Source organism: Arachis ipaensis, chromosome B9, assembly GCF_059453495.1.
Source record: "Arachis ipaensis isolate K30076 ecotype BB chromosome B9, ASM5945349v1, whole genome shotgun sequence".
NCBI lineage: Eukaryota > Viridiplantae > Streptophyta > Magnoliopsida > Fabales > Fabaceae > Arachis > Arachis ipaensis.
This window is the reverse complement of record NC_142444.1, coordinates 66110590-66182678: the sequence shown is the minus strand read 5'-3', so window position 1 is coordinate 66182678 and position 72089 is coordinate 66110590. Positions and strand designations below refer to the sequence as shown.

At 39.0% G+C, this 72089-nt stretch overlaps 1 protein-coding gene and 1 non-coding gene across 2 annotated transcripts; both read right to left on the bottom strand.

The window, feature by feature from the left end:
- Window positions 1-6407: 6407 nt before the first annotated feature.
- Window positions 6408-6515, bottom strand: LOC148544919 (small nucleolar RNA R71). The gene has a single exon (XR_015900903.1). It is a non-coding gene; the product is annotated as a small nucleolar RNA R71 (small nucleolar RNA).
- A 37853-nt stretch (window positions 6516-44368) lies between these two features.
- On the bottom strand, window positions 44369-45274 carry LOC107615607 (uncharacterized). Its single transcript, XM_016317658.1, has one exon. It carries the CDS (start codon window positions 45272-45274, stop codon window positions 44369-44371), a length of 906 nt encoding a protein of 301 aa, XP_016173144.1.
- Window positions 45275-72089: the final 26815 nt, after the last annotated feature.

Below are 72089 nucleotides of genomic sequence, written 5' to 3'. Positions count from 1 at the left end.
AGACAATTCCAACCAAGGATGAAGAGACAATCCCATCCAAGGATGGAGAGACAATTCCAACCAAGGATGGAGGGACAACTACAACCAAAGAGGTAGAGACAATGGTGGAAATCAAAAGTGGAACAACAACTATCAACAAAACCGGTATCAATAAAACCCTCCATGCCAATAGCAGAACCAAGGCCAAAGTTACTGGACACCTCACTAAAGGCAAGCTCAAGCACCTCAACACAACCAACCACAAGCCCCTCAAATTACCTACTCTTCTTCTTCCTCCAACCAAGATGAAACACTCCGTTCTATCCTTTAAGGACAAAAAGAGCTTTAAAATTCACTTACCTCTAGCCTCACCGGTCTTACCCCCACTCTTCAAGCCCTTATAACCCGTATGGAACCACCTTCTACCTCCAACAATCAACCTTCAAGCTTTGGTGCACTTCCCTCTCAAACTTTACCCAACTCCAAAGGTGGAATTAATGCCATCACTTTGAGGTCCGGCACTACATTTCAAGAGAGGAGTCCCGAGGAGCCAAGCTCAAGAGAAGACATGCAAGTTGAAGACAATGTTGAGGTAGAAGATGTTGAAGAAAAGGATGAGGTACAGGATGCGGTTGAAGAAGAAGTCACTCAACTAAGGAATGGAGTATGTAAGGAATATGATGTTGTGAGAGAAGCCATTCCCATTCCTTTTCCACACCTTGCTATGAAGACTAAGAAGCAAGTGGAGCTAGATCCCAAGATGGTGGAGATCTTCAAAAAGGTTGAGGTAAATATTCCCCTTTTTTATGCTATTCGCTAGGTTCCTAAGTACGCTAAGTTTCTAAAAGATTTGTGCATGAATAAAGATAAGATACATGATTTAGAAACTATTCCTTTAGGTAGCTCTATTTCTGCTTTAATGGGTGCTATACCGGAGAAATGTGGTGATCCCGGTCCTTGTATGGTGACTTGTACTATAGGGGGTATGCAATTTGTTGACTGCATGTGTGATTTAGGTGCATGTGTTAGTATTATGCCATTATCTGTATATGATGATTTGAGGCTCCCACCCTTAAAAAAGTCGGTAGCATGTTTTATTTTGGTAGATAAAAGCATAATTTCAGTGGTTGGCATTGCGGAAGACATCCTGGTGATCATTAAGGTGTTGACGTTCCCTATTGACTTCTATATTTTAGAGATGCCCCCTAATGACTCAGGAAGACCTTCGTCCATCTTGCTTGGAAGGCCATTTTCGAAGACTTCGTGGTTTAAATTGGATGCCTTCTCGGGTACATATTCATTTGAGATAGATGGAAGATCAGTGAGCTTCAACCTAGATAAAGCTATGAAGCACCCACCGGAAGACCACTCCATCTTCCAGTGTGACATTATTGATGAGACTATGGTTGAAGTTCACCAAGAGGCAGTAGAAGAGAAGAACATGGAGCAAGGTGTAAGTGTGGGGAAACCATATGAGCATACTGAAGACACCTTGATACCTCCAATGGCTCCGGATGATCAAGTGCCAAGCCAGAAGCTGAAAATGGAGTTGAAGCCCTTTCCACCTCACCTGAAGTATGCTTATCTTGAGGACAATCAATAGCTCCCTGTGATTATTACAAAGGAACTCACTTCCCAACAAGAGGAGCGTTTGCTTAGTGTGCTTAGAAGACACAAGAAAGCTATTGGGTGGAGTTTGGCGGACATAGTAGGTATAAGCACCCAAGTCTCCGAGCACCGCATATTTCTAGAGGAGGGAGCAAGGCCTATCCATCAACCTCAAAGGCGGTTGAACCCCACCAATCTCAGATAGTGAATGGGTTAGCCCAGTACAGGTGGCTCCGAAGAAGTCTGGGTCACAACAGTGAAGAATTTGCATGGGGAACTCATGGCTACAAGAGTGCAGAATTCCTGGAGGGTGTGCATAGACTATAGGCATCTGAACCAGGCCACTCGCAAGGATCACTACCCGCTACCTTTCATCGATCAAATGCTTGATCGCCTGTTAGGTAAATCACACTACTGTTTTCTAGATGGTTGCACTGGTTATTTTCAAATTCATATTGCTCCATAAGATCAAGAGAAAACAACTTTTACATACCCCATTGGAACGTATGCAAATAAGAGAATGCCTTTTGGCTTATGTAATGCACCCGCTATGTTTCAAAGATGCATGATGAGTATCTTCACAGATCTTCTTGAGCATTGTATGGAAGTTTTTATGGATGACTTTAGTGTCTATGGTGATTCCTTTGACCTTTGTTTGGATAGTCTAGCTAGAGTATTAGAAAGATGTACTAGTTCAAATCTTATGCTTAATTTTGAAAAATGTCATTTTATGGTAAAACAAGGTATTGTTCTAGGACATGTTGTTTCTAATACTGGTATATCTATTGATCCAGCAAAGATAGATGTTTTTACTGGTATACTGATGAGCGGATAATTTATACGCTTTTTGGCATTGTTTTTAGTATGTTTTTAGTAGAATCTGGTTACTTTTAGGGATGTTTTCATTATTTTTTATGTTAAATTCACATTTCTGGACTTTACTATGAGTTTGTATGTTTTTCTGTGATTTCAGCTATTTTCTGGCTGAAATTAAGGGTCTTGAGCAAAAATCAGATTCAGAGGTTGAAGAAGGACTGCTGATGTTGTTGGATTCTAACCTCCCTGCACTCAAAGTGGATTTTCTGGAGCTACAGAACTCAAAATGGCGCGCTTCCAATTGCGTTGGAAAGTAAACATCCAGGGCTTTCCAGCAATATATAATAGTCCATACTTTGGCCGAGTTTAGATGACGTAAAAGGGCGTTGAACGCCAGTTCTACGCTGCTGTCTGGAGTTAAACGCCAGAAACACGTCACAAGCCAGAGTTGAACGCCAGAAATACGTTACAAACTGGCGTTCAACTCCAAGATTGACCTCTACACGTGTAACATTCAAGCTCAGCCCAAGCACACACCAAGTGGGCCCCGGAAGAGGATTTATGCATCAATTACTTACTTCGGTAAACCCTAGTAACTAGTTTAGTATAAATAGGACTTTTTACTATTGTATTAGACATCTTTGATCAGTTTTATGCTATCTTAGACTTTCATGGGGGCTGACCATTCGGCCATGCCTGGACCATTTTCACTTATGTATTTTCATACGGTAGAGTTTCTGCACTCCATAGATTAAGGTGTGGAGCTCTGTTGTTCCTCAGAGATTAATGCAAAGTACTACTATTTTTCTATTCAATTCAACTTATTCCGCTTCTAAGATATTCATTCACACTTCAACCTGAATGTGATGAACGTGACAATCATCATCATTCCCTATGAACGCGTGCCTGACAACCACTTCCGTTCTACCTTAGATTGAATGAGTATCTCTTGGATCTCTTAATCAGAATCTTCGTGGTATAAGCTAGATTGATGGCGGCATTCATGAGAATCCGGAAAGTCTAAACCTTGTCTATAGTATTCCGAATAGGATTCTGGGATTGAATGACTGTGACGAACTTCAAACTCGCGAGTGCTGGGCATAGTGACAGACACAAAAGGAGGGTAAATCCTATTCCAGTATGATCGAGAACCTCAGATGATTAACCGTGCTGTGACAGAGCATTTGGACCATTTTCACAAGAGGATGGGATGCAGCCATTGACAAGGGTGATGCCTCCAGACGATTAGCCATGCAGTGACAGCGCATCGGACCATGGAAAGGAGTAGGACTGATTGGATGAAGACAGTAGGAAAGCAGGAGCTCAGAGGAACGAAAGCATCTCTATACACTTATCTGAAATTCTCACCAATGATATACATAAGTGTTTCTATCCTTATTTTCTATCTATTTATTATTTATGTTCGAAAACTCCATAACTATTTTATATCCACCTGACTGATATTTACAAGGTGACTATAGCTTGCTTCATACCAACAATCTCCGTGGGATCGACCCTTACTCACGTAAGGTTTATTACTTGGACGACCCAGTGCACTTGCTGGTTAGTTGTATCGAAGTTGTGAATGAAAAACGATTTATTAAGATATGCGTACAGAGTTTTTGGCGCCGTTGCCTGAGATCACAATTTCGTGCACCAAGTTTTTGGTGCCGTTTCCGGGGATTGTTCGAGTTTGAACAACTGACGGTTCATCTTGTTGCTCAGATTAGGTAATTTTCTTTTTTGTTTTATTTTCAAAAATTTTTCAAAAACCTTTCAAAAATTTCTCATCTTTTTTCAAAAAAAAAAAATCTTTTCAAAAATATATTTTTCTTCAGAATTTTTAAGAATGAATTCTAGAGTTTCATGAAGCATGTTGAAGCCTGGCTGGCTGTAAAGCCATGTCTAATTCTTTTGGATAGGGGCTTCCAACCATCAGCATAGAGGCAAGTTAATTGGAATGTCAGCCGTGGCATGTCTGAGTTACATACTAAAGCTTGGCTGGCTATTAAGCCATGCCTAACCCTCGGATTGGAGCTTTAGACTAAGAATACAAGATTCCTGGAATTCATATTAAAAAATTTTGAAATCCTTATTTTCTTTTTCCTATATGTTTTTTCGAAAAAAATATACAAAAATCCAAAAAAAATAAAAAAAATCATAAAAATAAAAAATATTTCATGTTTCTTGTTTGAGTCTTGAGTCAAGTTGAAAGTTTGGTGTCAATTGCATATTCATCTTGCATTTTTCGAAAAATTCATGCATTCATAGTGTTCTTCATGATCTTCAAGTTGTTCTTGGTAAGTCTTCTTGTTTGATCTTGATGTTTTCATGTTTTGTGTCTTTTCTTGTTTTTCATATGCATTCTTGCATTCATAGTGTCTATACATGAAAAATTTTTAAGTTTGGTGTCTTGCATATTTTCTTTGCATTAAAAATTTTTCAAAAATAAGTTCTTGATGTTCATCTTGACATTCAAAGTGTTCTTGGTGTTCATCTTGACATTCATAGCATTCTTGCATGCATTCATTGTTTTGATCCAAAATTTTCATGCATTGAGTCTTTTTCATGTTTTTCCCTCTCATCATTAAAAATTCAAAAATAAAAAAAAATATCTTTCCCTTTTTCACTCATAAATTTTGAAAATTTGAGTTGACTTTTTCAAAACTTTTTAAAATCTAGTTGTTTTTATGAGTCAAATCAAATTTTCAATTTAAAAAATCTTATCTTTTTCAAAAATCAAATATTTTTCATTTTTCTTATCTTTATCTCCTAATTTTCGAAAATAACATCATCAATTAATGTTTTGATTCAAAAATTTCAAGTTTGTTACTTGCTTGTTAAGAAAGATTCAAACTTTGAGTTCTAGAATCATATCTTGTGATTTCTTGTGAATCAAGTCATTAATTGTGATTTTAAAAATCAAATCTTTTTCAAAACTAATTTCAATCATATCTTTTCAAAAATATCTCCTTATCTTATCTTTTTCAAAATTTGATTTTAAAATATCCTTTCTAACTTCTTATCGTCTTATCTTTTCAAAATTGATTTTCAAATTTGTTTCAACTAACTAACTTTTTGTTTGTTTCTTATCTTTTTCAAAACTACCTAACTAACTCCCTCTCTCTCTAATTTTCGAAAATATCTTCCCTCTTTTTCAAAATTTCTTTTTAATTAACTAATTATTTTAATTTTTTATTTTAATTCTCGAAAATTACTAACCTTTTTCAAAAACTATTTTCGAAAATCACTAACTCTTTTTCAAAAATTATTTTCGAAAATTCTCTCTCTCTCTTATCTCCTTCTATTTATTTATTCATCTACTAACACTTCATCTCACCCAAATTCGAACCCCCTCTTCCATCTGTGTTCAAATTTTTTCTTCTTCTTCTCTTCTACTCACATAGGGACCTCTATACTGTGGTAAAAAGGACCCCTATTATTATTATTTTTCTGTCCCTCTTTTTCATATGAGCAGGAGCAAGGACAAGAACATTCTTGTTGAAGCAGATCCAGAACCTGAAAGGACTCTGAAGAGGAAACTAAGAGAAGCTAAATTACAACAATCCAGCAAGCACCTTTCAGAAATTTTTGAACAAGAAGAGGAGATGGCAGCCGAAAATAATAATAATGCAAGGAGGATGCTTGGTGACTTTACTGCACCTAATTTCAATTTACATGGAAGAAGCATCTCCATTCCTGCCATTGGAGCAAACAATTTTGAGCTTAAACCTCAATTAGTTTCTCTGATGCAGCAGAACTGCAAGTTTCATGGACTTCCATCTGAAGATCCTTTTCAGTTCTTAACTGAATTCTTGCAGATATGTGATACTGTTAAGACTAATGGAGTAGATCCTGAAGTCTACAAGCTCATGCTTTTCCCTTTTGCTGTAAGAGACAGAGCTAGAGTATGGTTGGACTCTCAACCCAAAGATAGCCTGAACTCTTGGGATAAGCTGGTCAAGGCTTTCTTAGCCAAGTTCTTTCCTCCTCAAAAGCTGAGTAAGCTTAGAGTGGATGTTCAAACCTTCAGACAGAAAGAAGGTGAATCCCTCTATGAAGCTAGGGAGAGATACAAAGAACTAACCAAAAAGTGTCCTTCTGACATGCTTTCAGAATGGACCATCCTGGATATATTCTATGATGGTCTATCTGAATTGGCTAAAATGTCATTAGATACTTCTGCAGGTGGATCCATTCACCTAAAGAAAATGCCTGCAGAAGCTCAAGAACTCATTGACATGGTTGCTAATAACGAGTTCATGTACACTTCTGAGAGAAATCCTGTGAGTAATGGGACGCCTATAAAGAAGGGAGTTCTTGAAATTGATACTTTGAATGCCATATTGGCTCAGAATAAAATATTGACTCAGCAAGTCAATATGATTTCTCAGAGTCTGAATGGAATGCAAGCTGCATCCAACAGTACTCAAAAGGCATCTTCTGAAGAAGAAGCTTATGATCCTGAAAACCCTGCAATAGCAGAGGTGAATTACATGGGTGAACCTTATGGAAACACCTATAACCCCTCATGGAGAAATCACCCAAATCTCTCATGGAAGGATCAACAAAAGCCTCAACAAGGCTTTAATAATGGTGGAAGAAATAGGTTTAACAATAGTAAACCTTCTCCATCATCCACTCAGCAACAGATAGAGAACTCTGAACAAAATACCTCTAATTTAGCAAACTTAGTCTCTGATCTATCTAAGGCCACTGTAAGTTTCATGAATGAAACAAGGTCCTCCATTAGAAATTTGGAGGCACAAGTGGGCCAGCTGAGTAAAAGGATAACTGAAATCCCTCGTAGTACTCTCCCAAGCAATACAGAAGAAAATCCAAAAGGAGAGTGCAAGGCCATTGACATAGTCAACACGGCCGAACCTGGAGAGGAAGGGGAGGACGTAAATCCCAGTGAGGAAGACCTCCTAGGACGTCTAGTGATCAATAAGGAGTTTCCCTTTGAGGAACCAAAGGAATCTGAGACTCATCTAGAGACCATAGAGATTCCATTGAACCTCCTTATGCCCTTCATGAGCTCTGACGAGTATTCATCTTCTGAAGAGAATGAGGATGTTACTGAAGAGCAAGTTACCTAGTACCTTGGTGCAATCATGAAGCTGAATGCCAAATTATTTGGTATTGAGACTTGGGAAGATGAACCTCCGTTGTTCACCAATGAACTAAGTGATCTGGATCAACTGACATTGCCTCAGAAGAAACAGGATCCTGGAAAGTTCGTAATACCTTGTACCATAGGCAACATGATCTTTGAAAAGGCTCTGTGTGACCTTGGTTCAGGGATAAACCTCATGCCCCTCTCTGTAATAGAGAAACTGGGAATCTTTGGGGTGCAAGCTACTAAAATCTCATTAGAGATGGCAGACAATTCAAGAAAACAGGCTTATGGACAAGTAGAGGACGTGTTAGTAAAGGTTGAAGGCCTTTACATCCCTGCTGATTTCATAATCCTTGGTACTGGGAAGGATGAGGATGAATCCATCATCCTTGGAAGACCTTTCCTAGCCACAACAAGAGTTGTGATTGATGTTGACAGAGGTGAATTAGTCCTTCAATTGAATGAGGACTCCCTTGTGTTTACAACTTAAGGTTACCCTTCTGTAAACATGGAAAAGAGGCACAATAAGCTTCTCTCAAAACAGAGTTAACCAGAGCCCCCACAGTCAAACTCTAAGTTTGGTGTTGAACTCCCATATCCAAACTCTAAGTTTGGTGTTGGGAAGTCTCAACAATGCTCTGAACATCTGTGAGGCTCCATGAGAGCCCACTGTCAAGCTATTGACATTAAAGAAGCGCTTGTTGGGAGGCAACCCAATTTTTATTTATCTAATTTTATTTTTCTTGTTCTTTCATGTTTTATTAGGTTCATGATCATGTGGAGTCACAAAATAAATATAAAAATTAAAAACGGAATCAAAAATAGCAGAAGAAAAATCACACCCTGAAGGAAGACCTTACTGGCGTTTAAACGCCAGTAAGAAGCATCTGGCTGGCATTCAACGCCAGAACAGAGCATGGTTTTGGCGCTGAACGCCCAAAATGGGCAGTATCTGGGCATTTGAACGCCAGAATTGCACCCTGGAGAAGAGCTGGCGCTGAACGCCCAAAACAAGCATGGTTCTGGCGTTCAACGCCAGAAATGGGCAACAAATGGGCGTTCAATGCCCAGAACAAGCACCAATCTAGCGCTGAACGCCCAGAGTTGTGTGCAAGGGCATTTTGCATGCCTAATTTGGTGCAAGGTTGTAAATCCTTGAACACCTCAGGATCTGTGGACCCCACAGGATCACCTCAGGATCTGTGGACCCCACAGGATCCCCACCTACCTCCACTCACTTCTTCTCACCCCTCTTTCACATAATCCCATAAACACTCTTCCCCAAAACTCTTCACCAATCACCTCAATCTCTCTTCCCTATCACCACTTCACCACTCACATCTATCCACTCTTCCCCATAAACCTACCTCATAAACCCCACCTGCCTTCAAAATTCAAAATCAATTTTCCACCCAAAACCACCCTATATGGCCGAAATTACCCCCATCCCTTCCCTATATATAGCCCTCCATTCTTCCTCATTTTCACACAACACAACCCTCTCTTCTTCTTCATCTATTCTTTCTTCTCTTGCTCGAAGGTGAGCAAAATTCTAAGTTTGGTGTGGTAAAAGCATAAGCTTTTTGTTTTTCCATTACCATTGATGGCACCCAAGACCGGAGAATCCTCTAGAAAAGGGAAAGGGAAGACAAAAGCTTCCACCTCCGAGTCATGGGAGATGGAAAGATTCATCTCCAAAGCTCATCAAGACCACTTCTATGATGTTGTGGTTAAGAAGAAGGTGATCCCCGAGGTCCCTTTCAAGCTCAAGAAGAATGAGTATCCGGAGATCCAACATGAAATCCAAAGAAGAGGTTGGGAAGTTCTAACAAACCCCATCCAACAAGTCGGCATCCTAATGGTTCAAGAGTTCTATGCCAATGCATGGATCACTAGGAACCATGATCAAAGTAAGAACCTAAAACCAAAGAATTATATTACAATGGTTCGGGAGAAATACTTAGATTTTAGTCCGGAAAATGTGAGGTTGGCGTTTAACTTGCCTATGATGCAAGGAGATGCACGCCCCTACACTAGAAGGGTCAACTTTAATCAAAGGTTGGACCAAGTCCTCATGGACATATGTGTGGAAGGAGCTCAATGGAAGATTGACTCCAAAGGCAAGCAGGTTCAATTAAGAAGACTGGACCTCAAGCCTGTGGCTAGAGGATGGTTGGAGTTCATCCAACGCTCCATCATCCCCACTAGCAACCGATCTGAAGTTACTGTGGATCGGGCCATCATGATTCATAGCATCATGATTGGAGAGGAAGTAGAAGTTCATGAAGTCATCTCCCTTGAATTCTACAAAATAGCCAAAAAGCCCTCTCCTGGGGCAAGGCTAGCTTTTCCTCATCTTATTTGCCATCTATGTTACTCATCTGGAGCTTTCATAGAAGGATACATTCCCATTAAGGAAGAGAAGCCCATCACTAAGAAAAGGATGGAGCAAGCAAGAGAGCCCATTCATGGATCTCAAGAAATGCATGAAGCTCATCACCATGAGATCCCGGAGATGCCTCAAATGCATTTTCCTCCACAAAACTATTAGGAGCAAATCAACACCTTCCTAGGAGAATTAAGTTCCAACATGGGAAAATTAAGGGTGGAACATCAAGAGCACTCCATCATCCTTCATGAAATAAGAGAAGATCAAAAAGCAATGAGGGAGGAGCAACAAAGACAAGGAAGAGACATAGAAGAGCTCAAGGACATCATTGGTTCCTCAAGAAGGAAACGCCATCATCACTAAGGTGGACTCATTCCTTGTTCTTACATTCTCTGTTTTTCGTTTTCTCTATGTTAAGTGCTTATCCATGTTTGTGTCTTCATTACATGATCATTAGTATTTAGTAACTTTGTCTTAAAGTTATGAATGTCCTATGAATCCATCACCTCTCTTAAATGAAAACTGTTTTAATTCAAAAGAACAAGAAGTACATGAGTTTCGAATTTATCCTTGAACTTAGTTTAATTATATTGATGTGGTGACAATGCTTTTTGTTTTCTGAATGAATGCTTGAACAATGCATATGTCTTTTGAAGTTGTTGTTTAAGAATGTTAAATATGTTGGCTCTTAAAGAATGATGATAAGGAGACATGTTATTTGATAATCTGAAAAATCATAAAAATGATTCTTGAAGCAAGAAAAAGCAGCAAAGAACAAAGCTTGCAGAAAAAAAAAAAGAAAAAAAATAGGCGAAAAAAAATAAATAAAAAGAAAAAGCAAGCAGAAAAAGCCAAAAGCTCTTAAAACCAAGAGGCAAGAGCAAAAAGCCAATAACCCTTAAAACCAAAAGGCAAGGGTAAATAAAAAGGATCCCAAGGCTTTGAGCATCAGTGGATAGGAGGACCTAAAAGAATAAAATCCTGGCCTAAGCGGCTAAACCAAGCTGTCCCTAACCATGTGCTTGTGGCGTGAAGGTGTCAAGTGAAAACTTGAGACTGAGCGGTTAAAGTCAAGGTCCAAAGCAAAAGAAGAGTGTGCTTAAGAACCCTGGACACCTCTAATTGGGGACTTTAGCAAAGCTGAGTCACAATCTGAAAAGGTTCACCCAATTATGTGTCTGTGGCATTTATGTATCCGGTGGTAATACTGGAAAACAAAGTGCTTAGGGCCACGGTCAAGACTCATAAAATAGTTGTGTTCAAGAATCATCATACTGAACTAGGAGAATCAATAACACTATCTGAACTCTGAGTTCCTATAGATGCCAATCATTCTGAACTTCAATGGATAAAGTGAGATGCCAAAACTATTCAAGAGGCAAAAAGCTACAAATCCTGCTCATCTGATTGGAGCTATGTTTCATTGATAGTTTGGAATTTATAGTATATTCTCTTCCTTTTATCCTATTTGATTTTCAGTTGCTTGGGGACAAGCAACAATTTAAGTTTAGTGTTGTGATGAGCGGATAATTTTTACTGTTTTTGGCATTGTTTTTAGTATGTTTTTAGTAGAATCTGGTTACTTTTAGGGATGTTTTCATTAGTTTTTATGTTAAATTCACATTTATGGACTTTACTATGAGTTTTTGTGTTTTTCTATGATTTCAGGTATTTTCTGGCTGAAATTGAGGGACTTGAGCAAAAATCAGATTCAGAGGTTGAAGAAGGACTGTTGATGCTGTTGGATTCTGACCTCCCTGCACTCAAAGTGGATTTTCTGGAGCTACAGAACTCAAACTGGCGCGCTTTCAATTGCGTTGGAAAGTCGACATCCAGGGCTTTCCAGCAATATATAATAGTTCATACTTTGGCCGAGTTTAGATGACGTAAAAGGGCGTTGAACGCCAGTTCTACGCTGCTGTCTGGAGTTAAACGCCAGAAACACGTCACAAGCCAGAGTTGAACGCCAGAAATACGTTACAAACTGGCGTTCAACTCCAAGATTGACCTCTACACGTGTAACATTCAAGCTCAGCCCAAGCACACACCAAGTGGGCCTCGGAAGTGGATTTATGCATCATTTACTTACTTCTGTAAACCCTAGTAACTAGTTTAGTTTAAATAGGACTTTTTACTATTGTATTAGACATCTTTGATCAGTTTTATGCTATCTTAGACTTTCATGGGGGCTGGCCATTCGGCCATGCCTGGACCATTATCACTTATGTATTTTCATACGGTAGAGTTTCTGCACTCCATAGATTAAGGTGTGGAGCTCTGCTGTTCCTCAAAGATTAATGCAAAGTACTACTGTTTTTCTATTCAATTCAACTTATTCCGCTTCTAAGATATTCATTCGCACTTCAACCTGAATGTGATGAACGTGATAATCATCATCATTCCCTATGAACGCGTGCCTGACAACCACTTCCGTTCTACCTTAGATTGAATGAGTATCTCTTGGATCTCTTAATCAGAATCTTCGTGGTATAAGCTAGATTGATGGCGGCATTCATGAGAATCCGGAAAGTCTAAACTTTGTCTGTGGTATTCCGAGTAGGATTCTGGGATTGAATGACTGTGACGAACTTCAAACTCGCGAGTGCTGGGCATAGTGACAGACGCAAAAGGAGGGTGAATCCTATTCCAGTATGATCGAGAATGGGACCATTTTCACAAGAGGATGGGATGCAGCCATTGACAAGGGTGATGCCTCCAGACGATTAGCCATGCAGTGACAGCGCATCGGACCATTTTCCAGAAAGGATAAAAAGTAGCCATAGACAACGGTGATGTCCTTACATAAAGCCAGCCATGGAAAGGAGTAGGACTGATTGGATGAAGACAGCAGGAAAGCAGGAGCTCAGAGGAACGAAAGCATCTCTATACACTTATCTGAAATTCTCACCAATGATATACATAAGTGTTTCTATCCTTATTTTCTATCTATTTATTATTTATGTTCGAAAACTCCATAACTATTTTATATCCGCCTGACTGAGATTTACAAGGTGACCATAGCTTGCTTCATACCAACAATCTCCGTGGGATCGACCCTTACTCACGTAAGGTTTATTACTTGGACGACCCAGTGCACTTGCTGGTTAGTTGTATTGAAGTTGTGAATGAAAAACGATTTATTAAGACGTGCGTATAGAGTTTTTGGCGCCGTTGCCTGAGATCACAATTTTTTGCACCATATACCTTACCCCTCCTCTGTGAGGTGGTGCACGAAATTATGATTACACTTTTCACAACTCCGCACAACTAACCAACAAGTGCACTGGGTTGTCCAAGTAATACCTTACGTGGGTAAGGGTCGATCCCACGGAGATTGTCGGCTTGAAGCAAGCTATGGTTATCTTGCAATTCTTAGTCAGGAGATTTAAATGATATAATTGATTTTGTTTATGAAAATTAAATCGCATGAATTGAATGTTACTTGTGATTCAGTAATGAGGAACAGGTTGAGGTTTTGGAGATGCTCTGTCGTCTGAATCTCTTCTTTCTTACTGTCTTATTCTCCAAACACACATGGCTTCCTTCAATGGCAAGCTGTATGATCCTCTCGGATGAAAAATACCAGGTACGATGTCTACACGGCTAATCAACTGTCGGATTTCTCGTCTCGGATGAAAAATACCAGGTACAGCTACCGCACGGCTAATCATCTGTCCGTTCTCACTAGCGTCGGAATAGGATCTCTCTATCCTTTTGAACACTGTCACTGCACCCAACATTCGTGAGTTTGAAGCTCGTCACAGTCATCCCTTCCCAGATCCTACTCGAAATACCACAAACAAGGTTTAGACTTTTTGGATCCCAGAAATGTTGCCAATTGGTTCTAGCCTATACCACGAAGGTTCTAATCTCACGGACTCGGTCTGTGGATCAAAGACCCAAGAGATACGCACTCAAGCTGTCGCCCAATGACTACGTTGAGCTCAAATAGAACGGGAGTGGTTGTCAGGCACGCGTTCATAGAATTGAGAATAATGATGAGTGTCACGGATCGTCATATTCTCTATATTGAAGTACAAGTGAGTATCTTAGAATAGAATCAAGCATGATTGAATAGAAAATAGTAGTAATTGTATTAATCCATTGAAACACAGCAGAGCTCCTCACCCCCACCTATGGAGTTTAGAGACTCATGCCGTAAAAGATACAATATGAAATGTAAAATGTCATGAGTTCCAAAATGAATCTCTAAAAGTAGTTTTTATACTAAACTAGTAACTTAGGTTTACAGAAAATGAGTAACTAAGCGCAGATAGTGTAGAAATCCACTTCCGGGGCCCACTTGGTGTGTGCTTAGGCTGAGCATTGAAGCTTTCATGTGCATAGGCTATTCTTGGAGTTAAACGCCAGCTTGGGTGCCAGTTTGGGCGTTTAACTCTAGTTTTGGTGCCAGTTCTGGCGTTTTACTCCAGAAAAGGGTCTCTGGCTGGCGTTTAATGCCAGTTTGGGCCATCAAATATCGGACAAAGTGTAGACTATTATATATTTCTGGAAATCCCAAGATGTCTAATTTCCAACGCAATTGAGAGCGCACCAATTGGGCTTCTGTAGCTCCAGAAAATCCACTTCGAGTGTAGGAGGGTCAGAATCCAACAGCATTTGCAGTCCTTTCTCAGCCTCTGAATCAGATTTTTGCTCAGGTCCCTCAATTTCAGCCAGAAAATACCTGAAATTACAGAAAAATACACAAACTCATAGTAAAGTCCAAAAATGTGATTTTTGAATAAAAACTAATAAAAATATAATAAAAAGTAACTAAAACATACTAAAAACTACCTAAAAACAATGCCGAAAATGGTATAAATTATCCGCTCATCACAACACCAAACTTAAATTGTTGCTTGTCCCCAAGCAACTAAAGACAAAATAGGATAAAAAGAAGAGAATATACAATAAATTTCAAAAATATCAATGAAGATTAGTTTAAATTAGATGAGCGGGACTAGTAGCTTTTTGCTTCTGAACAGTTTTGGCATCTCACTTTATCCTTTGAAGTTCAGAAATTCAGATAGTGTTATGAGTCTTGGCTATGACCCTAAGCATTTTGTTTTCAGCTACTTTATGAGTCTTGGCTGTGACCCTAAGCATTTTGTTTTCTAGTATTACCACTAGATACATAAATGCCACAGACACATAACTGGGTGAACCTTTTCAGATTGTGACTCAGCTTTGCTAGAGTCCCCAGTTAGAGGTGCCTAGAGCTCTTAAACACACTCTTTTTGCTTTGGACCATGACTTTAATCGCTCAGTCTCAAGCTTTTCACTTGACACCTTCATGCCACAAGCACATGGTCAGGGACAGCTTGGTTTAGCCGCTTAGGCTAGGATTTTATTCCTTTGGGCCCTCCTATCCATTAATGCTCAAAGCTTTGGATCCTTTTTACCCTTGCCTTTTAGTTTAAAGGGTTATTGGCTTTTTCTGCTTGCTTTTTCTTTTTCTTTCTTTTACTTTATATTTTTTTCGCCATTTTTTTCACAAGCTTTGTGTTTTTCACTGCTTTTTCTTGCTTCAAGAATCAATTTTATGATTTTTCAGATTATCAATAACATTTCTCTTTTTTCATTGTTCTTTCAGGAGCCAACAATTTTAACATTCATAAACTTCACTATAAAAAATATGCACTGTTCAAGCATTCATTCAGAAAACAAAAAGTATTGCCACCACATCAGAATAATTAAACTATTTTCAAGATAGAATTCGAAATTCATGTACTTCTTTTTCTTTTTCAGAAAATATTTTTCATTTAAGAAAGGTGAAAGATTCATGGAACATTCATAGCTTTAAGACATAGACACTAAACACTAATGATCATGTAATGAAGACACAAACATAGTCAAAACATAAAGCATAAAAACAAAAAACAGAAAAATAAGAACAAGGAAATTAAAGAACGGGTCCACCTTAGTGATGGCGACTAGTTCTTCCTCTTGAAGATCCTATGGAGTGCTTGAGCTCCTCTATATCTCTCCCTTGCCTTTGTTGAGGTCCATGAGTGGGCTCTCTTGTTTGCTCCATCCTCTTTCTAGTGATGGCCTTTTGAGATGAATCTCTCCATCTCTCATGACTTGGAGTTGGAAGCAACTGCCTTCCCTTTCCTCTTCCTAGAGGTTTCTCTGGCCTTAGGTGTCATTAATGGTTATAAAAAACAAAAAGCAAAGCTTTTTCCACACCAAACTTAAAAGGTTTGCTCGTCCTCGAGTAAAATAAGATAGAAAGGAGTAGAAGAAGAATGATGAAATTAATTTTGAAAACTTATTACTGTATGCAAGAAAAATTAAAAGGAGATGAAAAGAATTTGAAAAGATACGTAAGTTTTGAAAACGTTTTGGAAGGAATTGAAAAGAATTGAAAAAGAAGTAAAAAGAATTGGAAAGATTATTAATTTTTTTTGGGAATAGAAATTGAAAGATGAACGTTTAAAATATGTTTGATGCAAACAATTATGAATTTAAAACATGAAAAATTGAAAAAAATCGAATTGGAAACAAAATTACCTCCCTTATGTCATCTTGGCGTTAAACGCCTAGAATGCTATCCATTCTGGCATTTAACGCCCAGCCAGATACCCTGGCTGGCGTTAAACGCCAGGATTCCTTCTTTACTGGGTGTTTTTCTGAACGCCCATAATGCTGTCATTTCTAGCATTAAACGCCCAGAATGCTGCCCATTCTGGCGTTTAACGCCCAGAATGCTGCCCATTCTGGCGTTTAACGCCCAGAATGATACCTTTCTGGCGTTAAATGCCCAGAATGGTAGCCATTCTGGCGTTTAACGCCCAAAACGCCCCTTTACTAGCGTTTTGATGCTAGTGAGCTCTTTTTCTCTGTGATTCTTCTGCTTTATGTTCTAAACTTTCATTTTCCCGACTTATTCACTGAAATGTATTAACTAACATGAATAACAAAATTAAATAGACTCATATAATTGTTATAAACATCTAATTTTTTATAATGGCTGGGTTGCCTCCCAGCAAGCGCTTCTTTACTGTCTTTAGCTGGACTTTTACTGAGCTTTTAATTTAGTCTCAGTTTTGAGCACTCTTGCTCAACATTGCCTTCAAGATAATGTTTGACTCTCTGTCCATTAACAATGAACTTTTTGTCAGAGTCAATATCCTGAAGCTCTACATATCTATATGGTGACACACTTGTAATCACATAAGGTCCCTTCCACCGGAATTTCAATTTCCCAAGGAACAATCTGAGCCTAGAGTTAAACAGCAGAACCTTCTATACTGTCTCAAAGACTCTAGATGACAATTTTCTGTCATGCCACCCTTTTGCTTTTTCCTTGTAGATTTTAGCATTTTCAAAAGCATTGAGTCTGAATTCCTCCAACTCATTCAACTGGAGTAATATTTTCTCTCGAGCTACCTTAGCATCAAGATTTAGGAATCTGGTTGCCTAGTAGGCTTTGTGTTCCAGTTCCACTGGCAGATGACAGGTTTTTCCATACATAAGCTGGTATAGAGAGGTCCCTATAGGAGTCTTGAATACGGTTCTGTATGCCCACAAAGCATCATCCAGACTTCTTGCCCAATCCCTTCTACAGGTACTTACGGTCCGTTCCAGGATTTGTTTTAGTTTTCTATTTGAGACTTCAGCCTGTCCATTTGTCTGTGGATGATATGGAGTTGCCACTTTGTGGTTAATTCCATATCGGATTAGAGCAGAGTCAAGCTGTTTATTGTAGAAATGAGTGCCTCCATCACTGATCAGTACCCTAGGGACATCGAACCTGCTGAAGATATGCTTCTGGAGGAACTTCATTACTGTCTTAGTATCATTAGTGGGTGTTGCAATTGCTTCTACCCATTTAGATACATAGTCTACTGCCACCAGAATATAAGTGTTTGAGTATGATGGTAGGAAAGGCCCCATGAAGTCAATATCCCATACATCAAATAACTCAATCTCTAAGATCCCTTTCTGAGGCATGGCATAACCGTGAGGCAGATTACCAGCTCTCTGGTAACTGTCACAGTTACGTACAAACTCTCGGGAGTCTCTATAGAGAGTAGGCCAGTAAAAGCCACATTGGAGAACTTTTGTGGCTGTTCTCTCACCTCCAAAATATCCTCCATATTTTGATCCATGGCGTTGCCGTAGGATCTTCTGTGCCTCTTCTCTAGGCACACATCTACGGGTTACTCCGTCTGCATACCTCTTAAAGGGATATGGTTCACCCCACAAGTAGTACTTTGCATCAGAAACCAATTTTTTTGTTTGCTGCTTACTGTACTCTTTGGGAATGAATCTTACAGCTTTATAGTTTGCAATGTCTGCAAACCACGGTACTTCTTGAATGGCAAATATTTTCTCATCCGAAAAGGTTTCAGAGATCTCAATAGGAGGGAGGGACGCTCCTGCTACTGGTTCTATCCGGGACAAGTGATCAGCTACTTGGTTCTCTGTCCCTTTTCTGTCTTTTATTTCTATATCAAACTCTTGCAGAAGCAACACCCATCTTATGAGTCTGGGTTTTGAATCCTGCTTTGTGAGGAGATATTTTAGAGAAGCATGGTCAGTGTACACAATCACTTTTGATCCTACTAAATAAGATATGAACTTGTCAATGGCATAAACCACTGCAAGCAACTCTTTTTCTGTGGTTGTGTAATTCCTCTACGCGTCATTTAAAACACGGCTAGCATAATAAATGACATGTAGAAGCTTGTCATGCCTCTGTTCCAATACTGCACCAATGGCATGGTCACTGGCATCACACATTAGTTCAAATGGTAATGTCCAGTCTGGTGTAGAAATGATTGGTACTGTGACCAGCTTAGCTTTCAGAGTCTCAAACGCCTGTAGACACTCTGTGTCAAAGACAAATGGTGTGTCAGCAGCTAGCAGATTGCTCAGAGGTTTTCCAATTTTTGAAAAATCCTTTATAAACCTCCTATAGAATCCTACATGCCCCAGAAAGCTTCTGATTGCCTTAACATTGGCAGGTGGTGGTAATTTTTCAATTACCTCCACCTTAGCTTGATCCACCTCTATTCCCTTATTCGAAATTTTATGCCTAAGGAAAATTCCTTCAGTCACCATAAAGTGACATTTCTCCTAGTTTAAATCCAGGTTAGTCTCTTGGCACCTTATCAGAACAAGTGCTAGATGGTCAAGACAGGAGCTGAATGAGTCTCCAAATACTGAGAAGTCATCCATGAAGACTTCCAGAAATTTTTCTACCATATCAGAGAAGATAGAGAGCATGCACCTCTGAAAGGTTGCAGGTGCATTTCACAAACCAAATGGCATCCTTCTGTAGGCAAATACTCTAGATGGACATGTGAATGCTGTCTTCTCTTGATCCTGAGGATCTACTGCAATTTGGTTGTAACCTGAATAGCCATCCAAAAAGCAGTAGTATTCATGACCTGCTAGTCTCTGTAGCATCTGGTCTATGAATGGTAAAGGAAAATGATCCTTTCTGGTGGCTGTATTGAGCCTTCTGTAGTCAATACACATACGCTACCTTGTAACTATTCTTGTAGGAACCAGTTCATTCTTTTCATTATGAACCACAGTCATGCCTCCCTTCTTGGGGACAACTTGGACACGGCTCACCCAGGGGCTATCAGAAATGGGATAAATAATCCCAGCCTCTAGTAACTTAGTGACCTCTTTCTGCACCACCTCCTTCATGGCTGGATTCAGCCACCTCTGTAGTTGAACCACTGGCTTAGCATCATCCTCCAATAGGATCTTGTGCATGCATCTGGCTGGGCTAATGCCTTTAAGATCACTTATGGACCTCCCAAGGGCTGTCTTGTGTGTCCTTAGCACCTGAATTAGTGCTTTCTCTTCCTCTGGCTCTAAAGCAGAGCTTATGATCACGAGAAAAGTGTCATCTTCTCGCAGAAATGCATATTTCAGGGAATGTGGTAGTGGTTTGAACTCGGGTTTAGGAGGTTTCTCCTCTTCTTGAGCAGTTTTCAGAGGTTCTTTTGTTTTCTCTGATTCCTCCAGATCAGGCTGAACATCTTTAAAAATGTCTTCTAGCTCTGATTCGAGACTCTCAGTCATATTGACTTCTTCCACCAGGGAGTCAATAATATCAGCGCTTATGCAGTCCTTTGATGTGTCTGGATGCTGCATAGCTTTGACAGCATTCAACTTAAACTCATCCTCATTGACTCTCAGGGTTATCTCCCCTTTATGGATGTCAATGAGGGTTCATCCAGTTGCTAGGAAAATTCTTTCTAGAATGAGAGTTGCACTCTTGTGCTCCTCCATTTCCAGCACTACAAAGTCAGTGGAAAAGGCAAATGGCCCAACCTTGACAATCATGTCCTCAATTACACTTGATGGAATTTTAATGGAGCCATTAGCAAGTTGGAGACATATTTGGGTTGGTTTAACTTCATCAGTTAAACTAAGCTTTTCGATAGTGGATGCAGGTATTAGGTTGATACTTGCCCCAAGATCACATAATGCTGTCTTGGTACAAGCATCCTCTAATGTGCATGGTATCATAAAGCTTCCGGGATCTTTAAGCTTCTCTGGTAAGCTTTTCAGAATGACTGCACTACATTCTTCAGTGAGGAAAACTTTTTCAGTTTCTCTCCAATCCTTATTATGACTTAAGATCTCTTTCATGAACTTAGCATAAGAGGGTATTTGCTCAAGTGCCTTTGCAAACAGAATCTTTATTTCAAGAGTCCTGAGATAGTCTGCAAAGTGGGCAAATTATTTATCCTCTTTTGCTTGGCAGAGTTTCTGAAGATAAGGCATCTTGGCTTTATATTCTTCAACCTTAGTTGCTGCAGGTTTATTTCCTACAGAAGTGGTTGGAGAAGCCTGCTGAAGGGAGTTGTTATAAGCACTTGCAGGTGTCTGATCCCTTATTGGCATTTGAACGCCAGAATTGGGTGCAGTATGGGCGTTTAACGCTAAGTTGCCACCCTTTTCTGGCATTTGGATGCCAGAATTGGTCATCCTCTGGCGTTTAACACCAATTTTTCACCCTTTTCTGGCGTTTGAACGCCAGAATCATTCCTCTCTGGGCTCTTGCCGTCCTCAGAGGGATTTTGGGTAGTGGCTTTGTCATCCTCTGTCAGTTGTTCCTTTCTTAGCTTTCTGCTGCCTTGAGTTGAGACATTCAATGTCTTCCCACTCCTTAACTGAACAACTTGGCACTCTTCTGTTATCTGTTTAGATAACTGCTGTCTTGTCTGGTTCAATTGTGCTTCCATATTCTTGTTGGCATTTTTAGTGTCTTGTAGCATCTCTTTAAATTCTGCTAACTGTTTTGTTATAAGAAGCAATTGCTGATTGAATTCAACAACTTATTTTGGAGGACTGAGTTCAGTGGATAGTGCTTTAGCCTCTTCTTTCATGGTGGACTCACTATTTAAGTACATATGCTAATTTCTAGCAACTGTGTCAATGAGCTCTTGAGCCTCTTCAATTGTCTTTCTCATGTTTATAGATCTACCAGCTGAGTGGTCTAGAGACATCTGGGCTTTTTCTGTAAGCCAGTAGTAGAAGATGTCTAACGGCACCCATTCTGGAAACATTTCAGAGGGGCATTTCCTTAGCATATCTCTGTACCTCTCCCAGGCATTATAAAGAGATTCATTATCCTCTTGTTTAAAGCCCTGGATGTCCAGCCTTAGCTTTGTCATCCTTTTTGGAGGGAAATATTGATTCAGAAATTTGTCTGATAACTGTTTCCATGTTTTTATGCTTGTTGTGGGTTGGTTATTTAACCACCTCTTAGCTTGATCTTTTACAGTAAATGGAAACAGTAATAATCTGTAGACATCCTGATCTACTTCCTTATCACGTACTGTGTCAGCAATTTGTAAGAACTGTGCCAGAAACTCTGTAAGTTCTTCCTGTGGAAGACTGGAATACTGGCAATTTTGCTACACCATCATAATGAGCTGAGTATTTAGCTCAAAATTGCTGGCTCTAATGGGGGGTATACAGATACTACTCCCATATGAAGCAGTATTGGGGTTAGCATACGACCCCAGAGTCCTTCTGGACTGTTCAATTCCACTGAGGTCTATGATGGAGACAGGGAGACGATGTGGATTGTAAATAGAAATTTTATTCCCCTTTTTTTTGAAAAAAATAAATAAAAGATAAAATAAAATATTTTTGTTTTTTTATTTTATTTAATTAGGGATAAAATAAATTCAAAATAAAATAAAATAATTGGAAAATAGAATATATGTTTCGAAAACTAAAATGATTAATTGATTAAAAAGATTTGAAAAATTTTGGATATGATTTTTGAAAATTGAAGAGAGAGAAAGTAGTTAGGAAGTTTTGAAAAAGATATGTCTTAAAATTAAAGATACTTGTAAGAAAATAAATAAATAAAAGAAAAGATTTGAAAGAGATATGATTTTAAAATTTTAAAGATTGAAGCTTTCTTAAGAAGAAAACACCAAACTTAAAATTTTTCAATCAAATTAATAAAATAGGACAAGTAATTCGAAAATTATATATAAAGATAAATAAAAGAAAAAGATTTTGAAAAAGTTTATAAAAGATTTTCGAAAAATATAGAAAGAAAATTAAAAAAAATTGTTTTGAACAATATTTGAAAAGATAAATTTTTAAAATTGCAATTTTAACTTGACTAACAAGAAACTACCAAATTTTAAAAATTTTGACTAAGTCAACCTAAGGAATTCAAAAATGATGAGTAAATAAAGGAAAAGATATATTTTTGTTGTAAATTTCAAAAATTTAATTAAAATAAAGAGAAAAGATATTTTTTTTAATTTAATGAGGAAAGAGAAAAACAATAAAATGATACCAAACTTAAGATTTTTAGATCAAAACAAAGAAAACAAACAAGAAAACTTTGAATGTCAAGATGAACACCACGAACACCTTGAAGATCAAGATGAACACCAAAAACAAATTTTGAAAATTTTTAAAGAAATAAGGACACAAAAAATACCAAACTTAAAAATTTTTATATTTTGGACACTAATACTTCGAAATTACATAAGAAAAACAAGGAAAGACACAAAACAAGAAAAACTAAAGATCAAACAAGGAAAATAAACAAGAACAACTTGAAGATTAAGAAAGAACTAAGAACATGTAATTCGAAAAATTGAAGGAAAATAAAAACATGCAATTGACACCAAACTTAAAACATGAAACTAAACTAAAGCAAAAGACTCAAAGAAAAATTAAAGATTAATAAAGAAAAATAAAAGTTTTGAAAAGAAAATGAAAGACTCAAATTTAGTGACTCTAAATTAAAAAAGATAATTTTTTTCTAATCTAAGCAACAAGATGAACCGTCAGTTGTCCAAACTCAAACAATCCCCGACAACAGCACCAAAAACTTGGTGCACGAAATTGTGATTACACTTTTCACAACTCCGCACAACTAACCATCAAGTGCACTAGGTCGTCCATGTAATACCTTACGTGAGTAAGGGTCGATCCCACGGAGATTGTTGGCTTGGAGCAATCTATGGTTATCTTGCAATTCTTAGTCAGGAGATTTAAATGATATAATTGATTTTGTTTATGAAAATTAAATAGCATGAATTGAATGTAACTTGTGATTCAGTAATGAGGAACAGGTTGAGGTTCTAGAGATGCTCTGTCGTCTGAATCTCTGCTTTCCTACTGTCTTCTTCTCCAAACACGCATGGCTTCCTTCAATGGCAAGCTGTATGATCCTCTCGGATGAAAAATACCAGGTACGATGTCTGCACGACTAATGAACTGTCGGATTTCTCGTCTCGGATGAAAAATACCAGGTACAGCTACCGCACGGCTAATCATCTGTAGGTTCTCACTAGCGTCAGAATAGGATCTCTCTATCCTTTTGCACACTGTCACTGCGCCCAATATTCGCGAGTTTGAAGCTCGTCAGAGTCTTCCCTTCCCAGATCCTACTCGGAATACCACAGACAAGAACATCAAGAGAAGAGAGTTTAGAGCTGGGGGTTTAGTGCTCCTCTACAACTCAAGGTTGAGACTCATGCCGGGCAAGTTGAGATCAAGGTGGGAAGGACCCTATAGGGTGGAAAGGCTGAGCCAAATGGAGTCTTCCACCTGAGTCACCCTTCAAGCCCCACCTTCTTCAAAGTCAATGGCCATCGCTTGAAGCTATATCATGGTAAAAAGATGAAGAATACCAAGGAGCTGGAGATCTTCCTCTTGGCGGATCCAGCAAAGGAAGAGGACTGAGCTTGTGGACCGTCCAACTTAAGGACGTTAAAGAAAAGTACTAGGTGGGAGACAACCCACCATGGTATGATCTTCCCTTTTTATAAGTTCTATTTCATGTTTTTATCATTGTTAATTTCCAGTTCTGCATAATCACTTCTATTTTGCATTCTTTTAATATAAAAAAAGGTGCTTATGATGCGCACACGTCATTTGTAAGCGCAAAATTTTCAGAAAATGAACAGAGAGTTATGCAGGAGCTGTGCGGGAGGGGTGCCTGGCGCACAAGCCACCCCACGCGTATGCGTCACCTGCAATTTTGCCAATCCACACGTAAGCATCAACAACACGTACGCGTGGGATGAAAATCGGCGTAATTTGGCTAATTAGACAGAGAGTTGTGCGGCCGTGGTGCTGGAATCATGCGTCTAGTACAACCAGTGGTCACACGTACGTGTGACCGACGCTTACGTGTCCCCAACATTTTTTGCCCACCCACGCGTATGCGTAGGCAACGCGTGTGCGTCATAAGCGTCGCGTCACTTACTCAGCGCGCCGCCCAGATTTCTTTCCCTTCATTCCTTTCTTCCCTCTCTAATCCTAATTCTTTTTCTTTCTTCTTCATTCTTTCTGCTTCTTCCTTCTTTCTTCTTTTCTTCTCTCACCACCACTGGCAGACAACCACCGGAGACCACCAATTCCAGCAGCTACAATTTTCTTTTCTTTTCTTTCCCCCTTCTTACTTTTCTCTCATTCTTACTCCCATTCATCTTCCTATTTTCATCTTCTTCTTAAGGTTTCTTTTCTTCCTCTCTTCTACTCTTTCATTCTTTTTTTAATTATTGCATTTTACTATTTTATTTATTTTTAATTTTATTTATTTCATTCCTTTATCTTGTATTTTTATGTTGGTGTTGGAGCTTTATTTGGGTGATTATTTTGGTATATTTTAGCTTGTGGATATTATGAGGAGTAATTTGATAATTGACATTTTATTTTGGGTCTTATATTTGCATGGATTAATTACTTTAATTCCTATTTTTAAATTTCACACCAAGTGTTTGTGAAAAAGCTTTTATGGCATTTTGATTTCTTATCTATTTTATTCTTACACTTTAATGCTTCTTTTTCACAACCTTTGCAATCCATGTGTATTGAGTATATTAGCCATTAATTGTCATCATAAAAGTGCTTAATATCTTGTTACATGTGATAATTATTGTTGATATTGATGCTTGAGTTATGCTTCTCATGCTTGTTACTTGCATGCTTTTAACCCTCTTACATCTAGTTGTTATGAAATGCCTTCATGATTTTAATTGATGTCTTCCATGCATGTTGTAGCTACCATGTCTTTAAGACATTCTCGTTTCCCTTGGCATTTATTATCACTTGGACTTTCTTTCTCCCGGTTTATATATATATATATATATATATATATATATATATATATATATATATATATTTGACATTATTTCTCTTTCTTCCTTCATTAGGATGGACACCAAGAGAGGGAAAGAGAAGGCTTTTGACAAGACACCAGCACGGAAAGGCACTAAGGTAGCGTTTGGTGGAGAAATAGAGACGAAAAGACTGAGACTGAGATTGAAATAAATCTCAGTATTCTGTTTGGTGCAAAGTGGGAGACAGAAGTTGAAACAAGAATGAAACTCTAATTTAATTTGTACAAATGGTAAAATTGGAATTAATTAATTGAAATGAGGATATTTTAGGTATAAAATGTTATTAAAGTTTCAGTCTCCATCTCTAAAAATTTTAGTCCCCTGTGTCCCTACTTTTTGGAGGTACTAAAATACTGAAATTTTAGGGATAGAGACAGAAATTTTAGTACCAGTCTCTGAACTAACAAACATGATACTCAGTCTCAGTCTCTCAGTTTCTGTCTCAGTACCTCAAAACAAACGCTACGTAAGAGAGCATCGGCTAAGACGCAACCATCTACAAGCGTCAAGCTACCTACTAAGCGGGTGAAGAGGACTGATGACTCCATATTTTTCGATATATTTTAGCTAGATTTGGATGAATTTCATCACATAAACTCACACTTAGGCACCAAAATAGCATACTTTTGTGTTTGATCCCTAATTTGGACGTAAATATGAAAACATGCATTTTTGTGCTTAAATCGAGTAATTAAATTCCACTTTTATGCCATTCAATGCCGTGATATGTTTTGTGAGTGATTTCAGGTCATTTTGGCAAGATTGGCTAAGCAAAAGTGAAAGAAGGCATGTAGAAGGGAGAACACATGAAGAAAACAAGGAAAAGCACACACAGCAAGGTGTGCATGCGCACAAGCCAATGATGAACGGGTTTTTGACGGTTTAGAATTTCACAATAAATCCTCATTGCAAGTATAGTATCTAAACCAACAAAAAATCCTTTCATGCAAAAAATTGTTTGTCACAAGTAACAAACCCATAAAAATAATAACCGAAGTATTTAAACCTCGGGTCGTCTCTCAAGGAATTGCAGGGAAGTATGTTACTATTGGTTATGGAAAAGTATCTTTTTGGGTTTTTGAAATAAGGAACAAGGAAAGTAAATGACAAGAAAGTAGACTAATAGCTAAGAAAGCTCTTGGCAAGGTATGAGAATTAGAAGTCCTATCCTCGTTATCTTCCTCAATTGTGACATTAATTGTCCATTTCTCCTACTTAGTTAACCTCTAATTATGAAGGAAAGTCAAGTGGATAAATCAATTTGATTCCTCAAGTCCTAGTCAACTCCTAAGGAAAGACTAGCTTTCGAGGGATTCAAATCAACTAGCAACTTTTAATTATCAATCAACAAAGGAGTTTGATAACTCACGAGTCTCCAATTACTCAACCAAAGCCAAAAAGAGAGAAATCTACACTAAAATTCAACCAAGCATTTTCTCAAACACTTGGGATGCATAACATAAAAGCATAGAAAAGTAACACGGAATGAAAAATCTAAAACCAACAATTGCAAGCATCAATGATAACAAACGAAGAAAGGAACAATAATTATGAAATACCTCAAATTGCATTAAAAGGGAAATTGAATCTAACATGAGAATTCATAAACTAAAATAGCAACATAAAGAGATCAACAAGGGGAATAAATAAACTAGAAAGCTAGAACAATTAAAAGTAGAAGAGAAACTAAATTAAAGTAAAGTAGAAATCTAAGATTGAAAATAGCTAAACCTAAGAATCGTAAAACCTAGAGAGAGGTCTCTCTAGAAAACTACATCTAAAACCTAAAATTATGTGAATGAATTGTTGTATCTATGAATGAATCATTGATTCCCCAACTCTGTAGCCTCTAATCTGTGTTTTTTGGGCTTGGAACTGGGCCAAAAGAAGCCCAAAAATCGCCCTCAGTGTCTTCTACAATTTCTACGCGTGGCGCACGTCACGCGTATGCGTCGCTGAACTTTCGCAAGGTCACGCGTACGCGTACATCACGTGTGTGCATCATCTAACAGCATGAGAACTATGGCAAATTGCATATCATTTTGAAGCCCCGGATGTTAGCTTTCCAAAGCAACTGGAACTGCCTCATTTGGACCTTTGTAGCTCAAGTTATGATCGATTTAGTATGAAGAGGTCAGTGTTGACAGCTTAACAATTCCTTCAATTTCTTGTATTCCTTCCACTTTTGCATGCTTCCTTTCCATCCTCTAAGCCATTCCTGCCATATAAACCCTAAAAACACTTAACAAACATATCACGGCATCGAATGGTAATAAGAGTGGATTAAAATTAGCAAATTTAAGGCCAAAGAAGCATGTTTTCAATCAAAGCACAGAATTAGGAAGGAAAATTTAAAATATGCGAATTCTATAAATAAGTGTGAGAATAGTGGATAAAATCCACTTAATTAAGCACAAAATTTACCACGAAATAGTGATGCATCAGCCAGCGTGCGTACGCACAAGGGGAAATTTTCATGTGCGTTTTCTGAGGCCTTTTGGCCCAATTTTTGAAGGTTCAAGGCTGAAATGAAGTGCTATATGAAGGGGGAATTGAAGACACATGAAGCCAATTAGAGTAGGAGGCCTCATTTTATATTTTTAGCATAGTAATTAGTAGTAGGAGTAGTGTAGAGTAGAGAATTCTCTCCCAGGGTTTATGTAGTTTTCATGTAGCATTTTATAGCAAGCTTGGATTTTGGATTTTGCTTCTTTAATTGTAAGTACTCTTTAATTCCTCTTTAATTACATTATCTTTATTTTCAATTTCCTTTGGCTCAAGTTACTTTGTTCATATTTGCAATTTTGTGTTTCTTAAAGTTTTGATCAATGAACTTTATGTTTCATGCTCTCTCTATATTTGATTGCTTGTTTATATTTGATTTTGTGAATGGTTGGTTATAGTTTTTCCATTTTGCTTTGCAATTTTCCATGTTTTACTTTTATACACACAAGGTGTTTGTGAAAATGCCAAGCCTAGAATTTGAGTAGATTTTCACACCTTAGCTTGGGATTTGAGTTTCTAGGGTACTAGAGTCATAATATCTGACATTTAGTGGTAATTCTTAGGTAGTTAGTTGACTCTTGTTTTTATTGACGCTAGCTTTTTATTAACTAGTTTGGTAAGTTGGTTAGGACTTATGGATTAAGGTCATAATTATCATCATAATTATCATAGTTGTGGTTATGACAATGATATGATTCTTAAACTCTCATTCCCAAGTCAAGGCTCTTTATGCATTTATAGCATTTTTCACAAGTTTTGATCTTATCTTTTCTTTGCTTGCATTAATTACAATTTTGCTCATTCTTTAGTTCTTTGATTACTTAGTTCCTTTAATCTTTCGTTCTTCAATTCAAAACCCTTTTTGCCTCCACGACCAAAAGCGTGACACTTTCAATTGCATCCTAGGGAGAATGACCCGAGGTTTTATTACTCTCGGTTATTTGAATTTGAATTTGACATTTGATTAAGAGAATTCATCGTTGGTTTGGACTATGCTACTAACGAATTGATTCTTGATTCTAAATCGATGGTAAATCCCTCTTTATCAAATTTGGCGCCGTTGCCGGGGATGCAATTGAGTGCTAACTTTTGGTTGTTGTGAATATGTTGATAGTGTAAATAGTTTACTTTTTGGTTATTTGGTTGTTTTTGTTAATATTTAGGTTTTTGTTTTTCTTGTTTATTGATGTCCTTTGTTTTTATTTGCTACTTTCTCTATGAGCTATCACCCTTGTTGCTTGGAGCTTGGTTGTGAATGTTTTGTAGGGTATGATGAATCCAAATTGGGATTGCTTCATGGAGTGGGAGAATCAATTTAGGGAGGAATCAATTGCGTATGAGCAACACTCATGGCAAACACCTCCCTCATACTAGAACGAGCCAAACTTTTCCTTTTGTGAATATCAACCCCAAAGATATGAAAGATACCCCGTACACAACCCTCAACCCCCAAACCTTCAAGCACCACACCGTACACCTCCATGGGATCAAAATGTTTATACACTTTGTTACCAACCATATGAACCACCACACCCTTATACACCACCTCAATACCCTCATCCACATGATACACCTTCCAACTATACAACCTTTCTCCCAACCTTTGAACCCTCCCTTCCACCAAAATGTGATATTTTCCAACCCTTACCCCAAGAACAACAAGACCTTCAAGCATTCTTCCAAGAGCAAGAAGTGTTCCGAAGGAAGCGAAGGGAGTTTACGGCTATCATAGCCGAAGCGGTGAACCGCTTGACTCTACTACGCTCAAGAACTCAAGACATCACCCTTGAGAAAGGTGGAGGATCAAGTATGGAGTGTCGTAAGGAGGAGAACATGGAGCCTCAAGGGAAGGTAGAAGAGTTAGGACAAGAATTGCAACAAGAGGAGGAAGGTAGAACTTGTGAAACGAAAGAGGTGAATGGAGAATTGAGGGAGTTTTATCAAGAAGTGGATTGCATCATCAATGATTTTTTGTCCACCTTGGTCAACCCCCTCAATGATCTAGAAGATCCCTTTTCTCTTGATTTTGAGAAAGATAAGGAAGAGCTTGAAAAGGGTGGTGAGGAAGGGGTGATCAACCAAGAAGTGGAAGCAATTGTGCAAGAGCTTAATAGGATAACTCCACCCCAAGGACAAATTGAGTGGGTAACAATTTCCTCTATGAGCTTCATAGGCCCATACCAATTTGCTCTCTTAGAAATGGATTATCAACTCAAGGTGCTTCTTGGAGTGTTAAATGGTGAAGGATTGGATGTTAGTTGGCAATGGAGTTCAAGGAACAAGTGGTGCAAGGTCAAATTTGGAGGAGTCCAACATTCAAGTAGGCGCTTAAAAGGTGCTTGGGGACGTTGTTCATCTAAAGGCACAAGTGAAGGTCAACAAGAGGATGATAGAGAAAGCAAAGTGTGGGATCCGGGCATACCTCTTTATGACCAACGATTTTGGATCCCAATTTCTTGCTTCAGGTTGCTGGAGAGCTTAATGTACTTCGTTTGGGATCCCGGAAGACTTTTGAAGAGCAAGCATGGTTGGCAACTCAAGGATGAGTGGAAGCATAAACCACCATGAGACAAGCTTCACCCAAAAGTCCAACTTGAGGACTTAAAACTAAAGTGTTAGGTGGGAGACACCCCACCATGGTAATATCCTTTCAACCATTCTTTCTTTTAATTTTTGTTTATTGAATTTTGCCTCTTTGATTAGCTTAGTTTGACTGTATTATAGGTTTAAATTAGTTACATTTTATGTTTGATCATGTGTTTTTGAAGAATGATGTGTTTCGGGATTGAAAACCCTTAATTGATATCATGGTTGGCGCCTTAGAGGCTTTAAAATTGTTGCAGAAACAAAGTTCTATGCGTGTGCATAGCCTTGTGCATATGCACACTTCCCCTGTTTTCCCCCATCTGTGCGCGCACACAGCAGTGTGTGTACGCACACCCATTGTAGCAAGCTCTGTTCGCAGCGCTCGCACTCTATATGCACGCGCACCCCACCATATTTTCATTCTGTGCGTCTGCACACGCTTGTGTGCGTACGCACACATGGTCATTTTGTCTTAAAAAAAAGAAGTGTTTTGTGCATGCGCACAGCTCTGTGTGCACGCACACGTCTTTTGACCCTCTCTGCTAGCAGCGCTCGCACGTCTTGTGCGTATGAACGCCCCAAATTTCTGCTTGTGTGTGTACGCACACTTTTCTGTGCGTACGCACGGGTCGCACTCTGGGCGTTAATGAGAAAGGATGCCCTGTTCAGCCAGCAGTCTTCCTCTCTCTTCTCCTTGTTGTTGTTGCTTCTTTCTTCTTCCACCCTTCTACACCACCCAACCCTTTATTCTGGAGACCACCACGTCACCGTCCGACCACCGCTGGAGCCACCACCATCGCCACCACATTTCTCTCTCTCCCTATTCCTTCTCTTTCCTTCTTCATGTCTTTTTTCTTTCTCTTTTATTTCTTTCTCCTTCTTTCTTTTTCTACTCTCTTTTTTCTCTTCTCCGGCGAAGCTCTGTCGCCATGAGCCTCGCAGTGGCCAACACAAGTGCCACTGTTGCCTATCCCTTTCTTTTTTATTCTTCATCTTTTTAATTTTCTTGTTTTACTCTTCTTTGCTTTGTTTATTTACTTGCTTAATTTTCATCTTCTTTATTTAGTTTTGATAATCTAGCTTCAGTTTTGTTTAATTATTTGTTTGTTGAATTGCAAGTGTTCCAATTCTTTACTTATGGGTTGTTGATGCTTGAATTTTTTTTTGGCTTGAAATTGTTGAATTTGTGCGCTGTCCCTCCATGTGTTTGACATAATGCCTGAATGAAATTTTTGGTTAATTCATATGTTGTCATAACCATATGTGTTAGACTACATCCTTGTTTGGTATTCTAATTAAGAATTGTGCACCTTTGAATGATTATGATGTTATTTTGGGATTGGAATTTCAAGAATGTACTTGTTCATTACCTTGAGTTGCTAACACCAAATTGATATGCAAGATTGACTTTTTGTTTCTTATTTGGTGCAACTTTTTTAGCAAGTACATATTGAATTTAGTGAATTGAATAGAATTGCTTGTTCATCATGGTTTTAAGTCAATATAATCACATCACAAGGTATTTTCTCCTTGTTAATGCTTTGCATTTGTTTGAGTTGACTTAACTTGATTCTATCAAGTTGGTCACCTTTTGTAACAAACACCTTAACCATGTGATTATTTGAGTATTCTTAAGAATGAATAAGTAATTTTCTTTTCATCATTAAATTGGTTATTGATTATCGTGCTATTTCATTAATTTTGCGCTTTCACTTGCACAATTTCAATATCCGATAATTCCTACATTCAATTCAACCTTCTTGTAGTTGTCTAAGTTTTTTTGTGTTTAATTGATGCTCATTCATTGCTTGCATCTTAGGCCATTTAGTTGAGGAACTCATGCTTATTTTTTTCATTGTGTGTGATGTCATTTCAACTGACCGTTGTGTGTATTCTAACTGCGAGCATAATTGGAATACACACACAGCTCAATTTTTATTATCATACAACACCACTATGCAACTTCCTCAATTAGATGCTTAATTGCTTTCTCCTTTACCTTTTTGTGCTACTTGCCTATGAGTTCTAATTATACTTTATGCATTCTTTTCGAGGATGAGACATAAAGGCAAGAGCCGGGAGAGGAGAAGGACACCAAGGATGGAGTTGCCAAGAATGCTTTGTACTTGGTGATTTCCACACAACCCAAGTCCCCGCATCCGCTAACTGAAGGTGGAGCTCTTGAGAGACATTCTCCCGAGATTGTGTTTGTGCATGGAGGACCGTGCAACGCTTAAGTGTGGAGGAGGATTCGTCATTTTGGGGTGTAAATTCTCTTTTCCAAACATTTTGCACTTCATTTTTTGTTTCTTTTTATTATGTTTCTTGTAGATATTTTAGAGTGCTTTTGATTGTTGTATTGCATTTTTTCCTTTAGTATATATATCTTAGCTTATGCATAGTTTATTTCTAGCTATTGTGTAACATCTTAATTAACCTAAGCCTTACCTCGCATCGTAAAGCAAAGGTTAATCAAAGGTTACGACAGTTCTAAGCTTATACATATCATATATAGAAGGAATTAATAATATCTAGAAGCCCGATGAAGGATATAGCTAAAAGACAGGATTTGAAAAGCGCAAAACGTACTAGCGAAGCTACTAAGGCACAAGGAATAGGTACGGCATAACAAAATATCACAGTATAATAGTATAATATCATAAGACGCTATCTACGGCTCGCAGAGTTTAAGCCGACTAGCCATATACAGACAATACATGAACCCAGATAGTAAAAACAGCTTATACAAGTTTTGTTCTCTCAGATACAAGCCTCTAGGCGGTACAAAATACAAAAGTGAGAGACATAATTCAAAATAAATCAAAAGACCCAAAAGGAGTACCCAGATCCTCCGCTTCTGTCACCAACCAGACAACTCACCATGGTGGGTTATGACCTGCATCTGAAAACAACAACAGAAATATGGTATGAGAACCAGAGGTTCTCAGTAAGGTAACAGTACCCAGTGATATAGGATATAAGACCCCGGGACGCCAAAGGCAATCCTAGACTCCATATCCATTACAAAAATTCAAGCTTAAAGCATTCTAAACCAATTAAGCATAATAGGTAAAACCTTAACAAAACTTAAAACCATAGTAGCATAAAAGGGTAATCTATCTTAGGGGATTTCTAATCTAATCAAACTCTACTATCCCACAGCCTTCCCCAACCGATCCTCCATGCGATCCCATCGCCACTGCCTTACGAATCTCCTCAATCCCAGTAGAAAACACAAATATATACAATACAAGTAAAACACAGATAGAAGCATATATAGCAATTAATTCAAATAGCAATTAAACATGTTATACAGATAGGATAACAATATCAAGTCGGCAAAGCATACAAACAGATATAAAATGCACATGATGAATGCCTACCCTACTGGCTGTGATATCGCATTGTCAATTCAACTACCAACCCGACACATGTCCATGGAGATGTTGCCCTTCGGATTCATGGTGTGGGAACCCCCAAGATATAGTGCTCGGATCACTATCCAGGGTTTTGCGCCTGTACGCTCTGATGATCCGAAGGGATGCGAACGGGATCTATTGCCACCGACCTCACATCTAAGCACAAGCGTGACGAACCACCGCCCTTACGCCGCCACCGCTACCTCGATAGGCGGGATCCAACCTCGGCCCCTGCCGGGCGCATAGCGTCTCATAATCTCAATGAAAAAGTAGTGCTGTGGTTTTTAAAAACATTTTTAGTACAAGATGGATCCATCACTTCATTCAGAGTCCTTGACTCTTTTTAACCACTGTTCATTCACATTACAGTTCCGAACTCAACAGCTCCTTAATCCTCACCTCATTAATCAACCATTCATCATATAATATTGAACCACCTTCAGTACGCCAGAAGCCTAGTCCTCCATTTTCTAAATTCGCAAATAATAGCATTTAAAACCCTTCAATCTTTTCCTATATTTGAGTATCCAAAAATGTGCCCAAAAGTCTTGAAAAGATGTTATAGAAGCTTACAACCTCGTTGGGAAGGTGAAATAGTTGAAATCAAAGCAAAATTTGAGAAACAGGGCGTGTGCGTCCGCAGAGGAGTGTGCATGCGCACGCCTAGGAATTTTTTAAAAGTGTGCATACACACAGGGGTGTGCATACGCACAGGTATCAAAACTCAAAAAGTTTTTTCACTCGCATAACCTGTGACAGCGCCCCCAACAGACTGGCCTCCCCAATGTGTGCGTTCGCACAGGTTTGTGCATACGCATAGGTTGCAATTTCACATTGGTGTGCGTGCGCACAAGCTGTGCCAGCGCTGCAAGTAGACTACCTGCCTCTGCGTGTGTGGACGCACAGGTCTGTGCGTGCGCACAGGTCACGATTTTCACAGAGTGTGCATGCGCACAAGGCTGTACGTGCGCACACACCAGAAAACATAAAATTCTATAACTTTGCAGAATTTCAGATTTTCAACACCATCTTTGAATGATCATAACTTCCTCTACAGAATTCCAAATTTCACAAACTTTATATCGATTGAAAGGGTTTGCAAAGATCTTTAATTCTAAATAAATTTCAACCAATTTTGAAAATCAAGGCAAAAGTTATAATCAGACAAAGTTCACCAAAATTCAACTTTTATCCAAAATCACAATTTCCTCAATTTCTTTATAAACCACAACCAAAATCAAACTAAACCATTCCAAACACCAATTATCATCAAAATTAACACTCTGTGGCATATTGCACCAAGCTTACCACATATTTCTCCACCTTTCCTCATCCTCAATCTCCACATTAATATATCACATATAATCAAAGCTCATTAATAAATTCCAATCAATTAACATCAATATCACATTTATCAACATAATTCACTCCCCAACTTCACAAATCATTCATCCTCATCATACCACTATCAATTATAAATATCGAAATCAAAAATCATCATTTCATCATACATCATCATACAATAGCATCCAACAACTCATCAACCATTCAAATCCAATCCTATCCTATGGGTCACTAGCCTAAGTGTCCATGAATATTATATACTACATAGAGGAAACCGAAACCATACCTTCGCCGATTCCCTTTATGAACCAAATGAGCTTTCAACCAAATTCCAACCACCAATGTAACTCCAACAAGGACTAACAAGCTCCAAACTCACAATAATCAAGCTATACACATATAAATCATCACAAAATCAACCTAGGATTTCATTTAAACATAATATCACAAGGGTTTAGTGGATCTTACCTTTTCCAACAGATTTGATAGCAAAAATACAATGCTAAGTGATGTTAGGATTTTTGCCAGTAAAGAATTTTATAAAAAACAATCGTGTTGCAGATATAGTCTCCAAACCAACAAAAATCCCTTCGTACAAACGTTTTGGTTGTCACAAGTAACGAACCCCTTTTAAAATTGATAACCGAGTATTTAAACCTTGGGTCGTCTTCTCAAGGAAATGCAGGGAAGTATGTTCTTATTATTGGCTATGGAGATTGAAAATGGGGGTTTCAAGAATGAAGAACGAATAGTTTAATTAGCAATTAAACTAAATGAAGAACAAGTAATTTAAATAGCAAGTGAAATAAATAAATGACTATAAATAAACTTTTGGCAAGGTATGAGAAATTAGAGGTCCTATCCTGGCTATCCTTATCAATGATGATAATAATTGAATTTTAATTCCACTTCGTTAGCCTTTACTAATATAAAGGAAGGTCAAGGGATTAATTGGTTTGATCTTCGGATCCTATTTATTTCCTAAGAAAAAATTGGGATTATTGAAGTTCAATTCAATTAACAAGATAACAATTATCAATCGTGTTTGAGTTTGACAACTCCTGAGTTACTGATTTCTTAACCAAAACCAAAAGGGGAAGTAAATCTACTGGAATAAAAATGCCTTCAGATGTGATGTAACAGTAACATAAATAAAAGAGAGCAATAATAAACTGAAAAACCTCAAATAGCATTAATTCAAATAATCTGGAACATAGGAGAATTCATAAATTGACTTGAAAAAGAAAATAAAAGGAATATTGAACCTGATCAAAAGAGATAATCCTGAAAGCGAATAAAAATCCTAAATCTAAATCCTAATCCTAAAGAGAGAGGAGAGAGCCTCTCTCAAAACTAAATCTAAATCATGGAAAGTAAAAATTGGCAAGCTCCCTTTGAATGGATGCATTCCCTCACTTCATAACCTCTGGTCTATGCCTTCTGGACTTGGATTTGGGCCAAAAAGGGCTTCAGAATTCGCTATGAGCATTTTCTGCAATTTCTGGTGCTTGGCCTCTGTCACGCGTCCGCCTGGGTCACGCGGTCGGGTCATTCAGAGCTTTTCTTGTCACGCGGTCGCGTCAGTCATGCGGCCACATCATATGTGTTTTGCTTAAGGCACACGGTCGCGCCAGTCATGCGGCCGCGTCATTGCTTCTTCGCGCTTGGCATGCGATCGCGTCATCCATGTGACCGCGTGGATGCCAGTTTCTTCAAGGACTCTGTTTTGTGCCTTCCTTCCATTTTTGTATGTTTCCTTTCCATCCTTTAAGTCATTCCTGCCTTAGAAGATTTGAAACTACTCAACACACTAATCACGGCATCGAATGGAAATAAAGGTAATTAATTAAAAATAATTAATTTTAAAGGATAGGAAACATGTTTTTCACATACATCACATAATAAGGAAGGGAGAGTAAAACCATGCAATTAATATGAATAAGTGGATAAAGGGTTGAATAAATCACTCAAACTAAGCACAAAATATGTCATAAAATATGGGTTTATCAACCTCCCCACACTTAAACAATAGCATGTCCTCATGCTAAATCCAAGGTAAAGAGTAAGGTAAGATTAAAGTGGTGGAATGTTATGCAATGCAACCTATTCTAAATGCAACTTCCTAAATGAGTCATGCAATTCTAATTTATTCACTCATATATAAAGCTTACATGTAGTTAAATTAATTCACATTCTCAAGGAATCATATATATACATAGCCAACCCTTAAATAATAAAGCACTTTTGCAAATGAGATGGGAAAGAAAAATATTTTACAAACTTGCAAAACAATTAGTAAATTAAGCATAGATATATATTGATGAGTTATTGAACCCTCACTGGATTTTGTGTTTACTCTCTAGTCACTCAGTGTTTATTGGGTTAATCACTCTATTTTTCTTTTTTATTCTTACTTTCTATAACTTTGTTCTTCATCTAACCAATCAACAATTATAGAATATAGTCATACCAAAAATCATGAGGTCTTTAATTAAGGTTGTAATGGGGCCAAGGTAAAGGTAAGGATATATGTATAAGGCTAAGTGAGCTAATAAGTGAATCCTCAATTAGACTAAGATCTCACCTAACATACATACTTAGTAAAACAAAACTGCTTTACCTGTTTTCCCATCTTTTCACTTTTGATGTTACATGCTCATGTCTTGATCTTTATTTTTATGCCATGTGTATTGTTTTTATTTTGTATTTTGGGGAATTCTTTTGTATCCCCTTTATTCAAATGCTGAAAATTAAAATATTATAATAAATATTTTTTTTAATGCACATGGTAATTTAATTATTTTAATCTCACATGAGCATGTTTCCCAAAAATTTTATTTTGATTAATTTTATTTCTTTCAACTTCCTACCCTTTCTTTTTATCATCTATGTTCCCAATAGATTTTCCCACACTTAAACAATAAACAATTTCTATCTTAAGCTAACCAAGGATTCAACTTGAGATTTTTATTTTGTTTTTCTGCTTAAGGCTAGTAATGTGGTTATTAAAAAAAGGGGGGGGGGATTAAAGGCTCAAGGGGGCTAACAAAGGTGATGTAAAATGTAGGCTATTTTTGGGACAAGTGGGTTAAAATCAAATAATGGCCTCAATCACTTTCTTGGTATGTATCTATATTCTACAACTGGACATATAGATTAAAACAAAGTAAAGAACATCAGAATAAAAAGAGGCGAAACACACAGGGATGAAATTATGGTTTGAATGCAACCATACAATTAATGCTCAAGACTCACAGGCTGTGTGTTCTCTAACTCAAACATCATATATCATTCATATATGTTATGCAGGTTTAGTTAAAAATTCCCATTATTCTCATAAAAAAAATTATTTAGGGTGGCCTTTAAGGTTTTAATGTTTCTCTTTGATGAACTGTTGTTAGTTTAACTACATGATGTAATGCTACATATACAAGGTTTATGGATTTGATTCTGTTATGTTCAAGTTCCTAGCTTACTTCCTTTTTATATATTCCAATTTAAAATAAGCTATCTTATGCTAAAAAGGGTAAACTATACTAATTAATCCACTAATAAGTTAGAATTGCAAGCTAAACTAAATAACTAAAATATGAACTAAAGTGCAAAATGCATAAATAGAATGAAAATACATAAAAGTAGCAGTGTATAAGTACTCAGAAAATAAAAATAAAAATAAAGAGAAAAATACAGAAAAATATCCAAAATAAAAGAAAAAGAGTCTGTAGTGGTTCACCAAAATAATACGCCAGAGATGGCGACCTCCCCACACTTAAAATGAAGCATCGTCCCTGATGCTCACTCAAGCAGGGTGTGAAGGGGTGTAATCACTGGAAGGGATGGTAGCTGGGGTCTCTGTGGTGGTGTGCTGATGATCTGGTTGCTGTAGAGGAGGTGCTGTCTGGATAGGGATCTCAGGATCTGCAGCCTGGATCTGCTGGGGACCTGCCTGTGGTGCAGCCTGCTCTGTGCCTGCCTGCTCTGTCTCTCCCTGGGGATGGGTCTCAGCCTCGGGCGCATCTACCTCCTTCTCAGATGCCTCGGATGGTGTGTCAAGCTCGGAGGGGATGTCGCCGGATCGTATCATCAGCTTTAGGTGCTCATAGCGTCGCTTGTTGCGACGCTCCATCTGGTCAAGTCGTCGAAACAAGCGATGCACTAGATGATAGATGGGCTCTGGGGCAGGTGGAGGTGCAGTGGTGGTGGCAGGTGTGGCTGTGGAGGAAGAGGGGCCGGCAAAAAGTGTGGCTGTCTCAGCAGTGGCAGTTAGGAATGGAGGTCTGTAGCCCAAGGCCAGAAAGTTCCTGCTGTGCGGGATAATCTTCTTGCATTCTGTAGCAGGTGGCCTCTCATCAGCATCCTCCCATGGCACGTTAGCTCAACGGCCCAGCTGTGTAACCAGATAGGAAAAGGGAAGAGTGCCTCGGACGTGGACCCTGGCCATATAGTGCCGGATAAAGCGTGGCAGGTACAGGTCCTTACCCTCCATCACATACCAAAGGAGGGTGAACATAGCGGCTGGTATCTCAGTCTCGTGAGTACTCGGCATAATGAAGTTGCTAAGTATCTGATGCTAAAGCCGAGCCTCATCATTCAAGTATGCCCGCTTGATTCCCTTGGGCAAGGTAATGTTCTGACCCATGATCCAAGGAACTGTCAGGTCAAGGGCGATCCTCGCCTTGACTGTATCCCAGTCAAATCGCATATAGCGCATATCCTCCTCAGCTTTCTGATAACCATCTGGCTGATCAGATTTAGGCAGAAGCTTCAGAATGTCCTCTATGGCCTCTTCAGTGACCAGAATCTACTTTCCTCTGAGGTTCACTGCATCTAGGGTAGTGATGTAGTAATTGCATTAAAATTCCCTTACCCAAGATGCATTGACCTTTGTCAGATTTCTCTCCAGAAAGAACCAGCCTCTTTGCTTGATTTGATCAGTGGTGTACTGCTGGAGTTCTCCTGGGATCTTGAGAGTCCTCTCCAGATATAGGTTCCTGGAGGTTGCAAACACCAGATACTTCAACTCACAGTATCGGTTTGCAAATTTTATTGGATCAGTGGCAGGAAGCAGTTGGTTAGCCTTCTCCTGCAGGGTAAAGTGTTTCTCCCACCAGGAGGCATTGTGCATTAGATCTATGATAGACATAGATGAATCTCCTCGTTTACGTTTGCCAGTGGTAGCCTTTCCTTTTCCCTTTCTCTGAGAGTCTGACATCCTGAAAAATAGAAAACTAGGATATAATAAAAATAGGAAAACAAATAGGCAAATAGTCAAAAGAAACACGAAGTGGCAAAGGAGAATTAGAATGAGGGAAATGAGTTAAGTGAATGTGCATTAAGGATTGTATAGGAGTGAAAAGTTTGAAAGGAAGAATTCACAATCCAAAATGTGATAGAAGGCATGTTAAGTAGGAAAAATTATTAGTATGCCATGGTTAGAAAGTTAAAAGAAAGTGAAAAACCAGAAAAGAGATTTTAAAAGGTGAGTTTGGTTAGAATTGAAAAAGAGTGTCAGAAAATTAGAATTAGTGAGTTAGTGAAAAATGGCTTAAGGTAAGTGGCATAAGGATAAGTTTTTTAAGTAACAAGCATTCACAATTAGAAGCGATAAGTAACTCAAAACCAAACAAGGAAAACAAGTGGATGATGATTTAGATAGATATAGAAATAACAAAAAATAGAATCAAACATCAAAATTGCAATTTAGAACCAGGAGATCAAAAAAATAAGAATGCGTGCCTAAGCATTCATGAATTGGTTTGGTGAAATATAAGGAAAGCACAGTTGAAAAAGCCAAAACCAAGACATGAAGGGAAATATTTTACAGAAATTTGGGCAGTATTCCGGCTAAAATTGGACTGTCCCAGAAAATAAACAGCACAGAATAGTTCATATGAATCGAAAATAAAGCTGCAATTACATATAAAGAGTATGATCATGAAAAGTCAGAGTAAAGAGCAGCATGAAATAAGAAATTACAGCATATGAACGAACATCATAGCAGCAGCAGGGTTGCGAAAACATAAAGCAATAAACATGAACGGCGTAATTAAACAGACCTAAATTCACTAACCACATCCTAGGCTACCTAACAACCTAAAATCCACTACAGCATGCATATCTAACTAGCCTAGACGTGAACATAAACAGAAAAATATGAACTAACTACGGATAGATAAAAGGGTGACGTTCTGCGGAACCTGGAAGGCCGTAGAATGAGAGTGGCAGAAAGGTGGCTGGCGGTGGTGGTGACGGCGGCACGGCTGTTCGAGGCAGGGGAAAAAGGGGTGATGGGGGATAGGAGGGATAGGGGAAGGGGTGGTGGTGCTGGTGGATGGGGGGCGCGGCTAGGATGGGCTGCGGCGGTGGTTGGTGGTGCGCGGAGGAGCAGTGGCGGAGAGGGAGGGAAAGAGGAAGAAAGAAGGAGAAAGAAGGGGAGGGAGGAAGGGGGGAAAGGTGGCGGCGGCGTCTGGGGATGGCGGTGGTGGTGACTGGGTGGTGGTGGTTGGATTGGAGAAGAGAGAAGGGATGGGAGGGGGTTCAGGGGGGCGCAATAATAGGGTTTCGTGTGACCTGGGGGTTATAAATTCGAATCCACGCGGACGCGTGGGGCACGCAGTTGCGTGGCTGGTGTGAAATGGGGGTTGACGCGATCGCGTGGGTCGCGCGATCGCATGGAAGGGATAAAAGGGGGTAGGACGCGATCGCCTGGGGCATGCGATCGCGTCGCTAGAATTTGTGCTAAACGCACGAATCCAGCGTCGTTCCAGCGTAACTCTCTGTCTCCTTTTGGGATTTGTGCAATCCATGCGACGCGATCGCGTCGCTCACGCGGTCGCGTGGGATTGGTTGTGTGCATGTGACGCGATCGCATGGGGCATGCGATCGCGTGGGCCATTTTGTGCTAGACGCACAATGGCCACATGATTCCAGCCCAACTTTCTGAACGTTGGATCCTTATGCCGATTTCCAGGTCACGCGGCCGCGTGGAGGACGCGATCGCGTGGGAAGTGTATTTCGCCATTGACGCGATCGCATGGGAGGTGTATTTTTTTTTTAACTGAATGCAATGCTTAATGTGAATGCTATGCATGATTCCAGGTTTAATAATAAAATAAAATAAAACTTAAAAATAAACAAGACTAAATAAAATTAAAATTGCAAAAGGAACGATCATACCATGGTGGGTTGTCTCCCACCTAGCACTTCTATGCTACCTTACTATCTCCTTTATATACAACCTCGCCAACTCCTCCATAGAACAGTTCACTCGGTAGATAGAAATGAGCGAATTTGGTTAAGCGAACCACGATCACCCGAACCACATCAAACCTTGATCTAGTCCTCGGCAAACCAGTCACAAAAATCCATCGCGATTCCTTCCCACTTCCACTGAGGAATCTCAAGAGGCTGTAGCATTCCTGACTACTTCTGATGCTCTGTCTTCACCTTCTGACACGTCAAACACTTGAATACCACTATAGCTACATCACCTTTCATTCCAGGCCACCAGAACATCGTCTTTAAGTCATACTACATCTTCGCACTTCCGGGATGAATAGAAAATCCACTGTGGTGAGTCTCTGTCAACAATTTCTCCCCTTATATCTCCACAATCCTTCACCATCCTTAGTGAATTCTTCACGCCTTTTATCACCAACTAGTTGGAACAATTTCTGAAGCTTCCACTCCTCTTGCTGAGCCCTCTAAATCTCCATCTTATACGTGCTTAAAATCTGCAACTGGTTAAAATAAGTTCTTCCGGTAATATCCGGCTAAACCCAAGAAGCTCCTGGCTTCTGTCACTGTTTTCGGTCTTTTCCATTCCATCACTGTGTCCATCTTAGAAGGATCTACGGTTATTCCTCCTTTGCTCATCGTGTGACCTAAAAACTCTACTTCCTCCTTCCAGAACTCATACGTTGACAACTTAACATACAACTTCCGTTGCGTCACTCTGATTATCGTCATTAAGAATCTGAAAATTTTCCTTAAACCAAATACCGATTTTGTAATATTTGTCAAAACCATTAAAACAACTTCAATCTAAATGAGTCTATTGTTAAAACCTTATCAAAGGAGTCAAAAATTGTTTATTTGTAAATCAAACATTTTAAAACATGAATTGCCTAAATTCATTGAAACCTTTAAATCAAAGCCTTTCCATTTGAATCCCTTTTGTTAAATTAAAATTTACAAACCAAAATCACAAGTGAACAAAATCTTAGGACTCACTTTGCCTTTTTAAATCGTATCTTTTGATCGAAAGTTCCAATCTTTAGTTTCAAAATCAAATCATTCAAAACAGTTCATTCTAGACCAGATTACTGTTGAGTTTTCTGAATGGAGTCAAAATAGTTTACTTGAAAGTTGACTACTTCAAATCATGATTTTCTTAAATTAAAACTTTTCATTTTGGAAACCATTTTCACAATTGAACAAAACCAGAGAACTCACTGTTCGTTTAAACCATATCTCTTAAATCAAGAGTTCCGATTAACATTCAAAACCGAATAATTTAATCCAAAGTTCCAAACCAGATTAAAAATCATTCTAAACCATAAAACCACATAAATCATAGTTAAGAAAACTGCAAAGGCGTCAGTCGATACTTCTATTGCCACTAGTGCTGAACCGTACCCATCATCCATACAGGGAACCGTCAAGACTTCTAGTCATACCTGTTAACCATTCCGGTACATCCACTCTGATCGTTCATCATTCCAAGTCCAAAATCCTCGGCTACTGCCACTATAATCCTTCTTCCCCATGGTTTACTCCCAACAAAACCCCAAGCTCTCGTAACCTTAACGACGGTTTTGCAAAAGATAGAACTAAACTATCCTCAGGTCCAGGAAATATAATACTCAAGACATACGCTTACTCTCGTCGGAGGATCCGACCCTGTCACATTACATGCATCCACAGTACACACACGGCCTGACTGTTGATTCTGAGCCTCATCTCAGTTCCTCCCGTGCCGACAATCTCTAACCAAATGTCCTGGTGTGCCACACTTGTAACATAGCTTCTTACCCAACTGGCATGGCTTATTCGGATGGTAGTTCCCACATTTCTGATATTTTATAGTAGGGGAGTAAGCTCTTGACCACTTTCCTTTACCATATCTCTTGATGTTTTGTCCCCTTGGTCCATGGTAATTGTTGCGTTCCCTACTAGCATTCCCTCCATGAGTGTTCCTTGATGAGGCTACCGTCCTTGCATATTCTTCAACAACCCTCGCATTGTCCACCAATTCAGAGAATCTGCTTATCTCCAATGGGGCCACAACACGTCTGATATCTTCCCTCATCCCTACTTCATATTTGACGCATTTCCATCCCTCAGGAGTACCCTGACTTATCCTCGAGAACCTACAGAGTTCCTCAAACTTGTTGGTGTATTCTGCTATAGTCATGGACCCTTGCTTCAGTTGTAAGAGCTCCAATTCTCTGGCCTCCCTTAATGACTCATGAAAGTACATCTTGTAGAAAGCTTCCTCGAATAACGCCAAGGTAATGTTCACATTCGGTTGGTGTAGCAGTCGGCGCTCTCCTTGCCACCATTGCTGAGCTTCTCCCACTAGTTGATAAGTCACATATTCTACGAACTTGTCATACGGTACATGTTGAGTTAGCAATGCACGCTCCACAGCATGGAACCAGTTGTCTGCTTCAGTATGGTTTGTCGAACCATTAAAAACCGGCGGGCCAGCTTTTCGAAAAGCAGCTAGAGTTCTCGAAACACCTCTCAAGCTGTCCTCAGCACCTTCTCCATTGTCGTTTTTGCTTCTGGCCGGTTGGGTTAACCTCTGCACAACTTGCAGAGTCGCAACAGCATTCGCTTCCATGGTGTTCGCCAGGTTCGCCATCGCCGCCATGAACTCGGGAAGTTTTTGAAATTGCATCCATCACATCATACATACATATAGGAAATAATTTTGGTGAAAAACAACAAGAATTTTCCAAGAATTTTTCTTTAGGGTGTTCTATCGAATTGATTTGGAAAATTATTTTTAAACTTGCTTGAATGATTCTTTATGGAACATAGAAGAGTAAAGAACAAATACCTTGTGAGATTTGATCCTTAATGAGTGGTTACACGTTTTAACCACTAATTTTGTTCATTGTGTGATATATCTCTTCTATGATTGTAATCTTGGTTTTGCTTGATTCTTTATTTCCAGTGTTGATATTTTGAATTGCATTGAGCATGATTGAGGCCATCTTTGATAAAAGCTCACTTTACCCATATGGCCTACCCTTTACATCTACCATTGTTAACCCCTTTGAGCCTTATTTACCCCCACTGTTTGTAATAGCATCACATCACAATCTTAAGTGAAAAACCATAATTTACTTTGGATTGTATCCTTGATTGGCTTAGGTTGAGATATGTGTTACATTTAAGTATGGGGGAATTTTGGGAAACATTGGTAGAAAAAATGTTTATTTTTGGGTATTCATAGAAAATTTTGAAAATGAGTGCACATTAATGTATCAATTTACTTTAACCATATACATTTGTCATAGAAAAAAAAAGAATTGTTATGTGCGTGCGCACGCACACGTCTTTTAACCCTCTCTGCCGGCAGCGCTCGCACGTCTTGTGCGTATGAACGCCCCAAATTTCTGCTTGTGTGCATACGCACACTTTTCTATGCGTACGCACGGGTCACACTCTAGGCGTTAATGAGAAAGGATGCCCTGTTCAGCCAGCAGTCTTCCTCTCCCTTCTCCCTGCTGTTGCTGCTTCTTTCTTCTTCCACCCTTCTATAAGAAGGGACAAAGGTTGCCCCAAAGAAAAGAGAAAAAAAATGAATAAGGAAAGCATATGTATTTTGAATAGAAACTAAGGCATGAATGTGAGTGAAAAGAAGTAATGAGTGGTTAGAATGCATTTTGTTGTGATTTAGTTGATATAGGTTGAGTGTGATACTTAAACTAATCAAGGATTTAATTCAATTTAGTCCACTCGGCCATATCTATCCTACCTTGACCCTAACCTCATTACAACCCTAATAAGTCCTCATGATAATTGCATTCAGGCATCAATTACTTGCCGATTGCTAGATGAAAAGAAATTCCTAGAAAGCATGATTAGAGGGGACTTGAGTGAATTGACCCTAAACACCTAGCGATGAGAGCATATACACATCTAGTGTGGGTTCAATTACTCAATTCTATGATTCCATACCCCTCATCATGTATTCTTGCAAGTTGCTTCATTTTGATGTCTTGAATCAATTCTCTAGATTTTGCTTGCATTGGATTATTTGCTTGCTTTGCCCTATATGTCCGTAATCTTGCTTGGAAATTTAATTGTTAGTTTTCATCAATTTCATAGGAAATTATAATATAGATAGATATATAGGTATAGTATATAGTATACATTGCATGCATATAGATAGTTGCATTCAATAAGTTGATTACCCTTTTTGATCATTCTCTTTGTTGGTTTAGCATGAGAACATGCTATTGTTTAAGTGTGAGAGAATTGATGAGTCCATATTTTCGATATATTTTAGCTAGATTTGGATGGATTTCATCACATAAACTCACACTTAAGCACCAAAATAGCATACTTTTCAAACACCCCTAATTTGGACGTAAATGTGAAAACATGCATTTTTGTGCTTAAATCGATTAATTTAATTCTACTTTTATGCCATTCGAAGCCGTGATATGTTTTGTGAGTGATTTCAGGTCATTTTGGCAAGATTGGCTAAGCAAAAGTGGAAGAAGGCATGTAGAAGGGAGAACACATGAAGAAAACAAGGAAAAGCACACACAGCAAGGTGTGCGTGCGCACAAGCAAGCGTGCGTACGCACAAGACCGAATCAGCCAAGTGTGCGTGCGTGATAAACCCATATTTATGATATATTTTGTGCTTAATCTGAGTAATTTATTCAATCCTTCACCCACTTATTCATATTAATTGCATGGTTTTACTTTCCCTTCCTTATTATGTGATGTATGTGAAAAACATGTTTCATATGCTTTAAAATTTATTATTTTAATTACCTTTATTTCCATTCGATGCCGTGATTAGTGTGTTGAGTAGTTTCAGATCTTCTAAGGCAGGAATGACTTAAAGGGTGGAAAGGAAACATACAAAAATGGAAAGAAAGCATAAAACGGAGTTTTTGAAGAAACTGGCATCCACGCAATCGCATGGGCGACGCGGCCGCATGCCAAGCGCGAAGAAGCAGCGACGCGGCCGCATGACTGACGCGACCGCGTGACAAGGAAAACTCCGAATAACGCGACCGCGTGACCCACGCGGACGCGTGACAGAGGCCACGCACCAGAAATTACAGAAAATGCTCCCAGCGAATTCTGAAGCCCTTTTTGGCCCAAATCCAAGTCCAGAAGGCATAGACCAGAGGTTATAAAGTGGGGGAATGCATCCATTCAAAGAGACTCCACTTTAGTTTAGTTTTCATGATTTAGATTTAGTTTAAAAAGAGAGGTTCTCTCCCTCTCTTCTCTCTTAGGATTAGGATTTAGGATTTCTCTTAGTTTTAGGAGTGACTCTCGATCCCAGGTTCAATGTTCCTTTAATTTAAGCTTCCCTTTTACTTTTTATTCATTCCATTACTTTAGTTGGTTATTTGATGTTGCAATTTAATTTATGAATTCTTCCATGTTACAGATTACTCTTTTGAATTAATGTTATTTGAGGTATTTCAGTTTATTATTGCTTTTCTTTTATTTACATTATTGTTATTCCCATCTGAAGGCATTTTTATTCCAGTAGATTTATTTTTCTCCTTTTAGTCTTGGTTAAGAAATCAGTAACTCAGGAGTTATCAAACTCAAACATGAATGATAGTTGTTATCTTTGTTAATTAAACTGAAATTCAATAATCCCAATCTTTTCTTAGGAAATAGATAGGATTCGAAGATCAAACCAATTAATCCCTTGACTTTCCTTTATCTTAGTAAAGGTTAACAAAGTGGAATTAAGATTCAATTCTCATCATCATTGATAAGGATAGCTAGGATAGGACCTCTAATTTCTCATACCTTGCCAAAAGTTTATTTACAGTCATCTATTTATTTACTTGTTCTTCATTTACTTTAATTGATAATTAAACTATTCACTCCTCATTCTCAAAACCCTAATTTACAATCTCCATAACCAATAATAAGAACATATTTCCCTGCAGTTCCTTGAGAAGACGACCTGAGGTTTGAATACTTCGGTTATCAATTTATTTAGGGGTTTGTTACTTGTGACAACCAAAACGTTTGTACGAAGAGATTTCTGTTGGTTTAGAGACTATATCTACAACGCGACTATTTTTATGAAATTCTTTACCGGCAAAAATCCTAACGTCAAAATGGCGCCGTTGCCGGAGAACTCCAATCGTGTGCCTTATTATTGGTTATTGTAAATATTTTTCTTTTGCTTGTTTATTTGTCTTTATTTTTCCCCTCTTTATTTCTTTTTAGTTACTATGAATTCTCACCCCTTTCGCTTTGATTTTGGTTCTAATGTTATTGAAAGGTATGAAAGTTATAACAGGAATATGCATCAAGGTCAGAGCAATCAAAGATAGATGGTGCCAAGAGGATCTGATCAACCCTTTAGGCAACAACACCCTCCAAGATATCATGGACAAAGACCATTCCACAATGCATACCAAGCAAATAGACATGGTGGACAACCTTGTAGTTACCAACAAGCCCCACCCTGTGCTTATAGGCCATCCTCTCAACGTAACTTCGAACCACCACACTCACAAGCTCCTTTTCACCATTCGCCACCACATGATCCTCATTTACCCCAGTTCCAATCTAATCACTCCCAAACACCACCACTTCCCCCTGTGCCATATCCAAATCTATCACCCCAAGAATCAGAGGTTCGCCTCAAGAAAACAGTAAATCGACTTCAAACAACCCTTCATCAACTGGAGCAAGCAGTAAGTCAATTATCTTCTAGACATTCGAACATTCAAGGACATCCCACAGCCCCATGTGGACAATCTAACGAAGAGCGTAGTATGAAGGAGATACTAGAAACTCCAGTAGACAAGACAGAGCATGGTTTCGTACTGGAATAAGTAGAGGAAGCTGTCATTATTGAAGAAGAAGAGTTGGTTGAAGACTTAGGAGACGCTGACCCTCCATGGGAATCCAGAATTGTGGAGCATTCTATCAAGGATGTTACAATTGATGCTAAGGAGGATTGTGCACAATCCCCAGAGCAAGTCCTTCTTGAAGAACTAGACAGAATAACCCAAGAAGCAAATTTCCTTGATGATGATAGTCACAAGTCAAGTTCTCCTAGTAATGAGCTTGCATCCGCAAGTGAATTCTCTGAGATCGAAGAATCTTCCCCAAGTGAATACGAAGATGATACGGAGGTAGATTTCTCTCAACCTCCAGTCTATGACTTAAGTGATGAGGAAGACATAGATGGCTTTGATCAGGACATGGATACATTTGAAGAATCTTGCAAGGAAGTGGAGAATTTCACAGAAGAGCACAAGGGAGTAGAACTCACAGAACCACTGGAACCACCTATCCCAAGGCCATTACCACCCAATACAAGTTTTAAGTGGGTACAATCCTTAACCTTTAGCTTTATTTTTCCACTTGAATATGGTTTGCTTGAACAGATGGCCAGCTTAGAGCTCTCTGCGGCTTTAAGAGTAAGTGGGAAATGGCTCGTACTTAGAGCTGGTGCACAAGGTTCAATAAGGTTCCACGCTTCAACTCGAAGTGCACGGATTGGCACCATGATCAATCAAATGGGTCTCAGAAAGCGTTTGGTTATTCCGGTGAGAATCTAATTTCTAAACCGCCCGGATGGAAAAGTATAGATCAAGACGAAGGCAGATTTAAAAGCAAAGTTTGGGATCCTGGAATCTATGCTGACATTCGTCACCCCGAGAGCCTGACAATCTGTTTGAAGCTGCTCAGAAGCTTCACATGCCTAGTTTGGGACCCCGGAGGCTATTGGCATTCCAACCATTGGTGGAGATTTCTGGATGAATTTAAGCATAAGCCGCCATAACAGGAAGCTCATCCAATGTCCAACTTAAGGGCTTTAACTAAAAGTGCTAGGTGGGAGACAACCCACCATGGTATGATCGTCCCTTTTTTAATTTTTATTTTAGTTTTATTTGTTTTCAAGTTTTATTTTATTTTATTGTATTGAACCTGGAGTTTTGCATCACATTCATATTTGCATTCTGCATACTGCATAAAAAAAAGGGGTGTGCGACGCGACCGCATCCATCATGCAATCGCGTCAAATTGTGAAAAATACTACCCACGCGACCGCGTCATTCACGTGGCCGCGTGACCTGGAGATCGGTGTAAAGACCCAACGTCCAGAAAGTTAGGCTGGAATCGTGCGGCCATTGTGCGTTTTGCACAAATGACCCACGCGATCGCGTCACTCACGCGATCGCGTCACTTGCACAGCACACATCCCACGTGACAGCGTGAGCGACGCGATCGCGTCGCATAGGATTGCACAACACCCCAAAAGGAGACAGAGAGTTGCGCTGAAACGACGCTGGATTCGTGCGTTTAGCACAATTTCCAGCGATGTGATCGCATGCCCCAGGCGATCGCGTCATTCACTCTTTTTGCTCTCCACGCGATCGCGTCAACCACCTTTTCGCCCTAACCACGTGACCGCGTGCCCCACGCGATCGCGTGGATTCAAATTATAACCCCCAATCACGCGAACCCTATCAGTCGCCCCCCCCCAATCCTCTTTCCTCCCTCTCTTCTTCTCCAATCACACCACCACCACCCAGCCACCACCACGCCACCGCCAGACGCCGCCGACCACCCAGACCCCGCCGCCACCAAACCCCCTTCTTCCTTCCCCCTTCTTTCTTCTTCTTTCTTCTTCTTCCCCCCTAACCGCCACTGACCACGCCAAGCCACCACCACCCCCGTGCCGCCGTCACCGCCCAGCGCCACCCACGCCCCCTTCCTTCCCCTATTACCCCCTACCCCCATTACACTCCCCCTTTTTCCCTCCCTTCCTCCGAACAGCCACCACCACCACCGCGCCGTTGTATCCGCCCAGCGCCACCCACGCCCCCCTTCCTTCCCCTATTACCCCCTACCCCCATTACCCCTACCTTTCCCTCCCTTCCTCCGAACAGCCGCTACCGCCGCCGCGCCGGACGCCACCGCCGTCATCCCCAGCCACCTCTCTGCCCCACTCTCTTTCTTACGCCTACCAGGTTCCGACGAACGCCACCCTTTTATCCTTCGTAGTTAATTCATATTTTTCTGTTTATGTTCGTCATTAGGCTAGTTAGATATGCATGTTGAAGTGGATTTTAGGTTGTTAGGTAGCCTAGGATGTGGTTAGTGGATTTAGGTCTGTTTAATTGCGCTATTTGTGTTTTTTGTTTTATTCTGCTGTTGCTGTGATAATTGTAATGTTCATATGCTGTACTTCCTTGTTTCTTGCTGCTCTGAACACTGAATTTTCATGTTTATATTCCTTATATGTAATTGCAGCTTTAATTTTGATTATATGAGCTATTCTGTTGTTATTTATTTTCCGGGACAATCCAATTTTTGCCGGAATGCTGCCCAAATTTCTGTATAATGTTCCCATTCATGTTTTGGTTTTGGAATTTTCAACTGTGCTTTCCTTAGATTCAACCAAAATAATTCATGAATGCCAGGGCAAGCTTTCTTATTCTCTTTGATTTCCTGGTTCATAATTTACATTTTTGATGTTTGATTCCAATTTTTGCTATTTCTATATCTATTTGAATCATCATCAACCTGTTTTCCTTATTTGGATATGAGTCACTTATAGCTTCTAACTGTGAATACTTGTTACTTGGAATATTTTCATTATGCCACTTACTTTAACCCACTTTTTACTAACTCACTAATGTTAACTTCCTAACTCTTTTTCAATTCTAACCAACCTAACCTTTCAAAACTTCTCTTCTGATTTTCTTTCACTTTCTTTTAACATACTAACCATGGCATGATGTTAATTTTTCTATTTAACATGAATTCAATTACATTTTGGATTGTGATTTCTTCTTTTTGAACTTTTAACTCCTATTTAATCCTTAATGCACATTTACTTAGCTCATATTCATTACTCTCCTGCTCCTTTGTCACTATGTGCTTCTTTTGTTAATTGCCTCCTTGTTTTCCTATTTTTATTATATCCTTGAATTCTGTTTTTCAGGATGTTGGACTCCCACAGAAAAGGGAAAGGAAAGGCAACAACTGGAAAACAGAAAAGAGGAGAAGCCTCTATGTCTATCATAGATCTCATGCATGATGCCTCCTTGCGGGAGAAAAATTTTACCCCGCAGGAGAAGGCCGACCAGCTAATCCCTACTACTGATCCAGTAAAGTTTGCAAGCTGATACTGTGAGCTGAGGTATCCGGTGTTTGCAACCTCCAGGAACCTATACCTGGAGAGGACTCTGAAGATCCCAGAAAAACTCCAGCAATACACCTCTGAGCAAATCAAACAAAGAGGCTAGTTCTTCCTGGAAAGACCCCTGACTGAGGTCAATGCATCTTGGGTAAGGGAATTCTACTACAATTACTTCAAAACCTCCCTAGATGCAGTGAACCTTAGAGGAAAGCAAATTCTGGTCACTGAAGAGGCCATTGAAGATGTTCTGAAGCTTCTACCTAAAACTAATCAGCTGGATGGTTATCAGAAAGCTGAGGAAGATATGCGCTTCATGCGATTTTATTGGGATGCAGTAAAGGCCAGGATAGCCCTTGACCCGACCGTTCCTTGGATTATGGGTCAGAACACCACCATGCCAAAGGGAATCAAGTGGATTTACCTGAATGATGAGGCTCGGCTATGGCAACAGATACTTAGCAACTTCATTATGCCGAGTACTTACGAGACTGAGATACCAGCCGCTATGATCACCCTCCTTTGGTGTGTGTTGGAGGGTAAGGACCTGTACCTGCCACGCTTCATCCGGTACTATATGGCCAGGGTCCACGTCCGAGGCACTTTTCCCTTTCCTTATCTGATTACGCAGCTAGGACGTCGAGCTGACGTGCCTTGGGAGGATGCTGATGAGAAGCCACCTGCTGCAGAATGCAAGAAGATTATCCCGCACAGCAGGAACTTTCTAACTTTGGGCTACAGACCTCCATTCCTCACTGCTACTGCTGAGACAGCCACACCATCTGCCGGCCCCTCTTCTTCCACAGCTACCCCAGCTACCCCTGCCACCACCCTTGCACCTCCACTTGCCCCAGAGCCCATCTATCATCTAGTGCACCGCCTGTTTCGACGGCTTGACCAGATGGAGCGTCGCAACAAGCGACGCTATGAGCACCTAAAGATGATGATACGATCTGGCGACATCCCCTCCGAGCCTGACACACCATCCGAGGCATCTGAGGAGGAGACGGATGATCACGAGGCAGAGACCCATCCCCAGAGCGAGGCAGAGCAGGCAGGCACCCAGCAGGTAGCATCACATCAGGAGGCTCTGCCTCAGATTCAGGCTGTAGACCCCGAGATCCCTATTCAGATAGCACCTCCTCTGCAGTAGGCTAATCCTCAGACCACCACCACAGAGACCCCAGCTACCCGTCCTTCCAGTGATGACACCTCTTCACACCCTGCTTGAGTGAGAATCAGGGACGATGCTACATTTTAAGTGTGGGGAGGTCGCCATCTCTGGCGTTCTTTTTTTTTTTTTTGGTAAACCACTACATACTCTTTTTATTTATTTTGCTACTTTTCTGTATTTTTTTCTTTATTTTTATTTTTATTTTCTCAGTACTTATATATATTACTATTTTTATGTATTTATTCTATGTTGCACTTTAGTTCATATTTTAGCCATTTAGTTTAGTTGCAATTCTAACTTATTAGTTATAGAAATTGTGGATTAATTAGTATAGTTTACCCTTTTTAGCATAAGATAGCTTAGTTTGAATTGAAAAATATAAAAAGGAAGTAAACTAGGGACTTGAACATAATAGAAACAATCCACACAACTTGTGTATATAGCATTACATGTTAGTTAGTTAACAACATTTCATCAAGGAAAAACACTAGAACTTTAAAGCCATTCAATATAAGTTTTACATTGAGAATAATGGGAATTTTTAACTAAACCTGCATGACATACATAAGTGATAAATGATTTTTGAGCTAGAGAACACACAGCCTGTGAGTTTTGAGCTTAATTGTATGGTTACATTCAAACCATAATATTTTATTCCTGTGTGTTCCGCCCTTCTTGTTTATTCTGGTGTTCTTTACTTTGTTTTAATCTAGATGTCCAATTATAGAATAGAAATACATACCAAGAGAGTGATTGAGGCCATTATTTGATTTTAGCTCACTTATCCCAAAATAGCCTACCCTCTACATCACCCTTGTTAGCCCCCTTGAGCCTTTAAATCCCCTTTTATTCTATAAACTATATTACTAGCCTTAAGCAGAAAAACAAAATGAAAACCCCAAGTTGAATCCTTGGTTAGCTTAAGATAGGAAGTATGTATGGTTTAAATGTGGGAAAACCTATTGGGAACATGGATGATAAAAATAAAAGGTAGAAAAGTTGAAAAGAATAAAATAATTCAAAATAAAAGTTTTGGGATACATGCTCATGTGAAATCAAAATAATTGAATTACCATGTGCATTAAAAAAAGTGTTAATTTTCAATAGTTGAATAAAGGGGACACAAAAGAATTCCCCAAACGTGAAATAAAGCAATGCACATTGGATAAAAATAATAAACATTGAAACATGAGCATGCAACATCAAAGTGGGAAAATATGGGAAATAGGTAAAGAAGCTTTGCTTTACAAAGTATGTATGTTAGGTGAGATCTTAGACTAATTAAGGATTCACTTATTAGCTCACTTAGCCTTATACATATGCCCTTACCTTTTACCTTGGCCCCATTACAACCTTTACTAAAGACCTCATGATTTTTGGTATGTCTATATTCTATAATTGTTGATTGGTTAGATGAAGAATAAAGTTATAGAAAGTAAGAATAAAAAGAAGAATAGAGTGATTAACCCAATAAACACTGAGTGACTAGAGAGTAAACACAAAATCCAGTGAGGGTTCAATAGCTCATTAACATATATCTCTGCTTGAATTATTAATTGTCTTGCAAGTTTATAAAATGTTTTTCTCTCCTATCTCAACTGTAAAAGTGCTTTATCACTATCTAAGGTTTGGCTATATATATATATGACTCCTTGAGAATGTGAATTAATTCAACTACATACAAGCTTTATATACAAGTGAATAAAAAAAATTAGAATTGCATGGTGCATCTAGGTAGTTGCATTTAGATTAGATTGCATTGCATGGCATTCCACCACTTTAACCTAACATTACTCTTGGACTTAGCATGAGGACATGCTATTGTTTAAGTGTGGGGAGGTTGATAAACCCATATTTTATGATATATTTTGTGCTTAATCTGAGTGATTTATTCAATCCTTCACCCACTTATTCATATTAATTGCATGGTTTTACTTTTCCTTCCTTATTATGTGATGTATGTGAAAAACATGTTTCCTATGCTTTAAAATTAATTATTTTAATTAACTTTATTTCCATTCGATGCCGTGATTAGTGTGTTGAGTAGTTTCAGATCTTCTAAGACAGGAATGACTTAAAGAGTGGAAAGAAAACATACAAAAATGGAAGGAAAGCATAAAAATGAGTTTTTGAAGAAACTGGCATCCACGCGATCGCATGGGCGACGCGGCCGCATGCCAAGCGCGAAGAAGCAGCGACGCGGCCGCATGACTGACGCGACCGCGCGCCTTAAGTAGAACACATATGACGCAGTCGCTTGACTGACGCGACCGCGTGACAAGGAAAACTCCGAATGACGCGACCACGTGACCCACGCGGACGCGTGACAGAGGCCACGCACCAGAAATTGCAGAAAATGCTCCCAGCAAATTTTGAAGCTCTTTTTGGCCCAAATCCAAGTCCAGAAGGCATAGACCAGAGGTTATGAAGTGGGGGAATGCATCCATTCAAAGAGACTCCACTTTAGTTAAGTTTTCATGATTTAGATTTAATTTAGAGAGAGAGGTTCTCTCCTTTCTCTTCTCTCTTAGGATTAGGATTTAGGATTTCTCTTAGTTTTAGGAGTGACTCTCGATCCCAGGTTCAATGTTCCTTTACTTTAAGCTTCCCTTTTACTTTTTATTCATTCCATTACTTTAGTTGGTTATTTGATGTTGCAATTTAATTTATGAATTCTTCCGTGTTACAGATTACTCTTTTGAATTAATATTATTTGAGGTATTTCAGTTTATTATTGCTTTTCTTTTATTTACATCATTGTTTTTCCCATCTGAAGGCATTTTTATTCCAGTAGATTTATTTTTCTCCTTTTGGTCTTGGTTAAGAAATCAGTAACTCAGGAGTTATCAAACTCAAACATGAATGATAGTTGTTATCTTTGTTAATTAAACTGAACTTCAATAATCCCAATCTTTTCTTAGGAAATAGATAGGATTCGAAGAACAAACCAATTAATCCCTTGACTTTCCTTTATCTTAGTAAAGGTTAACAAAGTGGAATTAAGATTCAATTCTCATCATCATTGATAAGGATAGCTAGGATAGGACCTCTAATTTCTCATACCTTGCCAAAAGTTTATTTACAGTCATCTATTTATTTTACTTGCCATTTAAATTACTTGTTCTTCATTTACTTTAATTGCTAATTAAACTATTCACTCCTCATTCTCAAAACCCCAATTTACAATCTCCTAACCAATAATAAGAACATACTTCCCTGCAGTTCCTTGAGAAGATGACCCGAGGTTTGAATACTTCGGTTATCAATTTATTTAGGAGTTTGTTACTTGTGACAACCAAAACATTTGTACGAAGGGATTTTTGTTGGTTTAGAGACTATATCTACAACGCGACTGTTTTTATGAAATTCTTTACCGGCGAAAATCCTAACGTCAGTGCACACAAGCCAATGATGAACGGATTTTTGATGGTTTAGAATTTCACAATAAATCCTCGTTGCAGGTATTGTATCTAAACCAGCAAAGAATCCTTTTATGCAAAAAATTGTTTGTCACAAGTAACAAACCCCTAAAAATAATAACCGAAGTATTTAAACCTCGGGTCGTCTCTCAAGGAATTTCAGGGAAGTATGTTTCTATTGATTATGGAAAAATATCTTTTTGGGTTTTTGAAATAAGGAACAAGGAAAGTAAATGACAAGAAAGTAGACTAATAGCTAAGAAAGCTCTTGGCAAGGTATGAGAATTAGAAGTCCTATCCTCATTATCTTCCTCAATTGTGACATTAATTGTCCATTTCTCCTACTTAGTTAACCTCTAATTATGAAGAAAAGTCAAGTGGATAAATCAATTTGATTCCTCAAGTCCTCGTCAACTCCTAAGGAAAGACTAGCTTTAGAGGGATTCGAATCAACTAGCAACTTTTAATTATCAATCAACAAAGGAGTTTGATAACTCACGAGTCTCCAATTACTCAACCAAAGCCAAAAGGAGAGAAATCTACACTAAAATTCAACCAAGCATTTTCTCAAACACTTGGAATGCATAACATAAAAGCATAGAAAAGTAACACGGAATGAAAAATCTAAAACCAACAATTGCAAGCATCAATGATAACAAACGAAGAAAGGAACAATAATTATGAAATACCTCAAATTGCATTAAAAGGAAAATTGAATCTAACATGAGAATTCATAAACTAAAATAGCAACATAAAGAGATCAACAAGGGGAATAAATAAACTAGAAAGGTAGAACAATTAAAAGTAGAAGAGAAACTAAATTAAAGTAAAGTAGAAATCTAAAATTGAAAATAGCTAAACCTAAGAAACGTAAAACCTAGAGAGAGGTCTCTCTAGAAAACTACATCTAAAACCTAAAATTATGTCAATGAATTGTTGTATCTATGAATGAATCATTGATTCCCACACTCTGCAGCCTCTATTCTATGTTTTTTGGGCTTAGAACTGGGCCAAAAGGAGCCCAAAAATCGCCTCCCAGCGTCTTCTACAATTTCTACACGTGGCGCACATCACGCATACACGTACGTCACGCGTACGCATACGTCACGTGTACGCGTCGCTGAACTTCTGCAAGGTCACGCGTACGCATACATCACGCGTGCGCATTGCCTAACAGCATGGGAACTATGGCAAATTTCATATCATTATGAAGCCCTAGATGTTAGCTTTCCAACGCAACTAGAACTGACTCATTTAGACCTCTGTAGCTCAAGTTATGATCGATTTAGTACGAAGAGGTCAGTGTTGACAACTTAACAATTCCTTCAATTTCTTGTATTCCTTCCACTTTTGCATGCTTCCTTTCCATCCTCTAAGCCATTCCTACCCTATAAATCCTGAAAATACTTAACAAACATATCACGGCATCGAATGGTAATAAGAGAGGATTAAAATTAGCAAATTTAAGGCCAAAGAAGAATGTTTTCAATCAAAGCACAGAATTAGGAAGGAAAATTTAAAACATGCAAATTCTATAAATAAGTGTGAGAATAGCGGATAAAATCCACTCAATTAAACACAAAATGTTCCACGAAATAGTGATACATCAGCCAGCGTGCGTACGCACAAGAGGAAATTTGCATGTGCGTTTTCTGAGGCCTTTTGGCCCAATTTTTGAAGGCTCAAGGCTGAAATGAAGTGCTATATGAAGGGGGAATTGAAGACACATGAAGGCAATTAGAGTAGGTGGCCTCATTTTATATTTTTAGCATAGTAATTAGTAGTAGGAGTAGTGTAGAGTAGAGAATTCTCTCCTAGGGTTTTTGTATTTTTCATGTAGCATTTTATAGCAAGCTTGGATTTTGGATTTTGCTTCTTTAATTGTAAGTACTCTTTAATTCATCTTTAATTACAATGTCTTTATTTTCAATTTCCTTTGGCTCAAGTTACTTTGTTCATATTTGCAATTTTGTGTTTCTTGAAGTTTTGATCAATGAACTTTATGTTTCATGTTCTCTTTATGTTTGATTGCTTGTTTATATTTGATTTTGTGAATGGTTGGTTATAGTTTTTCCATTTTGCTTTGCAATTTTCAATGTTTTACTTTTATGCACACAAGGTGTTTGTAAAAATGCCAACCCTAGAATTTGAGTAGATTTTCACACCTTGGCTTGGGATTTGAGTTTCTAGGGTACTAGAGTCATAATGTCCGATATTTAGTGGTAATTCTTGGGTAGTTAGTTGACTCTTGTTTCATTGACGCTAGCTTTTTATCAACTAGTTTGGTAAGTTGGTTAGGACTTATGGATTAAGGTCATAATTATCATCATAATTATCATAGTTGTGGTTATGGCAATGATAGGATTCTTAGACTCTCATTCCCAAGTCAAGGCTCTTTATGCATTTATTGCATTTTTCACAAGTTTTGATCTTATCTTTTCTTTACTTGCATTAATTACAATTTTGCTCATTCCTTAGTTCTTTGATTACTTAGTTCCTTTAATCTTTCGTTCTTTAATTCAAAACCCTTTTTGCCTCCACGACCAAAAGCGTAACACTTTCAATTGCATCCTAGGGAGAATGACCCGAGGTTTCATTACCCTCGGTTATTTGAATTTGAATTTGACATTTGATTAAGAGAATTCATCGTCGGTTTGGACTATGCTACTAACGAATTGATTCTTGATTCTAAACCGACGGTAAATCCCTCTTTATCAAATTTGATGCCGTTGCCGGGGATACAATTGAATGCTAACTTTTGGTTGTTGTGAATATGTTGATAGTGTTAATAGTTTACTTTTCGGTTATTTGGTTGTTTTTGTTAATATTCAGGTTTTTGTTTTTCTTGTTTATTGATGTCCTTTGTTTTCATTTGCTACTTTCTCTATGAGCTATCACCCTTGTTGCTTGGAGCTTGGTTGTGAATGTTTTGTAGGGTATGATGAATCCAAATTGGGATTGCTTCACGGAGTGGAAGAATCAATTTAGGGAGGAACCAATTGCGTATGAGCAACACTCATGGCAAACACCTCCCTCATACTACAACGAGCCAAACTTTCCCTTTTGTGAATATCAACCCTAAAGATATGAAAGATACCCCGTACACAACCCTCAACCACCAAACCTTTAAGCACCACACCATACACCTCCATGGGATCAAAATGTTTATACACCTTGTTACCAACCATATGAACCACCACACCCTTATACACCACCTCAATACCCTCATCCACATGACACACCTTCCAATGATACAACCTTTCTCCCAATATTTGCACCCTCCCTTCCACCAAAATGTGATGTTTTCCAACCCTTTCCCCAAGAACAACAAGACCTTCAAGCATTCTTCCAAGAACAAGAAGGGTTCCGAAGGAAGAAAGGGGAGTTTACGGCTATCATAGCCGATGCGGTGAACCGCTTGACTCTACTACGCTCAAAAACTCAAGACATCCCCCTTGAGAAAGGTGGAGGATTAAGTATGGAGTGTAGTAAGGAGGAGAACATGGAGCCTCAAGGGAAGGTAGAAGAGTTAGGACAAGAATTGCAACAAGAGGAGGAAGGTAGAACTTGTGAAATGGAAGAGGTGAATGGAGAATTGAGGGAGTTTGATCAAGAAGTGGATTGCATCATCAATGATTTTTTGTCCACCTTGGTCAACCCCCTCAATGATCTAGAAGATCCCTTTTCTCTTGATTTTGAGAAAGATAAGGAAGAGCTTGAAAAGGGCAGTGAGGAAGGGGTGATCACCTAAGAAGTGGAAGCAATTGTGCAAGAGCTTAATAGGATAACTCCACCCCAAGGACAAATTGAGTGGGTAACAATTTCCTCTATGAGCTTCATAGGCCGATACCAATTTGCTCTCTTGGAAACGGATTATCAACTCAAGGTGCTTCTTGGAGTGTTAAATGGTGAAGAATTGGATGTTGGTTGGCAATGGAGTTCAAGGAACAAGTGGTGCAAGGTCCAATTTGGAGGAGTCCAACATTCAATTAGGCACTTAAAAGGTGCTTGGAGAGGTTGTTCATCTTAAGAAGGTAATCGCGGGAGGCCAATCTCTCTTGGGTAGTTGAATTCTACTCCAACTTCCACCCGCCTACCTTGCAATCTGTCTATGTTCGCCAAAAGCAAGTCCCTGTCCCCGAAGGTGTCATTTAGAGGGGTTGGATGCCTATCAAGAGGCCTAGCTTAAGCACCAGGCATATCAGTTTGACTGGAACAGCGTCCTTAGAGTTATAGCCCAACTGGCAGTAATTGGATCTATGGACAACACCGGGCAAAACCCAAGAGCATCTCCGCCCAAGCCCTTACCTTGGAGGCTCGCGTGTGGACATACATCATGTCCCTCTACATCTTTCTGAGCACTCATGAGTCCACATTCACTACTGACATGGCTGTTCTCGTCTGGTGCATTCTTACAGAGCAACCTCTCAACTTGTCCCGACACATCTGGCAGGCTATGGGACACGTGCAGATTGCGGATAACCTACCTTTTCCCACATTGGTTATAGATTTGGTATCTACAGCGGGAGTCTCCTATCGGGCTGGGGATACAAAAGCCATGATCCCTAGGGATGATTAGTTTGTCCCGAATGGAAAGTATATCAGACCTCCAGCACCTTCTGCGAGCCGGTATGCAGGCCCGTCCTTAGACACCCCTTCATCTTCCGCTCCACCATCCTCCACACCACAGGCACCACCACCATCCAGCAATCAGTTACTCCTTTAGATTCTTGAGAGGTTAGACCGGCAAGGCCGGTGGATTGAGCAAATAGAGCACCGCAACAAGCGCCAATACACTTATCCAAATTTTCTTTTATTAATTTAATTTTAATTACCATGTCTCCTATCTACTCCCTTTACATGTTTGTGAAAATAGCATTCATGTTAATGGAGTAGAGCTCCCAACTTGGCTTTGGAGTTGATTAATTGGAAACTCTTGAGTTGGAATACTCAGTATTAATCTGTAATTGGAAATTGCTGGCTAACTCAATATTTACTAACTCTAATCCTTCCCTGTGAAGTGATTAGGACTTGTGAATCAGAGTTAATGTCACCTACTTGACTTTCCTTTATTAGTTAGAGGATCACTAAGTGGAAGCAACAACCTTTTACTATTATACCTGGGAAGGTCAACAAGGATAGAAAATCCAATTAATCTTCTCCTAGCCAAGGCCTTTGATTTCAAATACATAACACCTCTTGTCATTATACATTTCTTTAATTTCTGCTTATTTAATTTTTCTGTTCTCAACCATAAAAATACTCAGAAAATTCCTGATCAATAATTTACACCGCTGTGTCAACTCTTTGGGAAACGACCTGGGAATTCTGCTCCCAGTTATTTAATCTTAATTGTTCACAAACTAAATTGATAGTGAGAATTTCGTCGCTTAAGACTGTACTGACAATGTTGCTTTCATTAGAAATTCTTAACCGGCATTTTTCTACCCATCTTGAGAGGTCGCCAATTCTCCTCTAGAGCTGAACCCTAGGGTTAGTGTGGATCCAGTCTAATTGAGGGTGAAGCTCCTGCAGTTCATTCCCCTTAGTGATCCTACTCAAAACGCCATAAACAAGGTAGAATCTTCCGGATCAAAGAATGATGCGCCTTTGGTTCTAGCCTCTACCACAAAGACTCTAATCTCCCCATACCTCGGCTGAACTGGTGTCTCGAGAAGTCCCCAACGAAGTTGTGGATTAGCCGTCTAAAAGATTTATAATCAAGCTAGTGGTTCATCATTGTCCGACGAAAGACTCACTCTGAACCCATGTAGAATGAGATAACCTTGTGCCGGTTCAACGCATTCATAAGGATGAAGATCGAAGATACATCTTGGAATAGAGAATTAAACACGGATTAAAGATAAAACAGTAATACTTTATTAATCTATAAAACTCAGCAGAGCTCCTCCCCTCAACCTAGGAGGTTTAGAGACTCATACTGGTAGAAAAATAAAATAAAACGTGTAAAGTGTTCGGAAAAATCGTTTGAATCCCCAAAAAGTATAAAAGTTCTCAAATAAATACTAGACTAATGACTAAGGATTACATAAGAAGGGCAAAATAATCTTTTAGTGCAAAAATCCACTTTCGGGGACCACTTGGTGAGTGTTTGGGCTGAGAAAAAAGAGTGAGCCACATGCTAGGAGGGCACTAGGGCGTTGAACGCTGGCTAGGGGCACCTTCTTGGGTGTTGGACACTGGCCACTCCTCCCTTGGGTGTTGGACGCCAGAATAGGGCAGATGGCTGGCGTTGAACGCCCATTTTGGGCCTTCAATTCTGATGCAAAGTATGGACTATTATACATTGATGGAAAGCCCTGGATGTTATCTTTCCACAGCCGTTGAGAACACTCCATTGGGACTTCTGTATCTATAGAAAAGCTCTTTCGAGTGCAAGGAGGTCAGATCCTGACAGTATCTGCAATGCTTTCTCTGCCTTTGAATCAAACTTTTGCTCCAACTCCTCAATTTCAGCCAGAAAATACCTGAAATTGCATAAAAACACACAAACTCAAAGTAGAATCCAAGAATGTGAATTTTGCACTAAAACCTATGAAAACTTAATAAAACTTAAACAAAACATACTAAAAACTACATGAAAATAATGCCAAAAAGTCTATAAAATATCCGCTCATCACAACACCAAACTTAAACTATTGCTTGTCCCCAAGCAACTAAAAACAAGGTAGGATAAAAAGAAGAGTAAGATACAATAAACGTCAGAGTTTTCAATGAAGCTCAGTTTTGGCATCTCACTATCCATTGAAACTCAGAAGTGTTGGCCTCTTTAGGAACTTAGAATCCAGATGATATTATTGACTCTCCTAGTTTAGTTGTTTTTTATTCTTGAACATAGCTTTTTATAGTCTTGGTCGTGGCCCTAAGCACTTTGTTTTTCAGTATTACCACCGGACACATAAATGCCACAGACGCTTAACTGGGTGAACCCTTTCGGATTGTGATTAGCTTTGCTAGAATCCCCAGATAGAGGTGTCCAGAGTTCTTAAGCACACTCTTTATGCTTTGGATCACGACTTTAACTGCTCAGTCTCAAGCTTTTTACTTGACACCTTCACACCATAAGCTATAGTTAGGGACACTTTTCATTTGAGGTGCTTAGGCCAAGATTTTGTTTCTTTTAGGCCCTCCTAACCATTGATGCTCAAAGCCTTGGATCCTTTTACCCTTACCTTTTGGTTTAAAGGGTTATTGGCTTTTTTCTCTTGGCTTTTGGTTTAAAGAGCTATTGGCTTTTTCTGCATTTTATCTCTCTTTTTTTTCACCAGCATATATATATATATATATATATATATATATATATATATATATATATATATATATATATATATATATCTTTTTTCTTTTATTGCTTTGTTTTTGCTGTTTTTCTTGCTTCAAGAATAAATTTTTTTTTGAATTTTTCAGATTACCAATAATACTTCTCCTTTTTCATCATTCTTTCAAGAGCCAACATTCTTAATTTCAACTTCAATTATGCACAGTTCATTCATACATTCAAAAAACAAAAACAATGCCACCACATCAAAATAATTGACTAATCTTATTATAGAACTCGAAATTCATATATCTCTCAATTCTTTTCAAATAAATTTTTTTTAACAAATGTGAGAGATATATGGGACATTTTATAACTTTAAGACATAGATAGAAATGATCATGCAATAAGAACACGAGAACAAACAATAAAACATAACAGAAAATAGAAAAATAACATAAGAAAAGGTGATTAAGAGAACGAATCCACCTTAGTGATGGCGGCTACTACTCCTCCTTGAGGATCCAATGTAGTGCTTGATCTCTTCAATGTCACACCCTTGTCTCTGTTGTTCTTTCCTCATAGCCCTTTAATCTTCTCTTATTTCATTGAGGATGGTAAAATGCTCTTGATGCTCCAACCTCAATTACTCCATATTAGTGTTTAATTGGTCCCAATAGCCTTGAGGAGGAAATTGCATCCTTTGAGGCATCTCAGGGATTTCTTGCTGAGGTGGTTGCACAGGCTCATGTGCATGCTCTCTAGTTTGCTCAATCCTCTTCTTAGTGATGGGCTTGTCCTCCTCAATGAAGATGTCTCCCTCTATGACAATTCCAGCTGAATCGCATAGGTGACATATGAGGTGAGGGAATGCCAACCTTGCTTTGGTGGAAGGCTTTTCAGCTATTTTGTACAATTCTTGAGGTATCACCTCATGTACTTCTACCTCACCCCCAATCATGATGTAATGAATCATGATGGCTTTGTCAACGGTCACTTCTGATCGATTTCTAGTAGGGATGATAAAGCCTCTAGCTACGGGCTTGAGGTCAATCCTTCTTAGCTGAATGGGCTTGTCTTGGGAATTCCTTTTCCACTGTGTTCCTTCCACACAGATGTCTGAGAGCACTTGATCCAGTTTTTGATCAAAGTTAACTCTTCTAGTGTAAGGATGTGGGTCTCCTTGCATCAAAGGCAAGTTAAACGCCAACCTCACACTTTCCGGACAAAAGTCCAAGATTCTCCCTCGGACCATGGTGCTCTAATTCATGGGATTTGGGTTCACACTAATGTCATGGTTTTTCGTGATCCATGCATTAGCATAGAACTCTTACACCATTAGGACTTTCCAACCTCTTCTTCGGATCTCTCTTCAGATTTCTGGATACTCATTCTTCTTAAGCCTAAAAGGGACCTCAGAGATCACCTTCTTTTTTGTGACTACTTCATAGAAGTGGTCTTGGTGGGTTTTGGTGATGAATCTCTCCATCTCCAAAGATTCGGAGTGGCGTCTATGGCCTTTCCTTTCCTCTTTCTAGAGGGTTCTCCAACTTTGGGTTCGATAAGTGTTAATAGAAAGCAAATAGCAATGCTTTTCCCATACCAAACTTAAAAACTTTGCTCGTCCTCCAGCAAAAATAAATAAAAGAGAAGAATGGAGTAGAAGAAGAAGAAAATAAATGGAGATAGAGGGAGAGAAGTAATTTGGCCAAGGGGGCTTTAAAGTGTATGAAGTGTGTGTATGAAGGGTTAGTAAGAAGGGGTATTTATAGGATTAGGCTAGGTTTGGGTTCGGTCATGGGTGCGGTAATTGGGAGAGGAATTTGATTTTGAAGTGGGTGGGGGTTGGTGGGAGTTATGATGGTTTTGGAAAAGTGATATGGATGTGATTGGGCTAGGTTTTATAGGAAAAAGTGTATTGGAAAGTGTGAAAAAGAAGAGGGAAGAAGTGGGGTAGGTAAAGATGCTGTGGGACCCACTGGTCCTGAGAGGCTAGGGAATTCAAATTCCCTACTCTTCTTCATGGGCATTGAACGCCCAGCACTATCCTCTTGGCTGGCGTTCAACGCCAGCTATGCCGCGAATTGGGGCATTGAACGCCCAGCCAGTGCTCCCTGGCTGGCGTTCAATGCCAGCAAGACACTCTATCCAGAGTGGTCTGTTTTCATTGCTGAACCTTTCTGTCTCTATTCTGAATGCTTCACATGATCATGAACCTAAAGAAATAACTAAAAAAAACAAATTTAAGGAATTAAAAGAAATAGAAATAACTAAATAGGGTTGGGTTGCCTCCCAACAAGCGCTTCTTAAATGTCACTAGCTTGACGGTTAGCTCCTTATGGAGATTGATATGTGCTCAGAATTTTTCTCCTTATAGTAAACTTTCTTCCTGTCTTCTCATGGATGAGCTCCACATGCTCTAGAGACAAGACACAACTAACTGTATGTGGTATGACTGGTTTCTTGATGAAGACAACTCTCATGCCAGGTGAGAGGCCTTCAGTAGGAACTTTCTTGTCCTCTAGCCTTTAGGTACTTTACTTTTAGTACCTTTGTTCTCAGTGCTTGTTGATGGCTGCCCAACACCACACTTAGAATTGATGTTTGGGGGCTCAGTAAAGCTCTGTACTAAAAGAGATAGTTGGAACACTAAGTGTTGTATAGTTACCTCTCTTTTTTCAGAGGGAGAGTTGGGGTAAGGCATCTTGAACAGAATATGATCCTTTCCTAGTTGTAGAATCAGTTCTCCCTTAGCTACATCAATGACAGCATTGGCAGTGGCTAGGAAAGGTCTTCTAAGGATGATGGATTTATCCTTATCTTCCCCAGTATCTAAGATTATGAAGTTTGCCGGGATGTAAAGGTCTTCAACCTTTACCAATACATCCTCTACTAAACCATATTTTTTCTTCATTGATTTGTCTCCCATCTCTAGTGAGATATGTGCAGCTTGAACCTCAAAGATTTCGAGCTTCTCCATTACAGAGAGTGACATGAGGTTTATGCTTGACCCTAGGTCACACAGAGCCTTCTCAAAGGTCATGGTGCCTATGGTGCAAGGAATTAGCAAGCGTCCAGGATCTGGAAGCTTCTGAGGTAGCTTCTGTTGTACCAAAGCATTGAGTTCTTTGGTCAACACTGGAGGTTCTTCCTCCAAAGGTTTTGTACCAAATAACTTAGCATTCAGCTTCATGAGAGCTCCTAGGTACCGAGCAACTTGCTCTTCCCTAGTGGCCTCATCCTCATCAGAGGATGAATATATATCAGAACTCATGCACTGCAGGAGTGCATGCAAGGGAACCTCTATGGTCTCTACATGAGCCTTGGCTTCCATTAAGTCTTGGATAGGAATTTCTTCAGTGGGTGCTGAACACTCAATAGGTATGCTATTGCTAGCATTCAACGCCAGTTCTGGTGGTTTTTTGGGCGTTTGATGTCACGAAAACTTGTCTTTCAACAAATTTCCACCGGCAAGTGCACCGGATTATCGTCAAGTAAAAACTCACTATAGAGTGAGGTCGAATCCCACAGGGATTGGTTAGTTGATCAACGTTAATTAGAGAAATATTCTAGTTGAACTGAATAAGGTTTGAAATTGGGGTTGCAGAAAGTAAATTGGTGGGAAACTTAAAGCGCAAGAAATGTAAATTAGCAGAATGTAAATGGCATAAACTAAATGACAGAAAGTAAATTGCAAGTAATTAAAGTGCAGAAACTTAAATTGCAAGAAATTAAATGGGAATGGGGATTGAGCATCAAATTAAACAGCAGAATGTAAAGAGAATGGGTGAGATCAGAATAAAGGATTCATTGGTTTCAGGAGATATTGAATTCTCCATATCAAATCATTTTCATCTTTTCCTCAATCAATGCATTCATTGACTTTGCTTGGCAATATTAGATGATTGGATTCCAATTTCTTGGCTCACCAATCTCTCTAAACTTGAACAATTGCCCAATGTCTTGATTTAATTGCTCATGAGAAGAGATGAAGTTCGGTCACTGATTATACCACACAAATTCATAGATCAAAGTATTGGTAGGATTAAATGTCACAATATCCATCCAACCCCCAATCTAATCCAATGTGAGAAAGCATTTCTAGCATGATTTCCTCATCCCTCTCTCAAGGATCAGAGGAAACCTAATTATGAATAGCTTCTCTATCAAGACAACTATCCAATTGAATTAAGATTGAAAGCTTTCTAACAAAAATAAGAGAAAAGATAGAAGAAGAAGATGAAAACTATTATTGATCCATTGAATTACAATAGAGCTCCCTAACCTAATGAAATGGGTTTAGTTGTTCATAGCTCTAAGAATGGAAAATCGAATTGAAAAGTACATCGCATAAATGGAAAGTGAAAAGTGCAGAGAAAGTAAATTTGGGCAGAGTTCTAGTACTCAGTGTGTAAGGCCCCCCTAACGAACTTAAACTCTAGCTATTTATACACTTCTTCCATTGATCTTCAAGTCATCTCAATTGGGCTTTTGGCCTCTGTTGAAGTTGATCTAATTGGCTTCCAATGCTGTTGAGAAGAAAGAGGTGCTTAGTTATGCAATTCTAATATCAACGTTGTAGTCAACGTTTTTGGGCAAACATTGAGTCAAATGCTCTTTAGGAAAAATGGATTCTGGATGCTGCAATCAACGTTTGACTAACCATTAGGGTGCCAACGTTTGCTCGTCCACGCGTATGCGTAACATACGCGTACGCGTGGATGGGCCATTTTACCCCTTCACACGTATGTGCTGCCTATGCGTGTGCGAGTTTGGGACCAGAATGCACACCCACGCGTGCGCGTGGATGCAAATTTCCCAATTCCAAATTTTGAAAGGCTATCAAAGATGTTGGCCCCAGCGTTGGATTGGCAATGTTCCCTCCAACGCTAGCCTGTGTACGCGTGCGCGTCGATACACCTTTCCAAATTCAGGAATTGGACCACATATTGCGAATGTTGGACTTGGCGTTGGACTGGCAACGCTCCCTCCAACGTTGGGCTATCCATGTATGCGTGTTACTTATGCATGCGCGTGGATTCTCAAATCTTCATCATCCATGCATGTGCGTAGAGCACGCGTACGCATTGCCACAATTTTTCCAATTTCCAGGAAGCATTCTGTATCAACTAGCATTGGAGGTAACGTTGGCTTGCCAACGCTCCCTCCAACGTTGGCACTAGAATTATGCAGAGCTTTTGCTCTACCTCACCTTTCAACGTTTGAGGCAACGTTGGTGGTCTAACTTTGGCCACCATTGTTGCTTCTCCTCCTTCTTTCCATGGCCATTCTTCAACTTCCTTCCATGCCTTTCTTCACTTATCATCAAGCAATACATGCATTAAAGCCTTGCTAAATCATCAGAGATTCCATTATTCTTAGCACACAAGTAATTATGGCATAAATCTCATGAAATTACATCAAATTAACCATGATTGAATGAATCCAAGCATACATGAATTTTTAACCCAATTGATTACTTATAGCTCAAGAAAGTGCATAAAACCTAATGAAATTAAAAGGAAAGGGCTAGTGAAACTAGCCTAAGATGCCTTGACATCACAACACCAAACTTAAATCTTGATTGTCCCCAAGCAAGTAATGAATTATGGAAAGCATGAATGAAACAGAAGGTAATACATGTTCAAATCAGCAAATAATAAAAAGTGATTCATGGGGTTTTATGGCTCCTTTAGTGCCAACTATCATACTGCTATGGCTTTTTATTATTTACTCATCCTTGGTGCTTAATTTCTTTGTTTTTCTTTTTGCTCAGAACTTGTTCTTCATTATAGCTCAGTGTTCTGTTTCTGAAGCAACTTTCTAAAGTAGCCTTTCAGTCAACAATTCCGAACCAGTTGGTTCAAGTTGCTAGGTGTTGAAACACCCCTAAGGAATTAATTACCCAAGTCTCTCCTTAGCACATAGGCACTACAGGCACATGGTTTGTTTATCCACTCTTCATGCCTTGGTGTCCAGCACCTCTTTGGGCTACTAAATATTTTGTGACAAGGTTGCTCTTGATTGTGAATTTTCAGTTGACAATCCCGGGTTAGTTAACCCAAGTTATCAAGTGATGAAGCACTCCTATGAACTTACTCATTCAAGCATATCCTTGCACAAAAACACCACAGACACATGCCTTAAGATCAAACTATTGGTGCCTAGCTTTTATTCTTTATCTCTTTCATGTTTGTTCTTTCTTCCAAGGAGTTTTATTTGCTAAGATTCATAGACAGCAATCAAGTTTTTACTAAAGAGAGACATATTCTACCTTTTATTAGTTATTAGTGAGCTAGCTACACCATCAGACATGTATACCACCACTCAATCTTTATTTTATTCCTCACCAAATGGAACTAGTTCACTTCTGTTCAAACATTTTCTTTTATTTGATTAAAAACAAGGGAACAAACATACATTCAAGCAAGTGAAATTAACCAGGCACATAGACTAAAACACTTATTTGAAATTTAAAGAAAGTAGATGCAAGTATGCTATTTAGCAGGGGTATATTCAGACTTCCAATTTAAGCAATTCAAAGTGAAAGCAGTTAAGTGACAATGCAACCTCTTGGCATCTTCTTCTTCGTTGTTAAGCGTCCTCTCTAGCCTTGGTTTTCTCTTAGTGCCTGGATGATGGTGTATAGCCTTCCCAAAGGTCTGATTGTCTTCCTATAAAACTATTGGAAGTTTCCTGTTCCCCAAGCACTGGAGAAATGGTAAGTCTATATGTATGCTTGTGATTTTCAGGACTTAAGTTGGTGTGTGAACACCAAACTTAATTCCTTTCTTACTTCTAAATGCAGCATGGTGAACATACATATGAAATTGCAAGTGCTTTTATTAAGAAGTTAAACTATGATTGAAAATAAAAAATTTGTCAAGTAGTTTCTCTGATTGTTTGGAGCTTCTAACCAATTATGATGGAAAATGCAATGTGCTCTTATGGAAGTCTATGGTGAAACACTAAACTTAGGATTGCACATTCACCTCTGAATTCCTTTGGTGTGCAACACCAAACTTAGCTCCTTGCAATGCAGATCTTCTTGACTTTTTATTGACTAGCTATGAAAAGCAAATTATCTTTGGTTGGGTTGCCTCCCAACAAGTGCTCTTTTAACGTCACTAGCTTGACGGTTGGCTCTCTCAGTTGAGTCTGTACTTCATCTTGAGCCTTTCCCCCATATCACCCAAATAGTGCCAGAGTCTTTGTCCATTTATAGTGAAGGTTTCCTGTGATTTCTCATCCATAACTTCTCTATGTCCATAAGGAGAAACCTTAGTGACAAGGAAAGGTCCTGACCACCTTGACTTTAGCTTTCCAGGAAATAGCTTTAGCTTGGAATTGTAGAGGAGCACTCTCTGTCCCTCTTCAAATCTTCTTGGTGCCAACTTGAGGTCATGTTTCTCCTTTGCCTTT

Bases quoted from the DNA above. Each gene is read 5' to 3' on its own strand.
- LOC107615607 (XM_016317658.1), bottom strand. From the start codon at position 45,274: ATGGCGAACCTGGCGAACACCATGGAAGCGAATGCTGTTGCGACTCTG.